Genomic DNA, 72,089 nt, shown 5'->3' with positions numbered 1-72,089 from the left:
TGAATATTCTAAAAGAGACTCAAGTAAACACCTTAATCAGAATATTGTCTTACTCAGAATAAGGTCGATAATTAGATTACTGCTGTCCATGTAAAAATATGATCGAGTCAATGATTATATCAAAGGACAGATGTGTTTCTAAAGCATTTTAGACACACACACAAAAAAATGTCAACACAAATATTTCTCTGACTGTTTTGTCACATTTTTAAGTGAATTGTATTGTTTACTGTGTAGCCAAAAGTATGTGGACGTCTGACCATCACACTCATATGTGCTTGTTGAACATACCATTCCAGATGTAGTCCTGTTATAATAACCTCTTCTCTTCTGGGGAGGCTTTCCACTAGATTTTGGAATGTGGCTATGTTTATTTGTGATCATTTGTGATCTAGAGAATTAGAGAGGCACCGATGTTGAGCGAAGAGGTAGCCTTCCAGTTCATCCCAAAAGTAGTCAGACGGGGTTGAGTTGGGCTCTGTACAGGACACTTGAGTTCTTCCACAACAACCTTGACACACCATGTCTTCAGGGAGCTTGCTTTGTGCACAGGGGTATTGTCATGCTGGAACAGGTTTGGACTCGAGCTGTTAGTTCCAGTAAAACTACAGTATACAAAGACGTTCTAGACAATTGTGTTTTGGGGAAGACAGTTTGGGGAAGAACCACATATGGCTGCTATGGTCAGGTGTCCACAAACCTTTGGCCATATAGCGTACATACGACTGGTGCAGTGTCGACTGTCCCCATCTGTCGTGTTTCAAGGACCCTGTCGTTAGCTCTCTTTATAAAAATGAAGTGTACTACTGCTCCAGTGATGTTGGAAATCCAGAATCACTTTTTGGACTGCAATTTGGTATCATTTCATGGAAGACAGGAGGTGAGGAACGGGTGTGGATGATAATATACTTTGAATTGTGCCTAAAAAAGCAAATGTGAAGCAAACACCAAGCATGTCTTTACCTACTGTCAGTTGTGTAAATTGGATCCTTTAAATGTAACAAACTACAGGGCTTTACTGTATGTACTTTCGAACAGGATATTGCCACCATGCAGCTCTGTGCCAACAAGCTGGATAAGAAAGATTTCTTTGGGAAATCGGACCCTTTTCTGGTGTTCTACCGCAGCAACGAGGATGGCACGTAAGCAAGAGCTACCAGCTTAGATGGATGCTGTTTTGCTAAAATGACCAGTATAGATCCTTCCAGCATGGCCTGATTATTCGTTGCATACAGACAAGATGATAAGTGCTCATTATATTAGTTTTATCTTAAATAATATGTCTCTTGCAGTTGTGTGAACTGTTTATTTGACTCGCCATGGTGCTTGGTTATAGGTTCACCATCTGCCATAAAACAGAGGTGATCAAAAATACTCTGAATCCCGTGTGGCAGCCCTTCACCATCCCTGTACGTGCTCTGTGTAACGGAGATTATGACAGGTGAGGAGAGTGGGCAATGCATTCCACACACACACACACACACACACACACACACATCACCTTTACTTTATGTTCTTGTTGCTGTCTACTGCATGGTGATTTATATTCTCACCCACTCAGCCCTCTTGCTGAAGTGGTAGCCTGAGATATTCTGTACCATGGCGAGCTTGAAAATGTTGTCTGCTCGTGGTGGAGCTGTGCGTGGCAAATGCAGCCACACTGAGCATGTGTTGGAGCCTGACCGCTGTGTCTCTGCAGCACTGAGTGTAACGCCAGCAGTGAGTGACGCCTTCAGGCCCGGCCTCCTGCTCACACTGACCTTTCGCTAGAATAAAATAAAATCTCTCCTCTTTCATCCCGCAAAGTTTGCAGAAGATCACAATATGTGTAAGGGTCTATTGCATGTATATTGTATAGAAGTGATTGAATTGTAAAAACAAAATAATAATAAAAATAATAATAATCAAATACCGGAGCTCCTCCTAGAAGGTAGTGTGAACCCTTTCTGTGTTTTATATATATATATATATATATATATATATATATATATATATATATATATATATATATATATATATATATATACACACACACACAGTACTGTGCAAAAGTCTATTTGTTTTGTAGTACGAACTGTGTTATAGATTTTTATTTTCTGACTTCTACATTATCTTTACATTTACATTTATTCACTTAGCAGACACTTTTATCCAAGGCGACTTACAAATGAGTACAAAAACATTTTAGACTTCTCAACATTAGTTTTCCAGCCCAAAATTAAATTGTTACAGGAAAACGTTTGTATGTCAGTAAAGAAAGCAGCGTATTATGCAAGGGACACTTTTCCGAAGAAAAAAAAAACAACAGTGAAGACTGCTGGGTTTTCCTGCAAAGATATGAAGCTCATTTCCTTATAAAACCACTAATTGTACCCGAGACGACGACTTTTTTTTTTTTTAAGCAAAGGGTCACGACACCAAATATTTACTTTGTTCCATTTATTACTGTTTACTCCGTTTATACTGTTTTTTATTTTTACAGAGAAACATTTTATTCATTATTTTTGAAGGCATGTTTGCTCTACAGCAGTTCTTTGCATGTGCCTAAGGCTTTTGCACAGTACTGTATATCACACTACTTTATCTCTATGTATGATCTCTGCTTATTGGGGGAACGGTGACTTAGTGGTTCGCACGTTTGCCTCGCACCTCCAGGGTTGGGGGTTCGATTCCCACCTCCACCCTCTGTGTGTGGAGTTCACATGGTCTCCCTGTGCTTCGGGGGTTTCCCTCGGTTTCCTCCCCGATGCGTCGATTGGCATTACAAAATTGTCCGTAGTGTGTGATTGTGCCCTGCAATGGGGTCGCATCCTGTCCAGGGTGTACCCCACCTAGTGCCCCGAGTCCCCTGGGATAGACCCTGCGTAAGATAAGTGGTACAGCAAATGGATGGATGGACGACCCATAAATAAGATAACTAACAAAAATGAACTGTTATTTTTATCCTTTCGGTCAGATTTCGCACCGCAAACATCAACGACGGCTTTAATTGAAAACGGTATGAATGGGATAACCCACGGCTAGGTGTGCATTACACGATTTTAATGCACTCTGTGCCTCCACGTTGTGCATTAAAATCATGTAATGCACACCTAGCTGTGGATTATCCATTATTTATTGTATCTATATTCTTATCATGCCTATAAATTGAACCCAAGATATTTCTGAATGTCGAAAACTCCAGTGTACTGCCTGTTAGTAGCTTGCTGGTTTAGCACGAAGTACACATGTAAGGCAAATATGAACGTAAACGTATAGGAATAGAAATAGGAATGGAATTACAATGTTGATCGTAGTGGTATTACTAAACAGCATCGTTCTGAAGGGAAGACGGTTTTACAAAGATGATGGGTTTTTTATTGGCGTCTCATTGCGTCCGTCCTCAAATCGATCGTTATTGCAAAGTCCAAGGATGTGAAGTTAGAATCTCATTTCTCAGGTTAAATTTATTCATACTTCTTCTTCTTCTTGTTTTTTTTTTAAATTCCAGAACAGTTAAAGTCGATGTCTACGACTGGGACCGGGATGGAAGGTACTATATCTTTCACTGACCTTTAGTCGAGTTTGATCCTGACTTTTTTTTTTGTTTTCCACTATAACATGTTGTTGTTTCAACATCACTTCGTTGCTCGTGGAACATTTCTTTCAACCGCTCTCATTCCCACCTGATGTGATCAGTGTGTGGCTCCTCCTACACTTCCTGCTCCGGAGTCGCGTGAAAGTTTTCTCCACATTCACCAGTCCATTTCCAAACTGCCAAACTGTAGTGTGTAGTTCTTCACGTTAGTTTGTAAAATTGTTTATTTGTTGAATATTGAAATACTGACCACACGCTTAGCTCTGTAACATTAGTTCTGATAAGGCTTTGCATCGCCTACATCAGAAGGCAACACCGATAAATAAAATACAAAGTCCTAAAAGCCTTTAATTAAATGAATGAATGTGTTTTATGATGTGAACTGTGGGGCAACGGGATGTTTTACCGCTCTACAAAATGGTGTGGTTTAGAGGCAGCAGTTTTTTTTTTGTTCCAATTTTGAAGTCACCTGACTAGCCCTCGCTTTTTGTAGGAAATCTAGCACTGCTGACAGGATATGAAGTTAACACATGCTCAGATGGAATTTTTAGCTTTATATATATATATATATATATATATATATATATATATATATATATATATATATATATATATATATATATATATATATATAAAGTTGGAGTAGTCTACAGTGGGTGCATAATATCAATATTCATTTTCAGTAATCTTTTTATCCTGGTCAGGGTCGCACTGGATCCAGAGCTTATCCCTGGAGCCCTAGGTATCTTAGACAGATGTTCGGCAATTTATGGTAGCCAGTCCTCCTACTGGAGGTAGGAGATATCAAACCGGAGCTCATACTGATCGGTTATAAGCATCGATGTTCCAGAAACATGACAGGGATGCTGCTCCTACTTAAAGAACACATGCTCACCAGCAGATTACTGCACAGTCTTCGAGTGGCGATGTATCCCTTATTTAATTATATTTATTTGATTGATGTGAGTTTTGTTCTTTAGTCACGATTTTATTGGCGAGTTTACCACCAGCTACAGGGAGCTGTCTCGAGGCCAGAGCCAGTTTAATGTTTACGAGGTGAGAGAAAAGCTCATGCGCTGTTCATGCACAGTACAATCTCATTTACCTTTTGAGCAAGAAAGAACATACTGATTGTAAGGATATATCCTGCAGTCATGAGCCAATTTTTTTTTTACCGTTTGCCATGTCTAATTTCAGGTCCTCAACCCCAAAAAGAAAGGCAGGAAAAAGAAATACATAAACTCTGGCACAGTAAGTAGAATGGCCTGTCAAAGTGTCCTCCCCTACAAATTAATTTTCATAATTACCCTTATTATCTAATCTTTCATACTCTCTCTCCAGGTAACGCTTTTGTCCTTCAAAGTGGAATCAGAGTACACTTTTGTGGACTTTATTAGGGGCGGGTGAGAGCTTTGTTCAGAGTTACAACTTAAATACAATAGAGATGTTGACGCGATTGCGTTATTCCGTACAGTGGGCCTCATTTATCAAGCTGAATGTGAACGGGTTTATTCATAATTCGTTCGTATGCCCGTTTACATAAGGAATTTGGTATCCGTGTATCCGTGGCAACGTCGGAAAAAGTTTCGTATCCTACTCGTGCTCCCGAAGAAGACTAACTATTGTAAACCTCGACTTCAAATCATATCATTTGCATGGATCGCTGCACTTTTATATCTGGAACATGCTGTCGAGATTATGTTGCTTATTTTTTTTCTTACGTTTACAGCATTTAGCAGACGTCCTTATCCAGAGCGATTTACACAAGCGCTTTGGAGTCTCGATATAAAAACACATCCTCATGCTAGTTCACTCAGTCAGGGACTAAGAGTAGCGTCAGGAATATAATGTGAAAACCAGTCGTTTTATATTATTGCCATTATTTGAAAGAAAAAAAAAAAAGAAACACAAACCCATAAATGAAGTCAAATAAAATGGACAAATACACAGAGGACAAGCCGGTCTGTCTGCACAGAGTCATAATTAGTGCTTGCTTGTTATTATTATTATTATTATATTTTTCAGTATTTTTGTTGGCATAGACGTGAGTCAAAATAACTTCCACTTCTGTCTTCCAGCCTTTACCCCGATCGTTCATTTCATTGCGAGTACGAAGAAAATCAACCTTTCAACCATGAACCAAAAAAAGATTGAGGAATGAGGCCCAATATTTAAAAAAATAAAAATAAATCAGAGGTAACATTTCGTATTTGAGTGACTGAAAACTTTTTTTTACATTTTAAAACAGGACTCAGCTCAACTTCACAGTAGCCATAGACTTCACTGCTTCCAACGGTGAGCTTCAGTTTCTGGTATCTTAGTCCCGTCATCTGTCCTTCTGGATCTTTTCTAACTTGCGGATTTGATTACTATATATTGCAACATACCGTTTCTAAGTCTGTGTGTGTGTGTTTTGCAGGTAACCCATCCCAGCCCACATCTCTCCACTACATGAGTCCGTATCAGATGAATGCCTACGCAATGGCGTTAAAAGCAGTTGGTGAAATCATTCAAGATTACGACAGTGACAAACTCTTCCCTGCTTATGGGTTTGGGGCTAAAATTCCTCCTGATGGAAACGTCTCACATGCTTTTCCTCTGGTGAGCTGCACCTGAGAGTTACAGCTTTAAATATTCAAACACGTCAAGGGTGATATTTGTTGCTTAGGGGTCATCGTTGGTGCTTTACCTGTTGGTGTTTCATACGTTAAAGCATTTTATTCACTTGCTGCTACCAATTATTCAGCAAAAAAATAAATTCATAACATTAAAGCATCATTTGTAAAGTTTCAGAACTCGAATTTATTGATCATGTGCCTGTGGTTTGTGGTTTATTTTTTAAGTTTGTGGTTTATTGATGACTCGTTGAATGATTCATTGGTCATTATATGCTTACTTGGGAAACTAAACAGGATCAACATTAGCTAGCGGAGATATTTGGAATTTTTTTTTTTAGAGCCTTCTTCTGCAAATTGAACCTTTCCAACCTTTCCCATAATTGACCCCAACTCTCTGCTGAAACTATGTATTAAGTTGTTTTCAAGGGGGGAAAAAATGAAATTTTCCAGCTGGGGGAAATGCTCATTTCCAGGTCGTAAAATGTACACAGAAGCCTTTTAACGAAATAGCGAATGATACGACAAATCTCTGTGCTGTAAGAGGAATAAAACAGGATGGGGTGATCACAGCAATGCCGCATTCGAGTAAAGGTCATAACTTCCCTAACGTCCATAAATTCCGACTTTGAACTGGGAAAAATCAAAGAAACAAACGCCCCCCATAACTCAGAATTCCTACTCAGAAACTTCTGATGATCTCCTCGACTCAAGAGTTCAGCGCTCGATGCCAAATCAACATGGCTGCTCACAGCATCAGCAATACACAACATACCACTTCCCTTTAAATGAGTTGTACTGTATATACAAGTATTTGCATATTCCTTTCATGACACCTTTCTTAGTTGTGTCAATTTGTCCATTTAAAATGTATACGTTAAGTGTACGCAGTTTTCCCCCTGGCTGTAGAACTCGGACTGCGAGAATGCTAATTGTGTGGGAATCGAGGGAGTCCTGGAAGCTTATTACGAATGTCTGCGGACAGTGCAGCTCTACGGACCCACGAACTTCGCTCCCGTCATCAGCCAGGTGGCAGAGTAAGCGACATTCTCTCTTACGTCTCGCTCTCTTCGTCTCCCTATCTCTCTTTATTGTCCGCGCTATCTGTTGCTAACTCTCAATCCCTCTCCATTAGTATGATTAATAAGCTCAGCCCGGAGTCTCCAGCGTCTCTCCACACTCGCGTACATCAGAAACTCTGTCTGAATACTGAGCGTGCTGTCAGTGTTATTATTACTTTCCAGAAGGCTGAGGTAGAGCCAAAGGGAGATGCGCTCAATACACTGTTAACTTTTTCAGACCGGTGTGCACCAGTGTATATATCCTCTTAATCAGAACCGCACACAGTGACTGATAAGCTGTAGGCTTTAGTTCTTTCGCTGTATTTAATTTGAATCATCTTTGGTGCACAGCTTTATCAGATGCGAGAAAATCCCCCAATCGAGAGAGCCTGAAACTGTCGGATACTCGCCTGACTGCAGGATTGCAAGGGGGCTTAAGGAGGCCCCACTGATCGATCCTGAGCGGTTTACATTTAATAACAGCACCAGAGCGGCAGCACAGAGCTCCGCCTAAGTGAAGAAAGATGTAGAGATTGTTATTGATGTGGAATAGTTCAAGGGCATCAGAACAAGGCTGGGTTTAGTTCTTTTCGGCTCTTTTATTAAAATCGCGTTTATTCGCTTTCAATACTGTGTGTTAGTGTTGTTTATTTTATATGTACGATCTGTGTTTGTTTGTTTATTTATTTATTTAAATTGTGTCTTGTATTATGTATTAAGGATTATGTTTGCTCCCTTGTATTCTATATGGCCAAAAGTTTGTGGACACCTTCAGTACATTCATATGTACTGAAAAACTGTTATGAAAAACGATTAGTCCAAACGCTTGCATGAATCTACAGTCTAGGCTAGAAAGAAATCAAGAAGATATGCAGGCTGTCCTACAGAAGCTAAACTTGTTCCTTGCAAGTCAGCATGAGTTTAAATTTTACATCCATACTGCTGGAATTGCCGAATAGCTTTTCTATTCTCTGCCATTTTCCAATCAATGTCACGCTGAATGTCTGTCATGGTATACTGACAATGAATAAATGTCACGTTTATCACATTCATAAACTTTTGACGAGCGTTTCTGTGTTTGTGGTCGTAAGTCGCAGGTGTAAAGGCTTGTTCTTCCTCTCACAGGGCCGCAGCAGGTGTGACGGACGGCTCGCAGTACTTTGTGTTGCTCATGATCACAGATGGAGTCATCTCCGACATGGTGCAGACTAAAGAGGCCGTGGTCAATGTGCGTCTCTTCCATCATCCTTTACTGCAGCTTCCAAATGTGAGCTCTTTCAGTAAAATGAGACCTCTCTCTCTCTCTCCCTATAGGCTTCCTCCCTGCCCATGTCAATCATCATTGTTGGGGTGGGGCCTGCCGAGTTTGATGGTGAGTGTGGAAGACACGAGGCTCTGGTATAGAAGATAGCGTAGGGAAACACACAATACCATTTGAAAAAAGAGGTTTGTGTACATACAAAGCAGGCAAGTGAAAGCTCTGGGGCCTGTACCATGAAGCTAGTTGAATAAGCTCAGGGTTACAGGATTATGGTAAATAGTCTGAACTTATATAACGCTTTTAATCCAAAAGCGCTTTACACTGTGTCTCATTCATCCATTCACACACACACACTCACACACCAATGGTAGCAGAGCTGCCATGCAAGGCTCTAACTTGCCATCGGGAGCAACTTGGGGTTCAGTGACTTGCCCAAGGACACGTCGGCATGTGGAGTCACGTGGGCCGGGAATCGAACCGCCAACCCTACAATTAGTGGACAACCCGCTCTACCACCTGATCCACAGCCGCTCATAATTAGTTTCGAGTTGACAAAACCAAACCGATCCAATCAGGCTTTATTGGTACCATGATGCTTGATTTCAACATACTCTGTCTTTGATCCTTAAACTATGATTAGTCCACGAGCGCGTGCACTTAAACGCGTGAAGTCGGCACCGAACAGCCAGTAGCGTTCAACATGGCGAAAAAGCAGGTGTGCATACTTCCGGTTTAAAAGCAAGAAAATATTTTGCGGAAATACGAGGAATTTAAATCTACATTAACCGCAAAAACACAGACACCGTTGCGGCCGCCAAAGCTCGGGAACACTGCTGATCGTGTAAATGCGTACGTTTACTTTTGTAGGCTTACAATGAAAATAAACCCATCGAAAACTTATAACCCCGACATATTTCCTGTCATTTCATTTAATATAAATGTTAATTGTTTTAATGAAATGTGTCTCTGCAAAGTGCTCTTCTTCTTACAGTTTGAATTAGTTGTGTCACTTTGCCCACTGATTGGTCCAAGTTGGGTTTGGGTTCTCTTATCCAGAACTTAACCTGTCCCGGAGCAGGTTAGCCATGGAGCGTGAGTTACTATGGCGATGAACGGGCGGTAAAAAAAAACTATGGCGGTAAAATCCGAGACACTTTCATGGTACCTAAAACCCAGGGTTGGTACAAACTAAACTGAACGTTACATGGTTAGCTACCTAAACCAGTTTCATGGTACAGGCCCCTACTGTGCCGCACAGTCCGGTGTTTTGCTTGCTCAGAAACCTGACTAGGTTAAAAAATCCGAGCTATTATATGGAAAAGTAAGATATTTCTGTAGATATCCAAAGTCCATTCTCTGTCATGTATGGAGCCTTTTGCCATTTGTTTGTTGACGAGAAGAAAAGTGTGTCTGTCTCTCTCTATCCAGCGATGGAGGAGTTGGATGGTGACGAGATTCGGGTGTCCTCTCGGGGCCGCGTCGCCGAACGGGACATTGTTCAGGTCCTCATCACGACACCAGCTTTTCCCATTTTTCCATACTCTCCTACATCTGATACAGCTTATTATCTAATTAGCTAAATATTCAATAGCTTGATCCAGTGAAGCAGGAAGAACACGAGCATGCAGCACAGAGTTTTTATTACTGTACTTCAGTCATTTCTGAGCAGCTACAGTTGTTAATATCCAAGGAGGAATTTCATTCTAGCTGTGCTTGTCATGGTTGCACACGCAACATTTCCTGAAATACGGTATAAAAAAATATAAATTCTCAATTGCTTCAGGACCAACATTTATCCTTTAACACTGGCTATGTTGACCTTACCTGGTTGTAGTGACACAAATCTGATTTTCTGCCTTGATGTGACAAAGATCTGATTTTTTTTCAGGACTGTGTGGTCACAAAAATCGGATCTTTCTTTTAATCTGATCTGAAGCACTTTGATATACGGTCATAGATCAATACATATCAGATAAGTTCTGATAAGTGGCAGTGCGACATGAATGAGAATGGTTCAATCAGAATACTCTACTCTCATGGATATCAAACAATTGCCAACACAGGTTTATCAAAAATAAATAAATCTTTGTTAAATATAGGTGTGTAACAATTATTGGCACCCCATGAATTCATATGAGAAAAATATATTCCCATTGATATTTAAAAAATTTTTAGTACACCTGGGTGACTAGGAACAGGAAATTGTTCAAACATGACTTCCTGTTTCACAGGGGTATAAATATGATGGAACACATAGGCCAAATTCCCTTAGTCATTCATCACAGCGGGCAAGACCAAGGAATATTGCTGTGATGTGCGGCAAAAGGTTGTTGAGCTTCACAAAATGGGAAGTGTCTATAAGAAAATAGGACAAGCGTTGAAAATGCCCATTTCCACCATCAGGGCAATAATTAAGAAGTTCCAGTCAACTGGAAATGTCATGAATCAACCTGTAAGAGGACGTGTGTCTATATCGTATATACCTTCTTTGCTCATATTTACCAAGGGTGCCAATAGTAGTGGAGGGCACCATATATATATATTATATATATAAAATATGTTTTAGATCATGGTTCTGTATGTGTCTCTCAGTTTGTGCCATTCAGGGACTACATTGACCGCTCGGGAAATCAGGTGCTCAGCATGGCTCGTCTGGCCAAGGATGTACTGGCTGAGATCCCGGAGCAGCTGCTGTCTTTCATGAAGAGCCGTGGCATCGAACCCAGACCTGCGCTGTCCCACTCTCCTACACCACATATCCACATACACCTCTGATTCCAGATCACGCTCCTGTTCACACTGCAGATTAGCTGGATATAATACCTTTATATTCATCCAATCCTGACTGAAATAATAACTCTATACTATAGTCTAGTTGTATGTGGTTGCGTCATCCTTTGTTGGTAATGATCACCTTGTTCGTCATCGGTTTGCACTTACTCAGGTTTGAAATAACGTCTCGTCGTTTACGGACGTACGTACGGCGATCTCTGTATGGCTCTCCCACAGTCTCTACGTGCTGTAAGTGTGTGTCTACGATGGACGGTTTAACATGCACACTTGCAGGTATGTCTTTAACATGTAGTGCAGCACCTAATGGTTATTCATTTGATTTCTGTTTCCTTCTTCAGGTGTTTAGCCTTCCCTCTCAATCGCTCTGCCTTCCTTTTTCTTTTTCTTTTCCCAGTCCCTGTAGGATTTCGCGATTTTGCGATCGCAGGAATGAACGCAAACTCAAGCAAACGCCACAATATTCTGAGGAGTTTGCGATTTTTCTAATTTTACCGCAGATTTTCTGCAGATCTGGACCAAGACACGTCATGTGACGTCATCACAACACGTATTCGGCTAAAAGCCCTCTTCGTTTCACGTGTATCGTACAGCTGATCATGAGTTTAGCCAAAAGGTCTCAATGCATCACTGCAAAAGTCCGTGCAATTCCGCCAATTCGAGTAGTTTTCCGCAAGTCGCATCGTAGATTTTGAAAAAGTCGTGGTAAAATCAAGCATTCCTGTCTGTTTTCCTCTAAAAACAGCGTACGAACTCGTATCCGTTCGCCCTCTACCCATCCAGAGAGCACAAGCGGTGTAAATAAGTGCGGCTATTTCTAAGCGGAAGTTTTACAAACAGCAATTAAACAGACACTGTTGAGAAAGAGAAGAGAAAGTGTTCCGTTACAATTATTCCATAGGAATGTGTCAACAATTATATTTCTACATTTACTTCCGTTGCATTAGAAATGCTGCTACATTTAATGTTGCGGAAAGAAGTCAGTTCCTGTTATCACTTGTGATATGACGGGTATAAACATTCCTTCATTCCTTCAACATCAACAGCCTCTTGTTTTCTCTCGAGACAAAAAAATAATAACAATGCAGCTTGTCATTTTACTGAGAAACCGTCAAGTGCAAAATCATCTCCCCTGAACACGTTCCCTCTGGAGGAAAGCTTGAAGGAACGGTTTACTGTCTGACTGTCTGAAGTCTTCACCAGAATGTGTTCAACTCGGTTAAACAACACATTTTAAATGAAGAAACGTGTTTAATTGTTAAATGTAAATGATGCGAGTATCTGCCGTGCAAGACGTGACGAGTTATTTGATAAGGTAACGTTTTACACTTAACGATACTGTTCCATAAATAAAAGGCCCCCTAAGCAGCAACAAATGAATAGTTTTAAATCTTATACGTTACACCTTTTAACTACTACGAACTAATATGTATTCATCGTTTCTATGATACAACCGTGTACACGTGCAGGCTATTGTTGCCCATTTCTTTTTTTATAGGACTTGACTGGCTAAATAAAAACAACACACTGACCCTGTAATCCTCTGAGGAGACCTGTTTGTGTGCACAGTAATAACTCGTATATACATTTACTGTACATGTTACAGACTGAGGAATGGGAATAGATTCAGGTATATTAGGTAGTAGATCTCCATGAGGAAGGTAAAGTGTAGCTATTTGGAATTAATGTTGATGTGATCAGTTCTTCATTAGTGGTTATTATAAAATATCCATAGTTAGCAAGTACGTCTACACACACATATATATAAATATATATACACACACATATATACATATATACATACATACATATATATATATATATATACACACACACACATACATACATACACACATAAGTTTGTGGACACTCGACTGAAATGTTTCTCATGATCGTTAAAAAGCTTTTGATCTGAAGGTGTGTGATTAAACGTGTGAAATCGGTGTCGTAGACAAAAATCACGCCAACGTATTCGTTTCTTTCACTAGAAAACTAACATTTTTTTTTTTAAACGGACGACTCGGAGAGAAATATTTCCAAAAAGCAGCCGATTAGAGTCCGGCGTCGGTGTGAACTCCTTTAATCCTGTTTAAAAATCGTCTCAGGGAAATTCCTCAAGAAATCGCTCGAGAAAACACCAAGAATACATTTCTGGAAATTCTAGGCGAAAAGGGCGTCGACTTTGAAGATGCTAAATTATTAAATTCTTTCGATTTATTTTGGATGTTTTTTTTTTTTTTATCACAACATGATTCCCATCGTTCAATTTGTGTTACTCCAGAGTTTTAAAAATAAAGAATGAGTGTGCCTAAACGTTTGACCGGTAGTGTGTATGTTCTGTGGTATGTACGACTCTGTAAATACTGTTCAAGTTCATTCTCTTAATGATGAACTCCTGCTAATCAACTAGTCACATTTAGCAGTTAATAGGGGTAACATAAGTGTTAATGAAGAACTACGCATTTGTTTCTGCTTCCTTCCTGCATTATGGAACAGTATTGTAATGTGTTGATATGGAAATGAGACTGTATTAGAACCAGCACATTAATGCATACCTGTAATTTGCCTTGCACTTGGCACTACTATAAAAGCTGTGCTATGGCCAGAGGAAGTAAAAAGGCACAGTGAAAAATGGGACAGATTGGTTGTACATACACGACACCACAGAGGGACATGTGTGTGTGTGTGTGTGCTGAGAGTATTATTGGCAGTGTTTGGGACTAGGGAATCTTCTGTTAAGAAGTTTGTACTGTGCTGTGACGTCATGAGGCAGCACACCGAATCCGCCATTAACGGAGGATATGTTGGAGTAATGGCATTGTACTGAAAATGTATGTGTAATTATATTGTTCTATAAGCTGCAGTAATTGCACAGCGTTTTGCATGTATACGTCTACATAACCTGCTCCGATATTAATGGACGTTTTCTCAATTCCACACCAACTCAAATGTTGCATGGTTGAACTGCGTACAGTGAGACAACATACAGCTTATATAATTATATTCGTACAGTTTTATTGTGCTTGTCTGCCATCTTGTGGTAAACAATGTAGTCACATGTAGCTGTGCGAAATGCCTCAGTGTAATATCGAAATCTAGTTACATATTTCACACGTTTTTACCTAGCATAGCGTTAGGATGTGAAAGACAGTATTCAGTTTTCCTTTGCCATCAGTGTCTTACCACATCTGCAAATAAAGCATGTATGTCTGGTACATGTTGTCAGAAAGCTTTTTTGTTTGTTTGTTTTGGTCATCAGAGGACATCTTGGGCAAGAATTCTGGTTAAATACCTAGGCATTTATATTACAAAACATCCTTTGGAGAGACAGCACTTAAACTTTTCAGCTAGGATTGTTAAATCTGAAAACGTTAGAGTCCTCCAATCAAACGCCGAAGGTCTTCCTCACTTTGTATATCTGTCCCCATCTTTATTTGTTGAGAACAAGTAGGCTAAGGAAATTAATGAGTTTTTAAAAAAAAAAAAAAAAAAAAAGAAGTGCTATCCAATAGCAGAGCAGATGGAGGTGTTTATTTATTTATTTTTAGGTTTCTCTGACACGATAAATACTTTTAAAATAAATGGGTTGAAAAGATGTCTTGCAAACCCAAAGTTCTTTCGGTATTTTATCCCCAACTATATATTTATGATCAAACTGGTAGCTTGAAATGTAACCGTATACCTTCTAAGCTACCTAATTTCTCTGTCCAAATTTCATCAACAGTGTCCCCTGACCTGGAAGCTGTACGTCATATCCACAGTTTCTCACCCTACAGAGCATTCTTATGGACTAATTGTGATATTACAATCAGAAACAAATCCTGATCCCCTCCCCGGATGTTTCCAAAATAATATTAATTGTATATCCTTTCCTTATTTGATGACCCAGGAAATATAATGACTAACGAGTGATTAATGACTTCGCACAGTTTCCCGATTCCCCCAGTAGAGTTTAATAAAGTAATTGAAGCGATCTCACCTGGGTTAATTCACCTCGTTAAAAGTCATGTTATATATCGCCCAAGGAGAACAGTTACAACTCAACGTCCTTTACTCTTGGAAGGAATCGATCTGTCAAATAAGAAATGTACCAGGAGGCACGTGCGCCACATTTTTCATGTTAAGCGGAAAACTTCTCCAAGCGGAAAGTTCTATCGGAGGTCTGTGGTAGAGGATATAGACTGGAAAAGGGGCCTGGCTTTTACCTGGAAAATATTGTATCTCCGATAAGGTGAAGGAAATACATTTCAAAACATCACACAAAATATACCCAGTCATCTCTAATATCTCGAAATACTTGGACATTGACAGCTGCTGTTCGTCTGTAAACACGCAGACGAGACGTTTGCACATCAGTTTTTTTTGATTGCCCTATATCTAAACAATTCTGCTCTGAACTAGGATCTCATTTAACTTTCCTACGTTTACATATTCATTCTGTCATGTCACAGCAAACTACATTTCCCATCCTGCACGGCGGCCTACAAACATGGCCGCCCTGGACTGCAATTCCCAGAACACTCACCTTCACTCTAATCACACCTGCATCCTATTCACAGCACTCACAACCACGCTATACGAGAGACTTTTGAACACTGACCTTGCCAAGTATTACGCTCAGTTAGTTAGGCAGTCTCTGTGGTGTACCAAGCCTTTATTCGTAGCTTTATGTTTCATGGTTTTGATCTGGTTCTCGTCCTCGTTAATAGAGTCTCGTCTTAGTCTAGTTTATCCCGTTTGCTGATCGCCTGACCGTTTGGCTGTTTTGACCACACTTTTGTTTCATGATTTGGATCCGTCTGCCTATATCTCCTATCATAAAACTCTTATCTGCATTTGCATCCGTCCTCAACCTCCTTACGTGACACTTTCAGTTTAAAAGACATTATTTTTTACGTCAGCGATACTAAGAAATAAACCTCTGGAGTATGCGGTTAATTTTTTTTCATTCATAAACAAAACTTTGGAAATGGTATTCCATCCTTTCCCCACCTTAAAATGGAATTAAACTTACTTTTTAAATCTCGTTATTTTATAAAGAATAATAATTTTAAAAAAAAAAAAAAAACAACCTAAGATTCCTTAAATATCTTGAAGAAATATTTAAGAAAGTCCATGTATTTAGATGCTTTCCCTGTGTTGTAAAATCTGTATATGAATGTATGTTTACAGTTGTAGTTTCTGTCGATCTGTTGTAATCATGTTCAGTTTACATATTGTTGTTGTTTTTCATGCAATTGTAAGTAATTACTTTGCAATGCTTATGGAACCGTTTTTCATTTTCATGTATTAATAAAAAAATAATAATAACGAAAAAAGAGGGAACAAAAACATCCTGTGGCGAGTCTCGCTTAATTTAGTTGTTATAAAATCGCCATAGTTAGCTAGTCGCTCTGCTAAAGACAAAGTAATTACAGCTTATATAATTATATTCGTACAGTTTTATTGTGCTTGTCTGCCATCTTGTGGTAAACAATGTAGTCGCATGTAGCTGTGCGAAATGCCTCAGTGTAATATCGAAATCTAGTTACATATCTCACACATTTTTACCTAGCATAGCGTTAGGACGTGAAAGACAGTATTCAGTTGTTGTTTTTTTTTTGCCATCAGCGTCTTACCACATCTGCAAATAAAGCACATCAGTGAGGCAATACTCTGCATATTTAAAATATATTCTCCCTTCTTATCAGTACAGAGCCATGACTAAAGCTGGTGCGGTGTGGAAACTCTTTATTATTTATATTATTTATCTTTATATCAACACTTCACAATAAGGTCCAAAATAATAGCATTAATACTTTGTAATAAACCCAAAAGTAAATAAATCAGGAAATAATGTAGCGTTAGAGAAATGAACAAGCCAAAGTTGACTGTGGAAAGGAAAAACTCCTCGAGTGGACCCAGACTCAAAAGAGAACCGCAATACTGGGTCATTCTTCTGAATAACACGGTAGAGCGGGACTGTAAATCAACAGGTTCGACTCATCTCCATTTTAATATTTCATCAGAGAACTAAAGAAACTGAACTAAACTTTTTTTTTCTTGTTCCGAAAAAGGACATATTCTAGCTGTGAAAGAACTGAAGGTGACATCACATCTCTCAACAGAAATGAGACACACACACACATCCTGTGCTGGATTTAGTCTAGAGCTGCGGCAGCTTCATTATTTCCTGATTTGCTAAAGATGTTGGCATTAATAAAATATCAAACTATTAAAAGCTCATTTCTGGACCTTATAGTGCTGTGTTTTTATAGTACCGTGTTACTCTCTTGGTCGAAGCGGAATCTCTCCAGTTCTCTCTGTTCCTCGGTGAGGACGGCTTCAATCGCATCTGCTTTGGAGACTTTCTTCTTGACAAATGACCTCCACATGACCTTCTTCCCTCTCTGTAATTATATTAAAAAAAAAAAGTTGCAGACATTTAAATCGTACTTTGCTTGATTTTACAAGAAATGGTGTGTGTGTGTACAAAGGACACACTCTTTCATTTTTTTAGGCAGAAAGATGTGTTGTGGGAAGTTGAGTAGTGTGTGTGTGTGTGTGTGATTAGAAAGAACTTACAGGTGTGTGTTTACCTTTTGTTCAGGACCGTCTTCACTCATTTTGAATTCTTCGATGCGCTGCTCTATTTTCGCTGCTTTTGCTCTTTTTGTATGAATGCATCTAGTGAGGTAGTCCATCTCCTCATTACTCTGAGCAGTGTCCTTCTCCCTGCAGCAACACAAACGGCTCAGAGGTTAAAGGATGCCGTCAGAACCTCTGCTGTAGATGTGTGCACAGGGACTGGGCTCCTGCGGGACCCGAGACATGTGGCAGGAGTAGATGTTGTTGTTTTTTAATCTCAGATATGAATAGTTCCTAGATCCTAATACCTTTATTTCTAATTGAAACATTTTTATCGACCGCCCGTAGATTGTGTGTTAGAGACGAGTTTCAAGGCAACTTGTTTTCCTGTTCTTTTGTCAGTCCAGGGACATGTTTCACTTCTTGGTCATAGTATATTTACACACACACACACACACACACACACACACACACACACATACATATATATATACACATATACATACACACACATTCATATACACACTCATACACACAGCATTGAATTTAAGTTGAATGAAAATGCAGTGTTCCTTTAAGGTTGTAGTAAGAGGTGTGATTGTTCGTGTCACTCACATGTCCTGCTGCAAGTTGCTCATGTTTTTTTTGTGGCACTCCAGACAATGTTCCACCTGACTGAGGTCATCAGACAGCCGATCGATGTCTGCGTCCACATCTGCCATGATGTTCAGCAGCTGCTTAGGGTCGGTGAAATAGATCTGCGGTTTCTACACGTCAACACGATCACACACATACGTGTAAATCATCACATAATCCTCTTCTTTTTTTTTTTTTACATGAAACATAAGAAGTAGATATCCATTCTGTAACTGACTAGCGCTGCAATCGGCAAGGCGAAACATTCCTAATTTGGACAATCAGAGTGTCCTATATCCATACAATAACATCATCATCATGAGATTCAGACTGTTCAAAAAATCCACCAGAGGTTTGTCCAGACCTCCGTAACACGCGTCACGTAATCTCGCCAAGAAACACTGCAGTAAATTGAATAAACACACATGAATCTTACCTTTACTCACGCTTAGCTCGTTCAGCATGTGTGTCTGGAACACAGCTGAGGCCCTCGGTATACAGGTCCACAAACATTCCATCTCAGACAGCTCTTAGTCCTAAATGCTAAATTATTTGTCTTCATGTAACTACTCAGCTCCCTGCAACTCTGTATATGGAAATAAACATGAGCACATGAACTTTCATTAACTGCATAAGCAACCGAATCCTCTCCACATCTTATATACAGTACGTGTCGAAATTTAACATCATATTACATCAGTGAAGTTACATATATCATTTCACTCATATACAGTGGGGGTGGGTCAACATTTCTTTCATTAAATATATTTCCAACGAGGTTATTCACATGAAACTTTCTCCAGACGTCAGTATTAACTCAAGAAATGCGGAAAAATAAAGAAATCCAAACATTAAAATCCATAAATGAAGTTATGTGTAATAAAGAGGAATGACACGGGAAAAAAGTACTGAACACGCTAACCGAAATGTATTTAGTGCTTAGTGGAGAAGTCTTTGTTGGTAAGGACGGCTTCGAGACGCTTCCTGTATGAAGAAATGAATGGGCCGCAGTATTCAGGTGTGATTGTGGTCGGTTCTTCTAAACATATTCTCTTTAAATCTTGTTCGATTGGATTGAAGTCAGGTGACTGGGTCGTTCTAACACCTTGATTTTTATCTCTGAAACCAATTGAGAGTTTCCTTTGCTGTATGTTTAGGATCGTTGTCCTGCTGGAAGCTCCACCCACGTCTCATCATCATCATCATCATCATCCTGGTGGATGGCAGCAGATTCTTCTCAAGAATCTCCCGGTAATAATAATAATAATAATAATAATAATAATAATTTTTTACTTTTAATATTAGTGAAATTTCTCCAAATGTTGATTGTTGGATTTATGTTAGGTTTCATACTAAATGGCATATAATGTATATATTTTTTAAATCAGTATGCGGTATTTTCTTGCTTATCAGGCAAATCATAATAAAGCAATGCTTTTCCAACAAACTGTTCTGTAAACGTTTCACTTAAGACTGTCTTCACAGCAGAATAAGTATTAAAGTCTAACATCAAGACTAGATTTTTTTTTATATTTCTTTTTATTATTATTATTTTTTTTAAATATTATATACTATAGCGTATGATTTACATCATTCTCATCCTCATCCAACCATTCAGTGAGCCCTTGTGCCCTGTACGTGGGGGCGGGGCGGGGTTATTCTGGAAGAGACCACGCCCACCAGGATAGAAGCATTAAGATAAAGACGATCAGTCAGAAGAACTTGGTGCTGATTTGCAGAGACGCGTCGCTCTAAGGAGACGAGTAGAGGCAGACATTCTTACAGTGGAGACGGGTGTGCATGGGCGATGTAGACGTGGAGGAATTGCTCTTGCTGTCAGTCTGATCACATCCTACCGTTAGCATTCGCAGTCTCCTAAATTTCCAGCCCTATTTACTGACGTCTTTCCCGTCGATCTAAATTCAGACGTCACTTTCACTGTTGACTGAAGCTCCTGCATCCACGCCTCGATACCCAAACCTCTTTCATAGTCTCTTAGATCTTTCCTCTTCGGTTTTTTTCCTTTAATTTGTCATCCGAATGAAAGTGTACAGTTACTGACTGCAGTCCAGCTGTTGCTATGCACAATCGTCTACCCCGTCCGTCAATCCCCACTGCTGACTAGATATTATTCCAGTGGTGGACACGGGCTAAATTGGGATGTAGGAAGCAGAAGTAGCCGTACTTTTTTCCTGCTTGGCAAATACGTGGAATCTGCACTCACCGTCCACTTTAATAGGGAACACCTGTACACCTCAACCAGTCAATCAAGTGGAAGTCAAAGGCTTCAGTCAAACATCAGATTGGGAGGGGGGCGGGGGAACTGTTGATGACTGAAGTTCAAGAAGAATGACCAGACTGGTCTAAGCTGACAGGAAGGCTACATTAATTCAAATCTATATCTCTAAAGCGTCTCAGAACACACAAGTCATTGAACTGTGAGGTGGATGGGCTCTAACAGCAGAAGACCACATTGGGTTCCACTCCTGTCAGCCTAGAACATGAATCTGGATGGAGCTCTCATCTTCTCCAGTTCCACATTGCTGGGACTACGGCTGCTTCTAAGGCCAAACAGACTTCATATAAACTCATAATGAATTTTTCCACACTATCCGTTGTGACCCAGATGAGACCGGGTTCCCTTCTGAGTCTGGTTCCTCTCAAGGTTTCTTCCTCTTAACATCTTAGGGATTTTTTCCTTGCCACCGTCGCACTCAGTTGGGATAAATTCGCACTTTTAATATCTGTATACCGTGTTTGTAATTTTCCGTAAAGCTGCTCTGAGACAATGTCTACTGTAAAAAGCGCCATACAAATCTAATTGAATTGAACTGAACTGAAGCTACAGTGGACACGACGACTGGACAGCTGAAGACTGGAAAAATTCCTCCTGGTCTTTTTCCAGTCTCGATTTCGAGAGTTCTTCTAAAGCCTCTCGGATCCACTGTGCTCAGCGGTCAGGGGAGAGAGAGACACACACTGTGTACACTGTACACACTGGCAGCTGTAATGAACTTAGCGTCCAACCACAAGCCTTAATGCTTCACGCTGCTCATAACAATCAAACGAAACCTCTATCCGTAGGGCAGATAAAGCTCCAAAATAATATCCATTTATAATGCTGAATGTGTTAACGGTAGTAAGAACTGTGCATCGTTACCAGGTTAAAGGTCTATTTTCTTTTTTTTAATTGCAGCTGTAATTAGACGTTCTGAAGTATTTCTAAAGCCTGGGGTAAGGTTTTGCTTTAGCCTGTGATGTAGAGTTGTGGATATTAAAGTGGGGTTTGTGGGCCCCCGGGGGTCTGAGTAATTTGGATCTTTTTTCCCCCCTGTGGTAGAGATCAACTACTGTCAGAGTTGTCATAGATGTCATTTGGATATTAGAGTTATGACTAGTCTCTGAATTGAACGGGTTTCATCTTAAACTCAATAACAAGTCTAATATAGTGCATTCATGTATCATGTTGCATTACAGCCTTACTGTAAAAATGGATTAGATTCCTTTGTAACTTTTTAATTTAGTCTTGGACAGTTCTCAGATCATTAGGATCATTGTCTGAGGATAGAGTGGATCCTTTTTTTGCTGCTCCACTAAGGAGTCCTGTGTTGAAAAACTTTGCCAATGATTTTTTTTTTTTTTTTTTGGTATGATACTGTAAATTTCACACACCTGGATTTGGGGATCTTCTCCTGTTCCTCTCTGCAGAACATCTCAAGCTCAGTTGCGGTAGTGACATCTTCATTTTCTCCCAAGAGAGGCTCAGTTAGGTTCACATCCAGGTTCTGACTCGGTCACTCAGTGCCTCCACGGCATTATGCTGCCCTTAACATGCTTTATGGAATTAGCCGGGTGTTGCGCGATGCCTATGAGAGTTCTACAGGTAGACTGTCAATCATTTCTGTACTTTTACAATAAAATACTTCAAACCAGTATACTGTTATGGATGTATACGGGCCCAAGGTGGCAAACTGACCTTAGCCCAATTGTCTAATTCGGGGTAGTGGTGGCACACAGGTTAAAGGCTCTGGGTTACTGATCAGAAGGTCAGGAGTTCAAGCCCCAGCACTGCCAAGCTACCACTGTTGGGCCGATAAATGTAAGTCACGCTGGATAAGGAAGTCTTCCACACACGGGCACACGGTGGCTGAGTGGTTAGCACGTTCGCCTCACACCTCCAGGGTCGGGGGTTCGATTCCCACCGTGGCCCTGTGTGTGCGGAGTTTGAATGGGTGTGTGAATGTGGGATTGGATTGCATGAGCCTGGATAGGCTCCAGGTTCCCTGTGACCCTGAAAAGGATAAGCGGTATAGAAGATGGATGGATGGATGATGGGCCTCTTTATACAACTCTGGCCCAAAATTGGCAAAGGAGGACCACCCTGCCAACAGAATGCTTGATGCTGGCCCAAATTAGGCAAGCTGGATTTACAAGTGACGTTTGTTGTCCTTGATGATGACGAAATTACATCTCGACACCCTTACTGTATAGCTCCTAAATCCATACTTTTTTTTTTTTAAAGCATCAAACGTAAGCTCATCTGGAAATTTTTCCCATTTTATCCATTATTTTGTCATCCTAAATTTGGCCAAAGCAGATCTTCGATTATTTTAGTGAAGCAGTGTAAGTGCAACAAGTGTAAACTGGAGTTAACGCTAGGCTTTAAAGATAATGTTAGCCTAACTAAGTAGCACGATATTTTCAATACGTAAGCCATATATATATATATATATATATATATGCTAGTGAAAATCCTTCTTGTTGTTTTGGGTGCTATTCAGAACTACCACACACGGATTTATTTCTTTATTATTTTTGCTGTTCTCATTTCAGCATTATCTTACTATATAACTTAAAGAAGCTTTATATTTGGGGAGACGGGTTTTATTTGAAAAAATATATATCTACATATGTCCCACGATGACGAGTGAAGTCCGTGTTATTTTTAATTATTTTTTTTGTAAGGACTACACGATTCTGTTTTACTGCCATCACCTTTCCATCGTGCACAATGTTCATCCTGCTCGCCTGCTGGAGCATCCTCATTTTCACAGACTAGTCACTAGTTCCACCGATGCACTCAATTTGCCTTCTAAGAACAGGCAGAAATTGAAGCTCTCAGAGGAAGCAGTGAGGAGATGGACAGGGAAAAAAGGTGTAAGACATGCAATTACACTTGCTAGATCCCTCTTGTACACGGTTCAGCGTCTTTAGGGCTGTGAGGTGATAATCCCACTATACGGCTTAGCGAGCCCGTCCTCCAGGCGGCTCTAATCGTCTTCGAGACGAGACTCTTTCGCTTCCCCGTCACACAACTAGGCTGAAGGATGAGAGGAGCGAAGAAAGGAATTGGAAGACTCGTTACACCTGAATACAAAAGTCTGCCAGCGTCCTCTTGTCCTTGACATGTCAATGCCAATGCAGCCAGCATGGAGAACAGCGCGGGGTACAAGAGCTCATGCTGAATCTCAGGTACACTAGAGGTCCACCAAACACACAGTGACGCTTACAAAGAACATACACATCACATGGATTTGTAAAGAAATATATATATAATAATAATGATGATGATAATTTTGGCACTCTACATGCTTTTTGTGACCAAGGTCACTCTGCTCGAATGGTATTACGCTTAAAATAAATAAAAAATGTACGGCAAAAAAATAATAACCCTGGTTCCCCCTCACCAAAGGCATGTTTGGTTTCTGAAGTTCACATCTTTATTTGTTCTGGCTAACAAGTAAACATATAGCCTCCAATTTAGGAGCATACAAACTGCATTCCTAATTCCTCTGGAATTGGGTTATTGTGCAGAAGGTCGAGGATTCAAGCCCCAGCACCACCACGGTACCAGTGTTGGGCCCTTGAGCGAGGCCCTTAAGCCTATCTGCTGCAGGGGTGCTATATCATGGCTGACCCCGCACTGACCCCAACTTCCTTACAAGCCGAGACACGTGAAGAAACTATTTCACTGTGCTGTAATATATACGTGACAAACGAAGGCTAAACACAACACGGCATGCTTTTCTAGGAAAATAATCAACGATGGGGAGACGAGATGTGGCCTGAGACAAAGCCAAAGCAGGAGTTACACCACGGTTACTACACCAAAGCTGATTATTTTCCTAGAACAGCACATCCCGAAGTGTTGTGTTCATTTTATACCACAGCAATTTGCCAAGATCTTTTTAAAAAAAAAAAAAAATTTTATTAACAAATGACAATGATAAATGGATAGAAGTTGTAATGTTACATATACTGTACTTACATCAACGAAATAAGTTCAATCCTGATGAGAACATCAACCTAGACTCACTTCCCTCCCCAGCACATCATTTCGCATCACTCGGCTAAAGCATCCGGCTCGAGTAGGAGGCGTGGCTTCTAGGTGAACTTTATATTTCTACATTGTTATACAGACTAGGAAACTGGTGATGATGATGATATAACGCTTCCAGTGCAAAACTAAAGAAGCAAAAATCAAACACCAAACATGGCTTGGCTGATGGACTACATTCGGGTACAAGGGGAAAAGGAAATCGATTTCCTTTTGTAATCGGATCCTTTTAACAGTATATCAGCCCGTACAGGATTTCGTGGAGGGGTTTTTTTTTTTGCGATGAAAAATGCTCGATTTTGCTGCGGCTTTTTTCAATTATTGATTTTTTTCTTCCGAAAAGTATGACTCGGCGAATTCGCAGTCGCGCGAAATTGTTTCGCGTGCTCTTTCGCAGTGATGTTTGTTGGTAAACGAGACCTTTCAGCTGTACTCGGGTTCGACGCACGTGAATCGAACGCGGCTTTGACTGAACGTGCGCCGTGATGACGCGTTTTGGCCCAAAACTGTGAAAAATCTGCAGTCTTTTTTTTTTTTTTTTTTTTAAATCGCAAGCTCCGAATACTGCAAGAGTTTCCTTGATTGTGCGTTAATTTCTGCGTAAAAGCGTAAAATCCCGGACGGAGTGATTTATAATCAGAGCCGAGATCAGCTCACATGCTGTAATCTCTAAAATACAGAATGTGTACGACTCATTAAACTGGATGTAAACTCTCTTCTCCTTACTGAGTCACCAGCCGTCCAAAGAAACAACATTTTTTATTCATCACCCGCCGCCGTAGGTTACCATTAGCACTCGGGTCACACCGTGTAGCTCCAAGATACACTCTCACTCTTATTTCCAGTCAGTTTAGTTGTGTTTCTGTTCTCAGGAATTTAAAGTAAGCGAAACATGACGACACACTGCCGATTTATTTATTTATTTATTTATTTATTGCGTACTCAAGCTTTTCTCGCCTGCTTGTTGTAGGGTTCTACAGTGAACCTTTTAAAGGGTTCTCTAAAGGGAAGAATAGGGGGGTGGGGGGACCTCCGTAGATTTGTTTTTCCCTTTAAGAGTGTACTTGGAGCAACACACTTTGACCTAAGGGCTAATATTAACCCACATTGGCAGGTGGAACCCTTTAAAAGGTTTAATGTGGGAACCGCACTACAGACCTCCAGATAGGGCTCCAAGCTGAACCGTTTTTAGGAAGTTAGAAAGCCTTAACTATCCAAAAACAGCAGTGTGTCGTCCTGTTTAGTTTGAGGGGTTTCCCCCGTACAGAACAGAGAACGTAAAGACGGCTAAAACGGCACAAGAGCAATCTTGGCGTCGTCGTGATTTCATCCAGAGCGCCACCTAAGTCAAGGACACTGACATCCATGCTGAGGTTTAATAGAGGAAGAAAATACTCCAGGAGTCAAGTTTTTTTGTTGTTTTTTTTTTTTTACATTATTATCAAGGTTACTCACAAGTTCAAATGAAGCCCATAAAAAATTAAACACGCCTGCTTCATTCAAACAACATGTACAAGCAAACGAGATCAAAAAAGAAAAAAGAAAAGAAAAAGAAACCTCAAAAAGATGGGAAGGCAACACGCCCTGCCTCACGAGCACACAGAAGAGGAAATGCCGAGTCTATCATCATCATGCACTGTATTACTGGGAAATGAGCAGTGTATTAGTGTATCGGATTTACGAAGCCTAAGCAATGCGACCGTCGATATTCCGTGTAAATACCTCACAGATATAATGCTCGCTGGCTGTAAAATAAACCAAGCTGAAAATCACGTGAGACTACGTGCTACGATTCCTCTTCTGCAGAACTACAGCACCCCGTGCTGGTGAGGAGAGGCTTCACACGCCGTCACGGCTCTCCCACTGATGACAGTGTTTCCGGATAAAGGACAGCACGTTGTCCTTGGAGAGTTTCTGAGGATCGACACGGCTCTGGGAGTCGTGAACTCTGACCCCTTCCTCCCAGGCCCAAAACAATCGTTCCTGATGACACACCCTGAGAAAAGAGTGGGGGAAGATGACCAGAATATTTAGCTTTGTTCTTCACTGGTGAAGAATTCAATCACACTATCATTCACTGGAGTAGAGGTCACAGCAGGTTTTAGCAGCTCTGATTAAAAATAAATTAAATAATTAAATTAATAAATAAAATCAATAAAAGATCCGAGCTGCATTAAGGTTCGTACGTGTGAATGGGACTTTTCTTCCACAGTCAGGACAATTTGAGGGTTAGACGACTTAAATGTTTTTTCTAGTCTGTGTGCTGAACTAAAATTTCATTTAAACTAGATGTTACGCATTTTAAATGAGACGATGGTACATTTCCTTAAATCCCCCATTTAAAAAAAAATAAAATTTATCATGAGAAACATTTCAGTCAAGTGTCCACAAACTTTTGACTGGCAGTGTATGATAAAATATGACTTAAGAAAATACAGTGCTCCTAAAATCCATTGTGGTGCAGGTTTCAGAACGTACTGAAAAGGCGCTATAGCGCTCGGATCCATGACGTAGGTGGACTGTTTCGTCTGTCTGTTGTAAAAGAATTTCATCTTCGAGCTCTTACTGAACGCCATCGTCCACGGGTCTGAAATTAAGACAGGAGAAAAGTTCACATGTACGCCGATACGCCGACTCGCAACGCCGAAAGACGGTGGGACGTTCACGCTCCTCTCACCTCTGACCGTTTTGATGATGTAAAGGCCGCTGGGCAGGAAGTGGCGATCGTCTCGGCCCGTGTAGGACAGCCGCGGCATTCCACCTGAGCTCTTCGTCACCTTCATCTCCAATCTGAGGAACATCGAACCTGCATCACGCGCCGAAGGTTACAGAGGAGCCGAGGACACGACCTCGCAGAGATACTCACCTTACGAAGATCTTGTCCATCTCCTCCAACCGATACACCTCCTTTACGCTGGAAAACGACAGGCTGTTTAGAAACGGACACGCCCGGGCGGTAGGCTTTCATTTTAAATATACCAGTAATAATTTATATGTCTGGGTGCTGAACTGAGTACCGTATAGGGTTCATGTCGGGCCGACTGGGTTTCGACACAGCTTTCACAAACTTCTCAGCCATCTGAATCCTAGAACACAGATTAAAAAATAAATAAATCACAATGAATGCAGAGAATATGTATATTAACATACTGATGGTCACTGCAGTTTAAACAAGGGCTTAACTTGTACAGCTAATACAGATGTGGTGGCCAGATGTGGTGAAATTGAAACATTTTCGACCATTTATAGTCTGGAAGAAAATATCTCTCTCTTTTCCAAGTACATCTCAATTCTAAGTAGCATTTCAAGGACTGGTTACCTCCAAAAAGGTGCTAAGGAGGAATTTACATTTAAACAAATTCAACATACGGTCAACTATATGGTCAAAAGTACGTGGACCGTCCCCTAACTGTTGACTCAAAGTTGGAAGAAAGCAGTCGTCTTTGTATGCTGTAGGATTATAATTTCCCTTCACTGTAACTAAAAAGTCCAAAACTGTTCCAGTATAACAATGCTCCTGCACACACAGCGAGCTCCAGGAAGTCATGGTATGTCAAGGTTGGAGTCGAAGAACTCGAGTGTCCTGCACAGAGCCCTGACCTCGACCGCCCCGAACACCTTTTGGATGAACTGGAACACCGACTGCACCCCAGACCTCCTCGACATCACTGCCTGATCTCACTAATGCTCGTGTGTCTGAATGATCACAAATCCCCACAGCCACGCCCCAAAATCTAGTCTAAAGCCTTCCCAGAAGAGTGGAGCTTATTATACCAGCAAAGGGGGAACAACTCCATATTAATGCCAATGGTTTTGGAAAGGGATGCTTACCAAGCACATCTGGTTGTGATTGTCAGGCGTCCACATATTTTTGGCCATATAGTGTAGGTATATGTAGGCAGCGTGTAGAAAACCATGCAGTGCTTCCAAAAAGCAAGATTTGAACTGTTTCACCGAATGAATACTGAGTAAATACTGGGTATATCTGATGTGAAAACAGACCTCTGGTTGAAGTGCTGCTCTCTCACGTCAGTGCCGTTGAGAACCAGAGCATCCAGGACATGAACAGCGTTGATCCTACGCTGGGCTTTACCCTGCAAACACAACCCCGTCACTGCACGTCTACACACACACCATGCAGAAGTGTCAAACCGACGTAAAGGTGGCTCGAAGAAGTAACTAACTTCAGCTTTTGACTTTCTGTGACTAGACTAGTGAGGTCTAGAAAAGCAAGACTACCGTTTTTAAATGATTATTTATTTATCCTGAACCGTGCACGTCGGCTGATTCGCTCAGTTTAATTTGTAAAGATGTGAACGTACTGGAGCTTTAAAGTTTTGCTTACTGGACTGTAAATAGAAGGACAGAAATCTCCCAGGTTTCCTTAAAAACGTCCTCATTTGTGTTCCGAAGACGAACGAAAGGCTTGCGGGTTTGGAGTGACACGAGGGTGAGTGACGGATGACAGGATTTTCACTTATGGGTGAACTATCCCTTTAAGATATTTACTGTTGTGGTTATTGTTGTGTGCGCTGAATGCAGCGTCTTCCATGTGCATAAATTTGGTTTGGATTTATTGCAATCAGGGAATTGGAACAAATTTAGGGTACATGGCAACCGTTCATTCGATATCCGCAATAGGAATTACTTGGCGTGCATGAAAAGCTTTCCCAGAACACCCCGAGAGCTCACCTCTCCCTTCAGCTCCTGCACGATCTCCACACTCAGCAGAGTGTCTCTGGGCAACTCCAGTTTCCAGCCCTCCAGCTTCCTCCAGCGCACGGGGGATTTGCCATCCCATGTGTAGATCTGAGATTTCTACACGCGCACACACACACACACAGATGTTTCTCTTGCAGTGCACTAGGGATGTAACTGAATACGAAGACATTATTCTGAAAGAACAGATAAGCCTCTATCGGGACTGGGGATCCCAGAGGATTTTACTTTCAGGATTTACTCATTTCAGTCAGATATGAAGCACACAGGACGAATAAAGACCATGTTTAGGAACATGAACGTGTATCGCAGGGCTGGATGACGCATTCAGCTCATCGCTAGTAACTGCCTGGTAGTAAACTAGGCTGGAAATTTTTTTGGGTTGTGGAAAAAACCCCAAAAAATAATAACTGTGTGAGCAGGATTTAAATAAATCTGTCCCACGCACATCTCCAGAGGCAAGCAATTACTGTAACTGGAAGCAACTGGAGTGATGTAGCTGAGGTTGAGGAACTGCCAGAGGATTTACAGAGCATGCTGACAGTGCTGGCATTTCTACTTCTAGTCTTCCCATGAGCAAAGGGTTCATATTTAAAGCAAAAAAAAAATTATTATTATTATCCCCCCAATCTTGGCCATGCTCACTTTGAGTGTAAATCCACATACAGTGGTGCTTGAAAGTTTTCTATATATCTGCATAAATATGAAAAACAAAAAAATAAATATGTACATATACATATCATCGGATTTTCACACAAGTCCTAAAAGTAGACCATGAGAACACAGTTAAACAAACGAGACAAAAAACTATTATACGTGGTCATTTATTTATTGAGGAAAATGATCGAATATTACATCGAATATAGTATAACGAGCTCATAAAGGATCTCAGGGTAACTTCTAAGCAACGGAAGGCCTCTCTCACATTGGCTAATGTTAATGTTCGTGAGTCCACCATCAGGAAACACTGAACGACAATGGTGTGCGTGGCAGGGTTGCAAGGAGAAAACCACGGCTCTCCAAAAAGAACATTGCTGCACATCTGCGGTTTGCTAAAGATCACGAGGACAAGCCAGAAGACTGTTGGAAAACCGTTGTGTACAGAGTGACCAAAATAGAACGTTTTGGTTGAAATGAGAAATGTTCTGTTTGGAGAAAGGAAAACACTGCATTCCAGCATAAGAACCTTATCCGATCTGTGGAACATGGTGGTGGTGGTGGTGGTATCGTAGTGTGGGGCAGTTTTACTGCATCTGGGGCAGGACGATTCTCCATCATTGATGGAACGATGAATTCTGAAGTATTCAAGCGCATTTTAAAGGAAAATGTCAGGACATCTGTCTGTGAATTTGATCTCATGAGAAAGTGCAGCAGTGCACCAAGACAATGACCCTAAACACACAAGTCGCTCAACCAAAGAATGGTTAAAGAAGAATAAAGTTAATGAAGCAAGGAGTTCATGTGAGGAAACCCACCAACATCCCAGAGTTGAAGCTGGATAAAATTCCTCCACGCCGATGTGCAGGACTGATCAACAGTTACCGCAAACGTTTAGCTGCAGTTATTACTGCACAGGGATGTCACACCAGATACTGAAAGCAAAGCTTCACATACTTTGGCAACATTGGATCGTTTTCCTCAATAAACAAATGACCAAGTATAATATTTGTTTGTCTCATTTGTTTAATTGGGTTCTCTTTATCCACTTGTAGTACTTTTTAGGAAAATCTGAAGTGTAGAAAATTCTAAAGGGTTCACAAACTTTCAAGCACCACTGTAAGTACAGATACACTATATGGCCGAAAGTGTCTGGACACCGGATTATCACACTCGCATGTGGTTCTTCCACTGTACACAAAGCGAGCTCTGTGAAGACATGGTTTGAGAAGGTTGGACTGGAAGAACTTGAGTGTCCTGAACAGAGCCCTGACCTCAACCCCACTGAACACCTTTGGGATGAACTGGAACCCCGACTGCACCCCAGACCTCCTCATCATCATACCAACATCAGTACCTGATCTCACTAATGCTCTTGTGTTTGAATGAGCACACATCCCCACAGCCACGCCCCAAAATCTAGTCTAAAGCCTTCCCATAAAGAGTGGAGCTTATTATAATCCATTTGGAATGGGACGGTCAACAAGCACAAATGAGTGTGATGGTCAGGTGTCCACAAACTTTTGACCAGGGGGTATGATGGATTTAGGCACGAATATCTGGAGCATTAAACAGACACTGTTACAGATAGTGTCCCTGCGTCACAACCTTAATATTTCACACACAATCTCACCCCGAGCCCTAGGAGAAAAATCTGTTCTCCGCCGCCAACGATACACCGGTGGTCCAATACATGCTGCAGTTTCTCCAGAGTTTTGAGGTTGAGGGCTGTGGGCCGTGAGTTAAAGCTGTCGACATCCGATCCCTGAAACACACACACACACACACAGTTTTCTGCAATCAGGTAGGAGATCGTGACGTCAACATAGTAGCTGTATGTATCGTATTAAATTTAGCGCCGTTACTTGTCTTATAACTTAAAACACAGAATCCTGCACAATACGCAAATTACAACAAAACAACAGGAGCAAAAAGGGGAAGTCCTCGCTAGCACACAAACACTAAAAACAGAACGTTTTGGTTTCAATGAGAGTTTGGAGACAGGAAAACGCTACATTCTTGCATAAGAACCTTATCCCATGTGTGAAGCATGGTGGTGGTAGTATCGTGGTTTGGGCCTGTTTTGCTGCGTCCGAAATGGCATACTTACCTACTACAGTATATAGTAGGCGATAAGCAGTACGCCATGGGGGGTTGTATGTCAGAATTCTAAGTATGCGAGAAACAGTAGCTGAGAAATACCCGGATGGCGTACTGCTTCTGGCGAGACTTTGCAGTATGCAACCGGTGGACACTACGCAAGTCAAACAATCCCACAATGCAATGGGACTGGTGTGGACGAGCTCTTTTTGTGTTTATGATGTCGTCGATGGTCACATGACAACACTAACATGGCGGATGTAGTATGTCTGGGATTGTCGTCATAATACACGCACGTACGGATTAGTACGCACTGTCACAGTATGCGATTTCGGACGCAGCCCATGACTACACGCACGCAGCCCACTCGGTTTTACTACAGGAAAACAAACCCTTTTTTTCGATATTCAGTTCTGGTTTTCATCCCAAAGTCCTCTCGATAATGATTACGGCCTGGATTTTTAAAAATGTATTCATTCCAGAGCATCTCTACACACATCATATAGTAGAAAACATTAGAAAAAATATCTCATCTAAGAACCTGTTGGTATAAAGAAGAAAAATAACAGTGCACACTGACATTTACGAGATCGTAGAACTTGGATTTGGGGTCTAAGGAAGAAGGTGCTACTCTGACTTGGTCGGGAATCTGCAAATAGACAGAGAAAACGTGTCAAGTTTGTGAAACTGCAACAGTCTCGTACGATTTCAGAGAAGCATTATATAACTTTTATTATTTAATGCTATGAGATGCACATCGTGACTCGGATGAATGAAATGCTTTAAACACTGGCGAGTAGTTCATTTAAAACTAACTTCGAGTTTTGACCCAGTTGTAAGTGTGTGTGTGTTCATAATTCCATACCCCCCATAATCTGAGACACTCCTTGCGGATATCAGCCTGCCTTGGCTCGGACAGCGTCCTATTCAGAGGAAATAAATCCCAGGTGAAACAAATATGTAGACGCAGGAGAAAGTCAGTGTAGAGCCCCCACCCAAAAAAAAAAAAAAAAAACAAACACAGTAATGAATAAAAGGTGACTTACGAGTCTCTGACATAGGCATGGATTTTAGCAAGAGCTTTGATCTGCACAGAACAATGACTGAAAGACAGAAACAAAGAGAAAACCCAATGAGCCATGAAGTGTGTGTGTATATTAGTGTATGTGGCTATCTGAGGTACACATGCATACATGCAGGATGTCCTACCGCTCGTTGGAGTCCACCATGTGCTGGTAGAAATCTGTGTCTCCTTTGATGATCTCCAGAGGCACCACATCTGTGACGTCCCTGTCCGATTGCCTGAGGTGATTCAGCTTCAGGTTCACCTTGAACAGGTAATCCCTGACTGCATCAGAGCCTGGCTTCAGACTCTTACACACCACGTACCTATACACACACACACACACACACACACACACACACACACACACACACAGGCTGTTATGACATACGTCATGATATTATCTAGTCTAATCTATATTACCTGATTTACGACCTAATAAAAGCATGTAATTTACAACATATTTCATTAACAATTTTTAAAATATATATGAATTTTCTAATGACACATTAGCATTAGCAACACTACTATGGGCAAACAAACAAACAAACAAATAGTACTGTGTGTAAATAAATAAAACCATTACAATGGGTAAATAAATAAAAGCATCATTATGGGCAAATAAATAAATAAATAAATAAATAAATAAATAACTTTGAGGAAATAATTACAATAATAAATAAAATTTAAAAAAACATTAGTACGGGTGAATACATTAAAAATACTACTAAATAAACACATAAATAATATTACTGTGAGTGAACAGAAATTAAAAACACTACTAACTAACTAACCAAATAAATAAATAAATAAATAAATAAATAAATAAATAAATAAATAAATAGATAGTACTGTGTGTAAATAAAGAAAAAATATCACTATGGGTAAATAAATAAAAAACATTGCTAAATAAATAAACAGTACGATGTGTAAAAAAATATACACACAAACAAAAAAACAAATAAATAAATAAATAGTACTATGTATAGATAAATAAACATTATTATGGGAAAACAAATAAAACATTGTTAAATAAATAAAGAAATAATATGGGTGAATACATTAAAACACTACTAACTAACTAACGAACTTGCTAAATAAATAAAAATAGTACTATGTGTAAATAAATAAACATTACTATGGATAAAGAAATAAAAGCATTATCATGGGCAAATAAATAAAAAACACTCCTAAATAAATAAATACTACGGGTGAATAATTAAAAAAAAAAAAACATTATGATGGGTGAACACAATTAAACATACGACTAAATAAATACAGAAAAATATTACAATATGAACATACATTAAAAACACTACTAAATAACTAACTAAATAAATAAATAAATCTTACTATGGACGGATAAATAAAAACAAACCCGCCACTATGATAAAAAGATGAGGTGACCCCGTTGTTATTTTCGTCGCTTAGGGAAACGACACCACTGACCTCTCGGAGTTGGCGGGTCTGCTGGTGACCGGTTTGAAGAGCGACACTCTCTCGAAGCAGAGATACAGCAGATAGATCAGACCCACGCTGAAGGGCGTGAACAGGTCAAACGTCTTACACACAAAGTGGCCTCCTGGAAACAAAGATACACAACACACACATGCAGTGGACAACATGAGCAGCAGCAACACAAAGGCATTTTCCGAATGACCATCAGAGACGCACAAAGAAAGTCCAAGGGGGGGGGGTGGCAACGTATAACAAAGAACGGCACCTGTTCGGACGACGGATAAGGCTGTGAGTAACTGGCAGAGCAGAAGCTGCTTGCTCAGGATCTCCTGCAGGTTCTCCTGCCCCTCCACTGAGAAACCCTGCGTTATTAAACACACCACTACTCACATTTCATCCAAAGCTCCATAACGCACACTATAAACACCACCATCATCATCAAACATCACTAATCAGACGCAAGTCAATCAACTCACGCCATCAGCCATGAGGAAGTGAAGGCCTCGCTTTTCTGTGCTCTCCAGGACGAAGTTGCGGAACGCACTAATGTTCTCAGGACGTGTGATGTCACCATCACCGTCAATCCCACCTTCACCTGTATCACAGCGTCAGGTCAAGACAAAAAAAAAATAACGCATCTTTCAGATATCCGGACATATTTTAAAGGTCGTTTTCGGTCATGTTAACGGTTAATCCGACACGGTGTGTGTGTGAAAAACGGAAAACTTCACCGTAGTAAGGTTCGAAGAGTTCACTGGGGGCGGAGTAGAAGTCCTCCAGTTTAAAATCATTGGATCCTTTCAGAGTCATGCCGAAGCCTTTCGCGTGCCAACGTTTCCGCCACAGGACGTACTCCGAGAATCCTCCAGGCCCGGCGCACACATCCCCAAAATAAAGCAGCTCGCCCTCCCTATCACGGAATACGGGCTTCTACGTATGCACACGCACGCACACACACAAACAACAGGCATCGTTTATCAATCTTTTAGTAAATTATTTAGTAAATCACCAGGCGTATGCATGGCACAGCTGATTTGCATTCAGCGACGCCCACAAAACACCATAAAAGGTAAAGCTCACAGAGCTGAAATGACACGCGATAATAAAAAGATAAAAATATTTTCGAGGTGGGAATGAAAGTTATCTGACTCACAATCGGTCACTTATCATCGGTTACCTAACGCTAGCTCTAATAACTCGAAAAAAGTATTAAAAGACGATGCTACATCAAACAGATCTGGCTGATACACCGTCTGACCCCGCCCTCCTTTTATACAGTCGCATTCTTTACCGAACGGTCCGATTCGTCACCGTTTTACGGATTAATTTACGGCTCGCGTCCGTTTATTTTTCCACAATTCTTTAAACGAATGCCACCGATACACAATGACCGAGCTTCACGAAATCGTCTCGAAATTTCTGCCCGTCACTGAAATACATAAAGCGCATGAACTCGTCGCGATTTAAACGACCCGAAGCCGATCGGTCGAGGTTTACGCTAGCTAGTCTTCGCGTGTAAATTTATACGCACCCGGTAGCATGAGAAGGATACGGACGTTTTTGTTTTTTTACAGGATTTCCACGAATACCAAATTGCTTGTGCGAATGCTTGCACGAAGGATTCTTAAATCAATCAATTTACAAACGATAAATATACAGCCTGGGTATGTACTATATACTGTGTATTTACGCTGTATATAGTGTCATTTCCTTGCTTCTTAAGACCTCATGTTAATTCCACACTGGTGATGACATGATCGCGGCGCTGAAGTTTTACGTCCTCAAATTTCGATCGGTTCGTGAGATCGGACAAATTTTGAGATCCGCAGGACGTGATTATCGGCCGATACCGATTGGAGGCCGATCGATCGGAGCATCCTTAGCTCTTAAGTAGGAAAGATATTTCAGGTCTGTACCCCTTGGGAGTCCTTCGGATTGGTAAACATGTAGTCAAAGACATGGTCCATGTTTGCCATCTTCATCGCAGCTCTGAGAGATGGACAGAGACAGAGAGAGAGAGAGAGAGAGAGAGAGAGAGAGAGAGAGGGAAAGTTTAAAATTTCAAGCAACAGCCATTTTAAAGGTTTGTGAGTGTGTTCTCTCTATCACAAGTTTGAATCCTGATGATATCTTTAAGAACAGTTTTGAAGAGCGCATAATGTAATGGCACCTTATAAATATATTCGCGCACACACCTAGCACCAAACAGCATGCTCTGTCCAGCATGATTTAGTGCCATTTCACCGTTACAACAACATACAAATGCTCATATTAATGGTTTGGAGCTCAAGTTCAAAAGTAAGTTTAAGATCCCAACTCCTAATGCCAGTCTATTGAAACAGTAAAGTTTCTATACTTTAATTTTCAATGATCTTTTGAAAACATTTTCAAACATTGTCATTAAATATAATAATGAACGATGTGGCCAAAAGTTTGTGGACACCTGCCCATCCCTCCCCATGTGTCCTTGTTGAAGGATCTTATCCCCGCTTTGCTGTTATAATAAGCGCCACACTTCTTCGAGGAAGGCTTTAAAGTAGATTTTGGGGCGTGGCTGTGGGGATTTGTGCTCATTCACAAGACACAAGAGCATTAGTGAGATCAGATACTAATGTTGGGATGGTGAGGAGGTATGGGGTGCAGTCGGTGTTCCAGTTCATCCCAAAGGTGTTCAGTAGGCTGGAGATCAGGGATCTGTGCAGGACACTCGAGTTCTTCGACTCCAACCTTAACAAACCGTGTCTTCATGGAGCTCACGGTCATGCTGGTGTCCACAAACTTTTGTCCATATAGTGTATGATTTACAGCCCTTACGTAGTGGCTGTTTAGAATAGTATTCATAAATGCAGGGGTTTTTTTCTACAGACGTCATCTCTGCTTTATCGGAGTGATTTTTCCTGACGTCGATAAGTCAGCGGAACATCTAGATCAGTGTATACTGGGTGTGTGTGTGTGTGTGTGTGTGTGTGAAGTTATTAACAGAATATCAAATCCTCTCTGTATGTTACCTGTTGAGGAAGAAAACTCCTCGTATCGTTTCGTACGGGTTGGACCGCGTACGAGCTCGCCTCATTTCTTCACCCTCCAGGGCATCGAACACACTCTGACACACACACACACACACATACACACACGGCTTTAATGACAAATCAACGTCTTTATCCAAGAGCCAGTGCTACTTCACTGAAGGACTAAAACCCATCACTGATGCATGAACATTCACTGCAGCATTACGAATACACTCTAACGGGATGCAACGATTGAAAAGAAAAATACCGGGCTGATAACATACCGTATAAACACCTTCACAATGACCTGCTATCGGAAACACAAACACTGTCCCTCAAACCCGAACCGAATAACCGAGCATCACGTGAAACGTGTGCAATTTCACCTTGCAGCGTAGCAGCAGGTGTAGTAGCTCCTCTGAACAGAACTCGGTCTCGTCGTCAATCTTCAGTTTCCTCTGCAAACACACACACACACACACACGCACGTACATCACAAGTCAATGTTAACGCACATATCTAAAACACTAAACACGGACAAAAACATTCAGACGCAGAACGCGGATTTTTATTTTTTAACAATCCTAGTATTTTAACACTTCCACAGAAGGCTGTTTGAGATTTTTGCGTTATTTCTTCGCCCACAGTCGATGAAATGAAGCCACGCTAACCGAATTCGTTTAGGCGACCTGGGGTCCGCATATCGGCCCGTCTTCTTCGGGTCATCTTCATTCAGGAAACCTTTTGTTTATTTAAGAGCGTCGAGCATGCGGTGATGTCGAATTCCAAACAAATGCCTTCCTATTCACTATACACAGGTGCGTCTCAAAAAATTCGAATACCGTGGGGAAAAGTTCATTATTTCGCGTGATTTAATTCAAAAAGTGGGACTTTCACGTAACCTGGATTCGTTACAAGTAAAGCGAAATATCTGGAGCCTTGGTTTTGTTTTAATCTCGATGATTACGGCTCACGGCAATCAAAAATGCAGCGTCCCAAAATATTCGAATAAAGAATTTATAATACAGGAATGTCGACCTTGTGAAAAGTACGTCAATTTACGCGCTCGATACTCGGTCGGGGTTTTAATCCTTTCGCAGGAATTGCTGCATCGATGCGGCGTGGCACGGAGGCGATCAGCCTGCGGCACTGCTGAGGTGTTTGTTCTGGAAGCCCAGGTTGCTTTGATAGCGGCCTTCAGCTCGTCGGTATCGTCGGGTCTGGTGTCTCTCATAGGAAAAAAAAAGGCTCGAAATTTTTTGGATCTAGAATACATGAAAGTTCCACTTTTTCAATTAATTACGTGGGAAAAAAAATGTACTTTTCCCCACGATATTCAAATTTTTTGAGCTGCACCTGTATGCACACTATGGTGCAGGAGAACCGACATAGAGTACTACATGCCATTCCCAGGGAACACTTTTTTTTTGTTGTTTGTTTGTTTAGATTCAGAAGTGGGAAAAACGACAATAAGTTTTAAGTTAACGTCTTGGGAAAAACCACTTGGATGGAAAGGGACTTAAATAAATCGACGCGTGATATTTTGGATTTTCCCCCTTTTTCTCCGCAGCAAATTCCCCATCTACCAGCCGGCCCTCTCCTATCATACAACAGCTACCAACCTGGGAGGGAGAAAGCGAACACCTGCTCCCTCCAAAACCCGTGAAGCCAGCTGCCATATCTTTCCGAACTCACGTCGCATCACATGGCCACGTAACACGCTTTGAGGAAAGCGCTATCTGCCCTCTTCCACATACACGAGCTCACACATGCCCACAAATGGCTTGGCTCGCTGTGATTGACAGGCGAGTGAGAGTAACACCGCTCCTCCCACCCTGAGAACGCGGCCGATTCTGCTCCCTACTCTCCCAGCCAGGAATGACTGCATCTTGGTCGAGGTTTTGCCTGGTGATTTCCTGACGACAGGGCGAAATATAATCTCTTTGAACTTCTTTAAAGTGGTTTACTACGTGACGCAAGCCTCACTGAGACCGAAAACAACAGGAAATCTGATGTTACTGTTTTTAAAACATCGCGTACACTACAGTAACGGATGTTAACCGGTCGAATATAGTTTTTGCCTTTGAATGTTATGAAAATCTGAATAGCACTGAGATGGTAAAATTTGTCGTTTACGCTACGATACCTCGCCTATAGTCATCCAGTCCCTCAGCTCTTCTGAGTCTGGCATTTCTGTAGTACATTCTGGGAACCAGGACACTTCTTCAAAAGCAGTAGGCTGAGAGAGAGACAGACACAGACACAAATGAATGTAAAGTATTACACAAGAACACATCTGGCATATTGGATATGAAGTGTAAGTGTAAATGTAATCGCGTAACAGAGAAAGCGGGAACATCGTGCGCACCTCATCTTCATCCTTCCATTCGACGTTGAGATCTCCCTCAAAGCCCTGGAGCGTCAGGCCGAGACCTCTCCTCCCGCGTTGCGTAGACGTCTCCACGATCTCTTTCCGGCCCTGGCCGAACTTTCCCAAACCTTCACCTTCTTTAAAACCCATTTTGGCCTGGAAACAAGAGACGAGACTTCTTATAACGTGCAGGCGTTATTTACCGTCCGTCGTGCTACATGGCTTTAACGGTTATGCAAAAATAAATAAATAAATAAAAAATGCTGTGTGTATTATTACCATGAGCTTCTGAGAGACACTGTTGTACATAGAGAAGTTGTTGGAGCTCTGTGAAGCTTCACTGCTTGAGGCATTTTGGGATGCCGATGGTTTGGAGAAACTTGGTCTTTGATCTTCAGTATCACTGAGACTCTCGCTCTGACTGGAATCTGAGAGAAACACACAAGCTCCTGTAAAATCAGCGGTTCGCAACTAGGCGCACGCCGGTACTACCGGTGCCCTCGAGACATGCGGTCGGGCCCGTAAGTGTCTGAACAGCGAGACGATTTTCGTAGTTTCGCCGCTGTACACCACCGCAACGGATCTGAAATGAAGCAATCGATGTGATTGAAGTGTGGACTTTCAGCTTTAAGTCGAGGGTTTGTTTGTTTTTGGATCAAGGTTTCTATTAGCATTTTTCAAATTAAACATACACCACCAACCAAACAAATAGAACAAACCCCCCACCCCCCACCCAGTGCCAGACATAGAACATACATATTACATATTATAAAGCCATACCACCATCGAAAAGAAGAGAGCAAAAGAAATAAAATTATAGATGACGATCACGTAATACTGTCGGCATCCATGTCTCTGACAAAGAACAAAAAAAAGAGTAACAATTCCTAATAAAAACCTGTTTGGTCCGGCGATATAACGGATGGAAGAACCCACTCCAAGCGACGTGCCAAAGTTTTAGCAAGGATTTTAACATCTGTATTTAGTAAAGGAATTGGACAGCAAGAGCTGCACTCAAGAGGGCTCTTGTCTTTCTTAAGGAGTAAGGCGATAACTGCTTCACGCATAGTAGATGGCAGGGCTCTCAAGGAGAACGACTCCCTGAAAACCCACAATAACGAGTAAGGTACTTCACCGCTTTATTTCCTTGCCGAGTGAAATTAAGGCTTTTAAGGAGGCCAAGGGGGAGGACGCTAACCTGTCGTCTGATTGAATTTTGGCTGATGTGACAGAGAAACTGAATCAGCTCAATCTTCATTTACAAGGTAAAGACAAAACCATATGTGATATGATCAGTGCAGTGAAGGCATTTAAAGCAAAACTGTCATTTTACCTTCATCAATGGAAAAACAAAAGATTGCAACACTTCCCCCTCATTGGGAAAGATGTTAGAGAGCCACACAAATGCAACCAAAGTTTCGGACGTACTCGAGTATTGACCTCCTGTCCAGGCTTGGGCAGGAATTTGAGGAAAGGTTCTGTGATTTCGACGATCTTGAGCCATGTGTGGCATTCATTGCCAACACTTTCATGCTTTCACGGAGATAGACATCGATCACATTTCAAAGCAGACGGCTGAACTGTTCAATGTCGATGCTGTAGGGATGGAGGTTATTAATCTCCAAAATCATATCCAGATGAAACCTCAGCAACATTCACAACATTTCCGGAGTCTGGTAGACCCAGAAAACGACAAGAACCTTCACCGTCTGCCCTCAAAGCATCTGCTTTATTTGGATCTACAGTCCTTTGTGAAGCAGCGTTTTCTGATATGAATGTGATCAAACCTAAATTCAGAACAAGACTGACAGATCAGCATTTAAATGATTGCGTAAGAGAGAACCTAAGTGCATACACACCAGCATATACCTCTCTTGTGGAATCCGTGCAGTGTCACTCAACTCATTAACTGTAAATAAGTGTGAATGTACTTCATGTCATACTTATGGCCCATCATGCACTTTTCTTATTTACCATGCACTCTCATTCACGTGGTATATATTTTAGTTCAGAATACAAGCCAACATTCGAAATGCTACTGCTGTTTATATTCCAGTTTAATTTAGTTTGGTCTTTCGTTAACGTATATACGTAAACAACCGTATAGTTATGTGTAGACAACTATAACAAAGCGTGCTGTTTTCCATAAAGAACTGTATTCTCTGATTCTGTCTTCTTCTCCGACTCCTACACGTGTATATCAGTTTGTTAATTTGCGAGTTATGATACATTATGTGAAAGATTGTAAGTATTGTATAACAGTGACTACGTTTACATGGACGGCAGTAATCTAATTACTGACCTTACTCTGAGTGAGGTAATAATGCGATTAAGGTGTTTACATGAGTCGCTTTTAGAATACTCCTTTCATGTACACGTTTTACATGTTACAGAACATAATTAGATTAACGGCACACGTCATTACGTCACCGCGCCACGCCGTCCGACGTCCCTCCAGAATTTCACGTATCGACATACAGGTCGTCTTCGTTATGGGACCGTATACGGTTCTGGGTGTTTTTATTTAATTTTTTTTTACGCACACTTTAAGTGCAGTTAATTATTTGTCATGCGGTACGTGCAAATAGACGACTGCTTGAAGCCGTGGGCTGCGACACAAACTTTTCCCCACTACAGGCCTATAGTAGGCAAGGACGCGGTTTGGGACGCAGCCGTGCTCTCTTGTACGCCGTAAAATGTTGAGCACTGCCGTGTGTGATCGTGTCCTGTCGCAAAACGCGGTGAAAACTCCCACACGACGTTCATAATGTAAAACGCGTACATGACAGGAGTATTCTAAAAGCGACTCATGTAAACACCTTAATCGCATTATTATCTTACTCAGATTAAGGTCAATAATTAGATTACCGCTGTCCATGTAAACGTAGTCATTGAGGGCCGCCCTGGTCTTATCGACACTCGCGGTATAATCCGGAAAGATAGCAATCGTCTCACCGTTACGCCGGAGCGGCGCTCGAGAACGCGCCCGGCTCAGTACCTCAACGCCGTCCTGGTAGTAGTGGAGGTTGGCTATGACGGCGCGTGGTTTCCCATCCTTCCTCACAGGACCCAGGCTTCTATGAGAGCGGTCCACAAGCACATCTCCATCCAGCTGTAGTATTTCTCTCAGTAGTTCCGAGACCGATATTGTAGAGCTGGATCCATTTGTTTCCGCCACCCTCGGAATTCTGATATTACATCTCCTCAGTCTCCCCTCCACGTCCTCACACTTACTTCTCAGTCCAGTCACCTCTACTGCCAGGTCATTCACCGTAGTCTGTAAGACTGCCACTTCGTCCGACCAGGTCGTTAGCCCACCTTCCACCTCTTTAATTGCGGCTTTCATCCGGTCGATTTCGGAGTGAATTGCGGCCGTATTGTTCCGTATTTCCGCTTTCACCGCTTGCAACTCGTTCTTAAGAAAGTAGAAACCTTCAGCAAATGCACTTTTCAGCTCGGTTTTTATCACCGCGGCAATGTCGGCCCTTAGTGAAAGCAGGATATCCGTCTTCAAGGTTTCAGCGTCCATCTCTTGGCTGTTCTGCCGGGGCGGGGGCTCCGAGCCCGGAGAGGCAGCAGAACTCGCGGACGAGGCGGTGCTGGGCCTAGATTTGGTTGACTTGGTGAATTTATATTTCCGCAAATCTGCCGCCATCTTCACGCAAATATATGTACATTTAACTTAAGAAAATATGCTCGAAACAGGGTTTGCTAGCATTTAACTATGAAAAACACAACTTTTTATCAGCTTTTTATCAGCACTCAGTTCAAAACCCTGCATCTCCGATGGTACGGGGGTGTATCAGGGCCTACAGAACAGGCCGCTTGCACATCTGGAAAGGCATCATCAGTGCCGAAAGGTATACACAGGTTTTAGAGTGACATCTGCTTCCATCCAGCGCAATCTAAAACTTTAAGAATTGGGGTTGTAAAAGGTGCGCGTCTGGTGTCTGGCGACAGACCTTGTCATCACAATGATGTCATCTTTCATTCTGAACAAATATTAGACCCACCGTGGCTTGTGGTTCTCTGCGATGATTCTTCATCTTCGTCAGAGCTGGCCTCCTCCCGTTTGGCCTTCTTCCACTTTGGTGCCTCATCTGGTGCATCCAGACTCCTCTTCATCATGGCTGCGGGTGAACTCCTGCACAAACACCAATCAGACCAGATGCATATCTTATTATTGCCTAATTCCCACAACCTGCTGCTAACTTGCCACTGTGTGCATCAATCACAGATAAAACGGCAACGGCAGTGGTTACCAGACCTCGAAAAAAGTACCTAAAAATAACCGAGCTGGGTGTTACAACAATAGAATACTGATCATGTCATAAATTACATCACAGCACACGTTTCTTCTTCGTATTAAATGTTTAACTGACTTCCTTTTCAGCGTTGTGAGTGTCGCACTACTGTTTTCATACTTAACAAACCTACATATCATGAGATCGTTCCCGATCATCCACAAGAACTCCTTCGATGCAGAACCAAAAGTCCAGAGAGTGGAGTCAGACCTGATCCAGCTGCTCGTACCTGGGTGGAGTCGAACCGGGGTGTGGGGACAACTCCGTGTGTTTCAGGCTGGATAATTTAGGGTTATAGCAGGCGACGGATCAGGTTCAGCCCCATCGCTCTGACTTTTGGTTCTGCACCGAGGACCGTCTCTAAATCACGCAACTCTACATATAGATATATGTACACTATATGGCCAAAAGTATGTGGACACCCTTCTAAATGATCACGTTCATGTGTTTCAGCCCCACTCATTGCTAACAGAGTGGACTCTGAAGCACGTTCTCTGGAGTGATGAATCGTGCGTCACTATCTGGACGTCTGATGGACGACTCTTGAGTGTGGATGGTACCAAGAGAACGCATAAATAAAACCGAAACACATCATGTTTGGTGGAGGAGGGATAATGATATGGAGGGAATTTTGGGGGGTTTAATCTAAACCCCGTTGGTTTCAGTTAAAGGGAAATGTTAACGTTAACGCTACAGCACATTTCACAAAGACATTTTAGACAACCGTACGGTTCTGACTCTGTGCCTACAGTTTGAGGAGGGCTCTTTCCCGTCCCCTGACGTCGACCCCACTGAACACCTTCGGGATGAACTGGAATGTCGATTTCAAGCCAGGCCTCCGAATCCCGAGGTCACTAATGCTCTCGTGTCTGAATGAGCACAAATCCCCACAGCTATGCTCCAAAATCTATTGGAAAACCTTGGAAGAAGAGCGGACGTTATTACAGACGCAAAGGGGCAGTGATGGGTCAGTGGTTAAAGGTTCTGTGTTACTCATCAGAAGGTCAAGCCCCAGCACTGCCCAGCTACCACTGTTGGGCCCTTGAGCAAGGCCCTTAACCCTCAATTGCTTTACAAAATTGTTTTTACAAATGCCATAAATGTAAATTTAACGCCCACGGTTTGGGAACAAGATGTCCGACAACCTCATATAGATGTGATGGTTAGGTGTTTTAGTTTTGGCCATACAGTGTAGATTATGCACTGAATATCGAGCATTAGGCTTCAAAGCCCATTTTAAGTAACGTAGATCAAATTCAATGGATGCAATTTGTAGTTAAAATGCATTTTTAAGCAGTCCAGCACAGTACAAACCTGATGTAAAAGTTTTCACATTACACACGAGATGCTTTAGGAACTCACCTTTTCAACTTAATGGTGATCTTGAGGTTGGCTGAATTGTTTTCTGGCTAACTGAGACAAGTCATGCCAGAGTCAGATCATCTTCAACTTCTCGGGGGTGTTTAATCCTGGCGAGGGTTTCCGATCTCTTCTTCTTTAGTCCGATCTCCTTCTCCTCTTCGATCAGGAAAACAAAACTAAAGTCAGAGTGCCTGATGTGATTAAGTTTCTGTTTCAATTTCAACTAAATCCATTAGGAAACATTAAGTGAACAAAGTGTTTCTTAACACGAAATTACCCTGTTTCTGGCCAGATCTGGGTTTTTATGAGAAAATGCTAAGTAAATGAACTCTTTCGTAATACAGATTTGATTAAAATGCAAATGCTCAACTACTTCAGAAACAGAGTTAAATAAAGGCTAGCTTGCTAAGCTAAAATGTCAGCAAACTTCCCTCCCGTCGGCGTTTTAATGACAAATAAAGTACGACAGCAGTTGAAATACACAACGCATCGTAAACAGTTTCGGAACATCATATACAACTGGAACAACTTTGTGATAATAATAACAACAACAACATTTTTACAACGTCAATGAATCTACGTGCTAAACCCGCGTTTCAACTTTCATTGGAGGGCCTTGAAGTATCAGCGGCGCATGATAGTGACGTTGTAGGCAGCCAAACAAGTGCCTGAATTGATCGATAACGATTTTAGACCTTCTTGGCGTGTTTGGTCGGGGTTTATTAAGATTTATTTAACTCATAAGCTTTTAATTAATACATTACTATTGCTAAAATGCACTTCATCATTACAGCTAGCTGCTTCTTCAAGAAGGAAAAATAAATAAAGGGCAGTGTAAATCAAGTACAGTGTCTGTTTACAGATATTTAAAAGTTATTTTTCAGTGTTTAGGCTTTAAAGTAGAGTTTCATTCAACTCTGGTCTATTCATTAAACCTTCCTGACACTTCAGTTGGTTGTTGATTTTCTCTGAAGTTGGCAAATTGATTCTCACCCTTAAGCCTACTGCAAGGAAAAAATTAATAGCTGTTTAGCTCAGGATGACAAATAGGTTTGGTTAGTTATGTATAGACATGTGCAAAACATGCAAGTATAATACAGTATACCATTAAAAAGGGATCGTCTTTGCATTCACCTCAACATTTTGACTTAAAATACAGAGACAACAAACCAACACATTTTAGACTCTACTGCAGGTGAAACATCGTTAATGAACATTGCTTTTGTTCACTTGAATCTGGTTTATTAAGTAGCTAAAATGGCTGGGATTTGTGATTTACAAATGAAAGCAAAATAAACCAGGTCAGATCTTGGTTCACCCTTAATTTCATACAGCAACCAGTAATATTCAAAGACAAAAACAAAACAAAAAACCCCCAATTACCTGGTTTCACAAGTGTGCATGCCCCATGGCTGAAACCATAGCCCATTGGGCAGCAACTACATCAGAATATTTCATCCTGATGACCATATCACAGGGATACCTGTGAACACCAGGTCTAGCATCAACCATTAAACTTCTCAGACTTCAAGGCCTCACCAATTTCAGATCCTAAAAAAGTTACTGCTCTGAACCAAGGTGTTTGTTCCTCCTTTGACAGAGGCGCGATCAAGAAACTGAACAAAACATTTGTTCTTGTTCCAAAAAAGGACATATTCTAGCTGTGAAAGAACTGAAGGTGACATCACATCACTCAACAGCAAGAACCGAGAGCCAGAAATCAGCCACACACATATCCTGTGTTGGATTTAGTCTAGAGCTGTGGCAGCTTCATTATTTCCTGATTTGCTAAAGATGTTGGCATTAATAAAATATCAAACTATTAAAAGCTCATTTCTGGACCTTATAGTACTGTGTTTTTATAGGACCTTATAGTACTGTGTTTTTATAGGACCTTATAGTACTGTGTTACTGTTTATATGAAAAAAGTATCATTCGATTTTTCTCTCTTTCTCGGCGAGGGCGGCTTATCTTCAGTTCTTGTTCAGAGACTTTCTTTTCTAGATGTGACCTTCACATGACCTTCTTTCCACTCTGAAATTTAAAAAAGTTGCTTTTAAAATCTTACTTTGCTTGATTTTTACAAGAGAAACAAATTGTACGTGTGTGTACAAAGGACACACTGTAATTTTTTAGGCAGAAAGATGTGTTGTGGGAAGTTGAGTAGTGTGAGATTTTCGAGCATGAACAGATATGTTTAGTCTGTCATTTGTGTATAAAAGCACAAACAGGACAGGGTCTAGAGCGGGGGGTCGTGACCTGGTGAACCGCAGTCCGGATGCAGACTCGGCAAAGTATTTCAGTAGAACCGATCGACTTTTGGTCATTTTTTATTCTAGTTTTACTCTAGTCAAATGTGTCCAGAACGGATTTAACCAATGAACAATTTGATAAGGAATAATCTTTAAAAAAAAAAAAAAAAAAAAAAAAAAAAAAAAAAAGACTAAATTAGACCGTGTAAATATTTCCGATTGAAAAAAAACAGTAATTAAGGCTTTACCTTCACCAATTGTAATTTCAGACAAATTGAGACTAGCAAAGTATTGCTAATCAGTTAGAACTTCGGGCACAAGTACGATGCAACAGGTTAATCATTTTTTTCAATGCGTTTACTTTACATAATAAAATAAAGTTTGCCTCGCACCTACGGGGTTGTGGATTCGGTTCCTGCTTCCGCCCTGCATGCACGGTGTTCGCATGTTCTCCCTGTGCTTCGGGGTTTCCCCGGGGTACTCCGGTTTCCTCCCACAGTCCAAAGACATGCATTGTAGGTTGATTGGCATCTCTAAATTGTCCGTAGTGTGTGTGTATGCGTGTGTACAGGGTGTCGGATAAGTCAGGCAGTGAGTTGATCCTCTAATGCATGCATGCATTCAATTCAACTGTAATGTTAGAAACACGTTCATATTTGTGAAATGTGCTTCCTTATATGTGTTGGTCTCTATAATCCTCTGTCCCATCATGCATCAAATAGCTTTGTGTCTCACCTGAAACCAGAAGATTTATTTAAAATGAACTTCCGGGTTCTGGGTTCTGACCAGGACAAAGCAGTTAATGGTTACGAATGAATGAATGAATAAATGAATTAAGTGAATGAATCGTAAATAATTTTTTTTTTTAACAGCTTGTGCAGTTCAAGATGTGTCCCCTAGATGGAGGCACAGAGTAGCATGACTCTGCACAAAACAAAGAACATCAAGGCAGATGGATGATTAAATTCATGGAAATGGATTGATTGATTATTAAAACAGGAATTAGAGCACTAAATAAGAAGAAGAAGAAGAAGAAGAAGAAGAAGAAAACTAGAATGAGATATTAATACACATTTGGAAAAGGTCATAGCAGAGGTGTTTATACTTATGAGCAGATAAAAAAGACAAGGAAACACAGATCGGTGCTCACAGATTCTCTCTCTCTCTCTCTCTCTCTCTCTCTCTCTCTCTCTCTCTCTCTCTCTCTCTCTTTGATAATGTGAGAGGTTGCTTTTAAATGCATTTACTGTCATTTTGCCATTCTTTATAACTCTTGGCCGTTTTTTTCCTCCTTAATTTTTTTTTTCCAATGCACATTTAACTAAGAAAATGTCAGGGGCATGGTGGTACCTCCGGGGTTGGGGATTCGTATCCCACCTCTGCCCTGTGTGGGCGGAGCTGGCATGTTCTTCCATGAGGTGGCATGAGGTTTCCTCCCCCAGTCCGAAGACCTGTGTTGTAGTCTGACTGTATTTCCAAACTGTCCGTAGTGTGTGAATGTGATTGTGCCCTGCGATGGGTTGGTTGGCACCCTGTCCGGGGTGCCCCCCGTCTTGTACCTTGAGTTCCCTGGAATACGTTCCAGGCTCCCTGTGAATACATCAACATACCAACGATATCTCCGAAAAATGTATCATTTATCACGATATAGATATATTCTATGGTTATATATCACCCAGCCCTATTTGCCAATGATTGATGATAACACCTCATACTTTCAGTTAATATTAAGGCTATATTTAATACTGTCGTGTCATATCACAGCAAACCAGTGACTACATTTCCCATCCTGCACTGCGGCCTACAAACATGGCCGCCATGGACCGCAATTCCCAGAACAATCATTCATTCTAATCACGCACACCTGCATCCAATCTCACACACAATCACACCACAGTTTAAAAGGACTTTCGAGGCATTCGCTCTTTGCGAAGTATTGAGTGTTATCACCGTACCAAGCGTTTGTACCCTGGTCCTCATGTCGCTTCATGTTCATTGATCTCGTTTCTTGTTCTCGTTTCTTGTTCTCGTTTCTCGCCTTACCGAGTTTATGCCTGTTTTTTGACCACGCTATTGTCTCATGATTTGGATTTGTCTGCCTACCTCTCTTTATTAAAAGCTCTTATCCGCACTTGCATCCGTCCTAACCTTCATTACGTGGTATACGTGACACTGTCGCTTGTGTTGTAGCAACGCCACAGCAGCTTCTTTGTATTCTTACTCTTAAAGTTAGTAAGCCAAAAAGACAACAACAACAACAACAACAACAAAAACACAGCTTGTCATGTGACAGAGAAACCGCACAATACAAAACTGTTCTGAAGACTTTCCTGTGGTGGAAAACCTGACTGTACTGACTGTTACAAACCGATCACACTGGAGACCCCTTCCATAAACGTCACATCAACATGTCCACAATCCAAAGATGTTTTCCTGTGTTAAATAACACCACCTTTTTAATCCTTCTTTTATAAACCTTGGATTATGTGGATCGATACACACATTCTGACCAAGCAGATTTAAGGATCCGACTCTGCTGTGGTGTAATTATTTATTAACGGTATCAGGAAGGACAAAGAAAGTGTTATCGTGATGGAACCGAGTCTGCCGAGTCATGGATAAAGACACACGTGACTCAGCATTAAGCGTGAAAAACATGTTAATCCGCTCCTCCTCGGGCTGATTAGCGCACGGCATCAACGGTAGCCTCAGCGTCAGGTCAAACCCCTGCGAGGAGAAGCAAGTGTGAGGAAGAGGAGCAGATTAAAACTCCTAAACAGAAACGAGGACAAGGTCTTATCATGGGATCAGACTTTAAATCGATCATTTTAGAGTTGCCCCACAGGCTGAGATGTATTTATTTATTTATTTAAAACTCTGAATAACGTATGTGTTGAAATACTAAATAAGTGACTTCTCTGCAATGTTTGGACTCTGTTGAAGGGATAGTTTATGTGCACTTTAATCCAGATGTATGACTGTGAGTGTCCATCCATCCATTTTTTATACCGCTTTATCCTTTTCAGGGTCACGGGGGAACCCGGAGCCTGTCCCAGGACGCATCGGGCACAAGGCGGGGTACACCCTGGACAGGGTGCCAATCCATCGCAGGGCACAATCACATACACACACACACTGAACTTTTAAGCAGCAGGGGGAGCCACTGTGATATACCCATTATTGTAAACTATTCTTAATGGACACAGCACTCATATTACACCAATATAATATGTTGGAGCCAAAGTCTGTGTGTGTGTGCGTGTGTGTGTGTGTGTGTGTGTGTGTGTGTGTGTGTGTGTGTGTGTGTGTTTCACTTCCCCGACAGGCACTTACGGTCATTGTTGATGGAGTGACCCAGTTCACTAAGCTGTGCAAATCCAAACCGGACTGAACACCACACACACACACACACACACACACACACACACATATATATATATATATATATTCCTACAAACAATTATGTATAACATGAATGTACAAAAATGTTCCTACTGAACGCAGTGTTACGTTACGTGTCCACTCAAACCACGGATCTCTGAGATGGTCCGTCCACATCAGATGAACTTCCATGAAAGGTGATACACCGATGTCCTCTGAGTGAATGTTATCTATCTTACAGCATTTGTTTGGTGTGTGTTATTTGTGTGTATGAGAGTGGGAGAGATAGAGAGAGAGAGAGAGAGAGAGAGAGAGAGGCTCTGTCAGGATGAGTCAGCTCTACTGAGATTTCACCAACTGATTTTGCTGCTCAGGCCATATAGAGAGAGAAGAAATCGAATGTTTATGATTAACACTTAAGGAATAAAACATGATGGGATGTTACAGGAACACAATCAGCGGCGGCGTAGTTTAATGCGTCCTGATGCAAAGTGGAGCTATCCATACCGTCCTGAAGTGGATTATTTTCCTAAAACTGCACGTCGCAAATTGTGTTTTATTCCTTTTATACGACAGAAAGTTGCACAATTCGAGATGTATTCATGCTGTGGAACAGCCGTGACACAAGTCGGTTCCTGTTATCACTTATGTCACGGCAGATTTACTCGTTATAGTCCTTCCCTCACCGGCCTTTCTTTTTTATCTCTCTTTTTGTTAATATAAACAACAGCTTGTCATATTATCAAGAAACTGAAAAACCTGCTGTTTCGAAGCACTGACACTGGAGACTCCTTACAGAAAACCGACCCATATCAGTGAGTATATGTTCGCAGCGACAAAGTGGACCGGAGTCCATTCATTTTCAACGTGCGATGGCGACTTCTGGTGACATGAGCAACAGCGACCGTTGGCGACTAGATGTGGGCGTGTCCAGCGACCCCTCAAGTGTGGAGCGACTTGGTGCAGTGACTAGCAATGGGAGTGAAGACAGTAGAGCGCACGTGATCCGTGATCCGCCATGCTTCCTGCGGGTCCGAATTGTTTCATGGACCCAGACATTCTCACACTGCTTCTCCTTCATCTCGTAGGATATGATGCATATATATATACACTGGTGAATTTTATATTCAGACGCTTTGCCTCCCGAATGCTTCATTTTTAACGGCAAGAAAACTGGTTTGTAGTCAAAAGTGGAATGCTAGTTGCGCCACCCACTGATAAATGTTACTATGGCAACCAGTAGTAGGAATGCCTGCCTACTGGCGACTTCATAGTACAGCGACTGGTGAGATAAAATTGCAGTATGTGTGAACGCACCTTTAATCTGTTTTAATATTATGCTTCGAGTGTAGATGTCGAGCGTCTGTCGTACAATTCCCTGTGAATGAGCTGTTACTATAGAAACTAAAACATATTCGAACAAGCACATCGATATAAACCTACAAGTACTGGTTTGCTCCGGGTACTCCGGTTTCCTCCCCCAGTCCAAAGACATGCATGGTAGGCTGATTGGCGTGTCTAAAGTGTCAGTAGTGTATGAATGGGTGTGTGAGTGTGTATGTGATTGTGCCCTGCGATGGATTAGCACCGCTCCAGGGTGTACCCCGCCTTGTGCCCGATGCCCCCTGGGATAGGCTCCAGGTTCCTCTTGACCCTGAAGGATAAGCGGTATAGAAGATGGACGTATTGTGTATTAATTAATAAGAACTCATCATAGGAGCATCCACAGACGTTTCTAAACCGTTTCATGCTCTGAGGGTTTTCCGCACTTGAAGCTGCTTGGATCATGAGTTTAGCATGGTTTTATTTTGCTGTTATTGAGCCCAGGCGTGCTCCAGAGATGTGATCTCTCTTAGTGAGACTGGTGGTCTGGTGGACTCGAGTGTGTGCTGCGTGACACTCGAGTGTGTCTCCGCTGAACTGGGTGTTGAGTACCCTGATTGCGTGAATGTGTTATGTTACAGCTTGTTTCAGGTCTTTACAATGACAGGAAAAGGGATGTTGTGATCTGCGGATGAAACAGAATGCATTCTCAATATATAACAACAGAGACAGTTTGAGTAGAGACAGGATGTACCATGCAAGTATCACTCCTTTACCATGTTGGTAACGACGTTAGCAAAAAATAATTAAGGAATGTGTATTACGCTGCAAAAAAACAATATCTTATCAAGTAAAAATGTCTTGGATATAGAGAAATTCAACAATTTTTTATCTTAATTAGATTACTTTTTAAATAAATATAAGATTAGAAGCTTATTCCAAGCTTTTATATCTAGAAAGAATCAAAATGATCTGCCAGAAAACACTGAAAGCTTGAAATGAGTGCGTATGTCTAAGGATCTTATATCTGTTTTGTTATAAATCTCATAATTGGGAATATTAGATAATTTTTTTTTAATTCAAGTTTATATATATATATATATATATATATATATATATATATATATATATATATATATATATATATATATACACACACACACACACACACACACACATATATATATATATATATATATATATATATATATATATATATATATATACTTGTTTAGATATTAATTTCTGCAGCTTTAATTTGGTCACTGATTGTCTTTTTGATCCAATACCAAGTACAGCACGCCTCGTCTTCGACCAGCCCAAGAGAACCCGTGTCACACCCGTCTTCTTCTCCCACTGGCTTCCTGTAGCCGCCCGTGTCAAATTCAAGGCCTTGATGCTCACGTATAAGACCTTGTCTGGAACAGCACCTCCTACCTCAACTCTATCCTGAAGGCTTACGTTCGCTCACACAATCTGCCATCGGTTAACGACTCACGCTTAATAGTGCCTACTCAGCGTGGCTCAAGGTCCCTTTCCAGAACTTTCACATTAACTGCCCCTCATTGGTGGAATGAACTTCCAACCTCAATCCGGACCTCAGAATCTCTCACCATCTTCAAAAAACGGCTAAAGACCCACCTCTTCCGTGAACACCTAACCAACCCCTAAAACGCCAACCCTACATTATTTAAAAAAACAAAAAACCACATACTCTGGCTCTTACACCTCTACTCTGTGCACTTTGCTTCTCTAGAACTCAATTATAGATCTTGTACGGTAGCACTACTTGTACTGTTCTCCGCTTGATATATCGCTTTGCTTGTATTTCCTCATTTGTTTGAGGAAATGCTTTGGATAAAAGCGTCTGCTAAGAAATGAATAAATGTAAATGTAATAATAACCAAGACTAGTATCGCAGTGCCAATACTTTGAAAGGTCTTCTTGTGCATATAAAAATGGAAGATGTACAATTTTTACAATATACCAACATGGATATCAGTACTTCTATGTATTAGTGAATATTTCTAGATTGTATCCTCTTCGGGTCTGGTTTCAATACAAAAATAAGCCGTATCATGTACAAGTTCATCTTATCTTTTTTTTTCCTTCTATTTCTCCATGCCTTTCTGACTCTCTCTCTCTCTCTCTCTCTCTCTCTCTCTCTCTCTCTCTCTCTCTCTCTCTCTCTCTCTCTCTCTCTCTCTCTCTCTCTCTCTCTCTCTCTCTCTCTCTCTCTAGGAAATGGACTGGCTGACAGAAGAAGCAACAGTTCCTTATACTGCCCATCTATCAATATTACCTCCGACAAAATTCTACACACAATATCAATATTCTTGTGTTAGGATCGATGTAAAAAAAAAAAAGAAAAAAGAAAAACTCACCATCAAAAGTTTTGAAATTCCAGCATCATTCGGTCCATCCAGGTAAAGGGATTTTTCATAGCACTGACGTCAGTGGCCACACATTACCTACATTGTTTTTGTCCGATTTTAACGGCCATTTCAAAGTTGCATTCGAGACATCATCTTCTCAATTCATTTCTGTTATGAGTCTCTACCCATTCGAGCAGATATGAGACTCGAGTTGACCGAAAGCGTCACCAAGATGGCTGCCGAGTGGACATACTTCACTAGAAGAACTATCCTCTAAGGGCTGTGCGTGTTTAAAAATGTATTCATGCACAGAGTGAACACCCAGACCAGTTGGACATGTCAGTTTCTTTATATTAAAGTACTTAAAGTACTAAAGTACTTAAAGTATATTAAAGTACTTAAAGTACTTGGAGGCGATCCATGCCAGAGTGGTTCAATGAGTTACTGTTTCTACCCCAGAGGTGCACCTTAGAGCACAGCAATTCGCCAGTGATAATTGACAACATTCACATGATTAATGATCGAAACCGCATGCTTTCCGTCTACAGTTACATTCATTTTGTGAAACATCCATGAGACAAGTTCGCTCCTGTTGTCACTTAATTTCTAACAGTTGTACGCAGTTGTTTTCTCTCTCTTGAATTTAATAAGACAAAAAACATATTTTGGCATGGTACCGGGAAAATGTACCGTAAACAACTCCGTCGACAGTGAGGTCGAGTCCAAGGACTGCCAGATCGCCACTTTTCGACCTCAGCTAAAGTCTCGCCTTCCCTTGTCAATCGCTTTGGATAAATATGTATATTAGGGTCCAAATCTGGACTCTGCTCCTATAAATAATTTTCATTTCATCAGTTACTTAAAAAAAAAATTACAAAAGAAGAAATGTAGAGAGATGAGTTTTATATGGTTTTATACCAAACACTGTGTATTGTAGGACAACGTACATGAGAGCCCTGACCTGGATGCTTTGCAAGAAGTTGAGCGAATTGTATTATATATATATATATATATATATTTTTTTTTTTTTTTTCTATCAGAGTGGTGTCATAGCATTGTGAGGATCTGAGGAATAATATGTAAGGTTGGCGTAGGTAATACGCGATGCTAAAAGCCCTGACTAGCATGTGACTGAGATGTAGAGATCTCGGGAATCGCTGATGCAAGAGGTTAAATTGTTTCAGATTACTGAAGCACTCCGACATATTCCATTCATGTAGACCCGCATGTATAATTTTGCCCCTATTAAGGTTTCATTTCCAAAAAATATAGTATATGGAAGCTTTAAGATGGAGGATAGATCCAAAAAATGGTAGCGCATTCCCACTCATTACAGAAGGAGCCGTGTTAGTTAGCCACGATCGTTCTCCTGCTGTAAGTTTAGGAGTAACATGCTGAATACACTGAAGAGGGCAACACAAAGGAAGCTAAATATCAACCCGGGGAATTCATGGAGAAGCAAACGGCATGCCAAGCGAGAAAACAAAATGCTATCCAGTATTATAAAAGGTTAGGGGACAGCAAGTCCTCCCTGATCTATGGGCGTCTGCAGTTTTCTGACTTTATAGCTTGGACGCTTGCCATTGCGGAGAGACTTAGCGCAGCCTGTGCCAAAAGTTCAAAGCAGAGCTTGCATAATCAAAGCAGAAAATTCTGATTAGGTAATTTCACTAATATTATCGGTGGCCACCGTTCAATGTATGCCAACTGGAATTGAAATCAAATCTATTTTGCATAAGAGCAGCTTTTCCAGAAATCCAGACTGAAATATAGATCACAAATGAGTATGCTAGTGGTGAGAGTGGCAAAACAAGAGCAAAAACATAAAGACCTCCCTGAGACGACATGAGGAAGAAACCTTGAGAGAAACCAGATTTAAAAGGGAACCCAGTACTAGGATCATTTGACATAAAGAATCAAACACGACAGGGTGAGATCTTATCAACAAGGGTTCACGGAGGTCCATTACCACGGCAAAGTGGGCACATTTCCAATAAAGGCACACCCTAGTGTTTTATTCCTCTTATACCGCATCAGTTTGCTAACGATCGCTTTTATTTGTGAAAGAATGATGCCATACTTTTCTCCATTTATAGTTGCAGCTTGTTGCCGAGAAACCCCAAAGCCCTTCATCCTGAAGGATTTTCTTTACCTGTCCGTACCAGCTGTTTCAGAGCACTGGGACTGGAGACTCCTTCAAGATCTGCTACGTGAACATCTCCTCACAGATTTTTTTTTTTTAACAGTTACACACGTTCATATATATATATATCTATATACTATAGAAACGCAGTAATATAAACCTTGCTGCCAGAACTAATATCAGAGCTGTTGTTATAGACAACCAATCAATTAATTGAATCAAATGATTCAATTCAATCGTTGTGATATAAATATAAATAACGGACAAAATCTTTCTCAAAAAGAGTGTGTCTTAGCGCGGTCTGAAAATATTAAAGGATTGTGAAATCTTTGATCAAAAGAAAGCACAGCGTTTTTTTCCCCCCCATGTTTATAATTTGATTTAATTGAATCCTGTTTCAAAACAGCCCTAGGGTGCAGGCTTCACCACTAAGCCATACTTTCACCAGGTGTGTCCTCAAGGAGCTTTAATTCATCTCTTGCTCTCTTTGATCATAATTTAAGGTTTTCATCTCTCTCTCCCTCTCTCTCTCTCTCTGTATGTGTATTACAGCTTGATGACTCTCCCTGAGGCTCGTTTTTTTTCTTAATAAACCTTTGACCTGTGGGAAATGGAGTTCTTGGTGTTAACATATCCAGTATAGGTCATTTGCTGTGTCACTGATGGGTGACCTTTCCCCGCCAAAAAATGTACGACCATCAGATGCGCATAACAAGCCCACACATCCACAAGTGCAAACAAACACACTAGTGTATTTCTAGTTTTGCAACCATTGCAACCGGTCTGAGATCGCTATCGCATTAATGCTTACACAGCTATGATAGAACAACTCACAATGCCATCTGTTTACTTACAACAAGAACACATGAGTAAAGGTGACCTTACTGTCACCCTTTACCTTTCAGCATTGGACGTAGGCCTGCATGAGCACCTATACAACACAGTGAATCTTTATGTATCATTATGTAGCTTGTCTGTCATACGAGTCCCTGTGAATGAATTGTTACTATAGAAACTATAACACAATAGAGAGAGTGAATTAATATAAATCTATAAATATAAAATGTGATTTGGATTAAAATGAACTACTGTCTGAGTTGTTGTTATAGAAAATTAATCTACGCTTCCTGACCAGTTCTGAAGAATTCAGCAACTTATGTTATAATGTGGAATAGGAGTACAGGTGGTGTAGGGGTATATAATGGGGCTAGTGGTTAGCATGTTTGCCGCGCAGCTCCAGGGTTGGGGATTCGATTGTCGCCTCCGCTCTGTGTGCGTGGAGTTTGCATGTTCTCTTCGTGCTTCAGGGGTTTCGTCCGGATACTCCGGTTTCCTCCCCAGTCCAAAGACATGTTATGCTCTGATTGGCATTTCCAAATTGTCTATAGTGTGTGAACAGGTGTGTGAGTGTGTGTGTAAGATTGTGTCCTAGGTAAGCTAGAAAATCCATGAATGGGTGTGTGAGTGTGTATGTGATTGTGCCCTGCGATGGATTGGCACCCTGTCCAGGGTGTACCCCGCCTTGTGCCCGATGCTCCCTGGGATATACTCCAGGTTCCCCGTGACCCTGAAAAGGATAAGCGGTATAGAAGATGGATGGATAACTGTGTTTACTGATGAGATTTATTCACAGCTGCTGTCAGACTGCCATTATAAATGAGTTTCAAGTCAACAGGGTTTCCATTGTTTTGACAGAACATGGAAAAGTGTGACAAGATTATTGTCTGTAGAAGTCACACATATGCAACAGATGTGACGGGTAGAACGTGTGTTTTAGAGAAAACTCTGGGGTATTCCTTTAATTCACGCTTGACTGCGAGCGAAAGCTTGTGTACTTCTGTCTTACCAGCTAGTGGCTCTGGTAGTTCTCTCCAGCTCAGCTGTTTACATCGACATGCCTGAAATGTTGGCAGCAATTAATGACCTGTCAAGGGAGGATTCAGCCTGAGATACAGTACATAACTGTACCGAACACCAGTGCTTCACGTTCAAATAACACGGTTTAAAGTGCAACTTGAAGTGATTTCAAATATTAAAGCCGGTTTACAATTTCTATACCAAAGCTGAGCTGGAAATCTCAATTATTCCGAATGATCAAAGTATCCGTTTATGCAGTATACTGCTGATAGTCTATCTAAACTAAGGTTTGGACTGGAGCTATGTTGCAACTGGTGTACATGCATTCTGTGCAAGCCTACATTAAATCGTACATTCCAGTCAACACCCTGGCTAATTTGAATGTGTTCATGTGTTCACACAGAAGCGAAGTATATGTGACAAATGTTTTACATTACGAACAATGATAGCAAATTGCGTCACTTGTTTAAGCATATTAGGCATAATACATACAGCCAGAATATTACACACTGGATACGGGTTATTAGTACTTTTTAAACTGTAATTCAACATATCCAAAAACGTGTACAGCTGGCAATATTCTGCACTTTTTTGAGCAACGTGTACAAAGCCGTCATTTCATTTTGTCATCCTATATGAGAAAGAAATCGCAAACGCTAGAAGTTTTTGAAAGGGTCTTTATGTAGAATGAAGAGAAAATCCTAACTGGGGCATTTTCAGGTATGGTCTTTTTGGGTTTTGAGTCCGACCTTGCATTAAAAAAAATCCTGTCAGAAATCCTGACGCACAGGTTAATGCTGCCCCTTTAAAAGCTGGTTTGACTGAACTAAAAACAACAACAACAACAAACTTGCTTATCTCACTATGGTCCTGTTACTTTTTAGACATGCTGGTTAGATTTTCTGTTATTACAGCAAAGGGTCTTCTCCTGCACAAGGTGTCTGTTTACATTTACTATGTTTGCCTTAACATGACTCTGATATATGAGTCAGCATTTTTGCAACCGGAATCATGGTGAAAACGTCATATCACAGAAGAAGACTCAGTAACAGTGCCACTGAATTCTCGATTCTGATTGGTCAGAAGCTGCTGACTCATTTTCAATAACAACAGTTCTGCCTGTAATTCAAATGTTTTATATCAATGCACTCATTCTAATAAGTTATTGTCTCTATGGAAACAACTCACTCACAGACGTGCCCATTTATCTACAGTGATTAATAAATGGATTTTAAAAAGCATGTTATTTAACAATAAGTATAACATATAATTGTTTATACTGTGAAGCGTTCTGTTAGAAGACATCTATTTAACATTTATGGAAGGAGTCTCCAGTGTCAGCTCTTTTTTTTTTCTTTTTTTTTTCACAGGAAAGTCTTTGTGATCAGGATGGAGGACTTTGAAAAGCTGCCTTTTTTCCCCCCTTATTATTGTCAATAGAGGAAAAAAAAAAGAGAGGCTGGTGAGGGAACTGCTGTTTCTGAATGCGATAATAGGAACTAACCTGTCTCGTGGACTTTTCACAACATGCAAACGTAATTAATACATTTAAAATCACAATCGCTGGCAAATTGCTTTGTTATAAGAGGAAAAATAAAACCTCTTTGCGTTAGAGGAAAATACTTAACTTCGGTGTTAAGTCTTATCCTCCGTGTTGAACCACATACAGTAACACCACCACGTCCAGGTGTTGATAATTATCCTATGACTGCACAACCAGAAGTGTTTTATTCCTTACACACCAGTCACTGCCTGATCACTTTACCTCACTCCAGTGTTTTTTTTTCAACCTAATTTCTTTATACTGTATATGTGTATGAGTATTATTGTATTAATATCAACACGTTCCCACTTGGCCTAATAATAAAAATAATACATTTCCCTTCAAAACTTGAAACTCGAAAGGGCAGCTGTCAGGGCAGTCAGTAAACATGGACAATATGTGAACTGTTCCATCAAAAGGCATTTATATAAGAAGATCGTAATCCTCTCAGAGACAGGACTCCTTTTACAGAGGAAAGAATTTGTGGTTAGGTGTTACCGACATCGCTCAAAGTAAACACAGGAGTGTTTCAGTATCCACCTAATCCTATTTGGATACCACAAAACCTTAGGGAAAGCTAAAATAACCTTACTCATGTTTTTTTTTTTTTTTTTTTTTTACATTTTGGGCTAGTGTGGGACAACTGGATAAAATTACACAAGAGCAGCACTGCTAAGACGTGGTCTCATGTTTGTAGGTCTCATTATTGGATAAGACCTTTATTGTTAGACCTTTCATTAAGAGCAGTATAAACAGGTTATTTTCTTAAAATGGCGAAATCCTTGGTAAGGACACATGCTCTAAATGGGAAATAAATGTTAGATTATGAATTTTTCTCATAGAAACAGCACTTTTTTTTATACAAACTTCTGTTTTAAAAAAATGCTTTCTATAGTCCTCAGCTGTCCATCCATCCATCCATCTTCTATACTGCTTATCCTTTTCAGGGTCACGGGGAAACCTGAAGCCTATCCCAGGGAGCATCGGGCACAAGGCGGGGTACACCCTGGACAGGGTGCCAATCCATCGCAGGGCACAATGTCCTCAGCTGTACTTAATAATAAAAATAAAAATAATAATAATAATAATAATAATAATAATAGGACGGCAGTCCAAAGTCTCTAAGCCTGAGCGTCACTAAAAGATCTGATGTCATTCTGGTCTTCGGCATCACCGATTGTCCAGTGGATCTGAAAGTCTGAGCATGGGTGTAGGAACTTAAAGAGATAAGATAATGCAAGGTATTGCTGAGTAAGTGAGAAGTCAGAGTGTGTATTTGATTCTCTGTGAGATGGCTAAACAGCATAAGTGTTGGAGTACAGGTGTGATGTGTGCTGTATGAGTAAGGAGTCTAGCAGCTGAATTTGAAATATGTTGGCGTCTATTTAGGGGTTTACCAGAAAATGCCAAAGAAGAGGGAATTACAGGAATCTATATACGTGTAAGGTTATGAAAGAATGACCCAGGATCTTTCAAACTAGGTGAAGCTTATCAAAAGTGATTTTAATGAGTCATGGCTTTCAGTGGAGAGTATGTTGTCAAAAATCAATACTTAGATTGTGATTATTTTGAAGAAGGTTAAACAGTGACTCAATCCATATCAAAATCTGGAAAATTCTGGAAGTTTAGACTTCCAGGGTTAAAAATAAATGTAATGTTTCTGTTCTGGCAAGTTTAATTTAAGAAAGCTGAAGTCCAGTCATTATTTTAGATCATGAATACACTCAGCTCATGAAGTGGGAGGAAGCTGTGGTGCAGCAGACCTGGTACTAAGATATAAATAAACTAAGTGTCATCTTGGTTGGCACTGCCTTTTTATGTTTTCAACATAATTCAACATGCAACAAATTTGGTAAATGGACGTCTGAGATTCATATTTGAGGAGCCTAGATAGGGCGAAAGTCAGGCAATATTGTGGAACAGATAAACGGTGACTTCCATGAGTGACCTAATATGGTTCAGATGAAACTGTGTAGTCGAAAATTATACACCTCGATGATGAAACTTAATCCAGCGTAGAAGGTTTAACAGTGACAACGTCTAAATCAACTGAAAAGTCTGAAAAAAAAAACCCCTGAAAAATTGACTTATGTTTCGTCAAAATTTAAAAAAAAAGTCGGAGTACATACATCATTTTAGATCAATGGTTCTCAAAGTAGGGTCAAATAGTACCAAGTTACAGCGGTGGAAATCACAACTCAACATTATCAAAGCTAATTTATTATTGAGTTAAAAAAACAACAACAACAAAAAAACAGATATTATAGTTGTTTGATGGGATGAATTAAGTGGGTTTAATCCAAACCTCAGAAACTTAAAAATATGTTGGCCTATAAATAATGTGTTCTGTCATTGGAAAGTTCAGGAATGGAAAGCTCTCTGGCTCTAATAAATAATTTAAATACGGTTCAGGAAGTAAATCTGTACTGAGGTGGTCTGGTGAGGTTGTTTAACAGTTATGGGGGTTCCTGACTGCAAAAAGAAAGAAAGAAATAAACAGCTAATGAATAAATACAGTTAATGAAGAAGGAGGAAGGGTTGTGGTGAGAGTAATCTGAGCGTGATCTTGGTGGGCATTGCCTTTTTCTGGATTTTCAGCCTACTGTGAATTTTATAGGTGAACCTCTAAGATTTAAATCTGGGGGCTCTAGTCCAGCTTTATAAATTTGCCAGTTCTCTAAAAAGCCAACTTTATGCTGGTGAAAAACATACTTTAACATTTCACCATTAGAGTACCATTAAGGCATCAGTAGTCTTCAAAAATCAGCTTGTTCGTTAAAGGGTTGCTTGGTTGTTTGGTAAAGGGGTTGGTAAATTTCCAGGCGAAATTTTTACACTTTTACAGTAAAGAGGAAATCAATATTCCTTGTAGCTGTAGTCTTAGTAACATGGTTGAGTTGGAAGAAGTCAAGCAATGCTGACAATATATTTTTAATGGGGCAAATAGGTGAGGTGAGATACTTTTTTCTTGGCCATGCTGTTAGAAAAAGTCTTGGTGATGAAACTTCCTATTTGTCATGTGTTTAACTGCGTAAATGGGTTTCAGTAACAGGGTTGCACATACACCACTATGAGAGAAATGTATAATAATAATAATAATAATAATAATAATAATAATAATAATAATAATAATAATTTTTACTTAAAATTACTTTTGAAACCAGTTAATAAATGACACATATAACAATTTTACCATACAAAAAATAATAATATTTGGAATGCAAAATAATGAGATGAGAGAAAAAGCCTGTTTGAGGGGTACACTCACTCCTGAAAAACAACAATAGAAACCATGACAGAAATTCTAAAGGTTCCCACTACAAATACCATTACAAACCATTAGATTTTAACCATGAAAACCATTACCATTATTGGTCCTTAATGGTCTCCACTAGGCACAACAGGCCACCAATAGATTACCCGTAAAGACCATTACACAGGGACCATTACAGTTTCCATTAAAACCAATACAATTCCCATTATAACCATTAAAACCAATACAATTCCTATTGTAACCATTAAAACCAATACAATTCCATTATAATCATTAAAACCATTACAGATTCTATGAGGGTTTTGGTTTTACAGCAGGGCTGAGGTTATTGTTTTGTTTTTTTAAAACCAGCAAAAAATAGAACCCATGACAGAAATTCTAATGGTTCCCACTACAAATACCATTAAAACACATCAGCTTTTAACCATTAAAACCATTACCATTATTGGTCCTTAATGGTCTCCAGTAGGCACGACATGCCACCAATAGATTACCAGTAAAGACCATTACACAGGGACCATTACAGTTTCCATTAAAAACAATACAATTGCTATTATAACCATTAAAACCAATACAATTGCCATTATAACCATTAAAACCATACATATTCTATGAGGGTTTTGATTTTTCAGCAGAGCTGAGGTTATTGGTATATGTATATATATTTTTAAAAAACAGCAAAATTTAAACCACCTTTTTTGTACTGTCATTTGGATTCTGTAATAGAACATATTCATTTTATACAACTATTATTATTATTATTATTATTGTTGTTGTTGTTGTTGTTGTTGTAGATTATGTGCGTGTATGCTTTGAAAATGTCTGCTGGGACAAAAATAAGGTACTCTATTAGTGGAATGTTCCTCCTAACGGTTTTGGAAAGACTGATAATGGCGGATGGAGGATTGTGTGTTTATACAGGAGCTAAGTGCCCTAGATAGAGCACAAGTGCGCGCGATGGACCGCAGTCTGGCAGTCTGATGTGAGGGGGCCGGTGGGCGGAGCAGGGGTTTGTGTGAGGGGGCCGGTGGGCGGGGCAGGGGTTTGTGTGGGGGGGCTTCAGGTGCTCCAGTCCACTCAGAGGAGGCGCAAGACAGCGGGATAAGCTGAATAGAGAGAGCACAGTCCTACACAGCCACTCCCGAGCACACGGAAAAAGACAGACAGGGAGAAAGACAGAAAAGAGAGAGAGAGAACGAGCGCTCACAGCTCGGCTTTGTTCTATTTGAAGTCTTCAGGGTTTGAACCGGTGCCTCTCTGTGATCTCTCCTCAAATCAGTTTGCTTTCTTCCCCCGGGCTAAGAAGTGTGACTGCAAACCTTGTGCCTTTGAATCCCTCCCCCACACCGCTCTCTGTCTCTCTCTCCCTCTCTTCCTTTATCTCCTGCGTGGAGCGTTCGAGATGTTTAAAAGAAGCAAAAGCGAAGTTTTGGTGGACGATGAAACGTCCGAAGGAGAGGAGGACGCGCCCTGGCATCGGGAGCGCGCGGATAAGGTGAGCTCGCGGATGGAGTGGATCAAACAAAAGACATGTATTTAGCGACCGGCTCGTGAGTATCATGCGCGAGCGCCGATTTAAACTTGGCGTTTTCCCGTTTATTATTTATTTATTTATTTTTTAAAAAAGACATATGTAAGTAAATGTTATCACTTTTTACGTTATTACAAACTAACTGGCGAACTACGGGTTCGGTTATAGGGCTTTACTCGTTCTCTACTATGTACTATGTATCTACTAGCCGACGTATCCAGCATACGTTTGATCTAATCGCGCGAGGGTCGTTGCTAGGATCATGTAGCCGTATGACCACGCCCCCTGGCAACGCCGGCGTTTCAGAGCTCTAGTTAGCTCCATTGCTAGTTCTGTATTGTGTGAATAAGTACCACAAAATGATGGTTCAGGTTCTCACGCAGGTGGAAACATGCCTGCCATTTGTGTATCCAGGAGACCTCTGGGAAATCTCCCTAGCCTCTTTCTGAGGATTAAATACTGTCAAATTTAGACTTTGAATGGATTAAACCAGGCTTCCTGGAGCTACTTTAGGTGTATGTGTAAATGCTCCTCTGTGGCAGGAGTGCCATTGAACTGTGATGCATTTACATTTATTCATTTGCCTGAGATGTTTATCTAAGTCAACATACAAATGAGACAGGATACAGTTGAGCGGTTACGGGGTTAAACTCACAACCTTTTAGTCAGTAGCGACAAAACCCTGAACCACTGAGCCACCATTATACAAACCTTAAAACAGATATGGAAATGTCTGTACGTTATTTTCGTTAACCTGCTCGGTTCTTTTGAATGATTTGAATGTTAGGAAACCTCAAATATCTCGCACTGAATTGTCCCGAATATTTCAGGGTTTTATACGACTTATGGTACCACATGTGATTGGTCACGATTAATGAAAAACTCCACTATGAAACACTACTATATTATATATGTTTGTATTAAAATATTTGATGTGCTTATTAATGCGATTCCAGTGCTAATTTGTTAGTTGGTGCTAATGCTAGATCAGAGATATGTGATTTATTTATTTATTTTTTAAAAGATGAGTAAAGTCAATTAGAAGATAAAAACTTTTAATTAGAAAATAACTTGTAACCCAGCTGGCAAAGATGATCTACCAGTTAAACTAGATTAGTTTGTGTTTTGGCAGCTGGTAGCTGATCAGACCAAGCTAATTTGTGTTGACCTCAAGGTTGGGGGTTGGGGTGAGATGTGGCATTGCTTGCACACTTAGAATTAAAGGGCTAGTTCACCCAAAAATGAAAATTCTGTCATCGATTACTCATCCTCATGTCGTTCTAAACCCATAAGACTTTCGTTCATCTTCGGAACAGAAATGAAGACGTTTTTAATGGAAACCTGGGCGATTTCTGTTCCTCCATTTACAGTCAAGTAACCAAAACTTTCAAGCCCCAATAAGTTCATAAAGGTATCGTAAAAGTAATCCACGTGACTCCAGTGGTTCAATCCCAATTTTATGAAGCGATACGGATGTTGTGTGAACGCAAAAGCGCAAAAAAATACCCCTAAAATGAAGTCTTTATTCACAAAATATCTTCGCTTCCGCGTAGATTTCCGGCGCACGTTACGGAGAGAACCACGACGCATGCGTGTTGTGTTGATGAGAGAGCGGAGAGAAAAATGCAAATCCTCCTGTATGTCGAAATCCTTTATGAGCGGATGTTCCCGCGATACGGGATCCGGAAGCACTGCATTGTTTACAGCAGAGGTAAAGGAAGATGGACGCTGTACACAAGCTGAGTCACATAGAACAATCTTCATAACCAAGATGTCTGCAGATTTCGACATAGAGGAGGACTTGCATTTTTTTTTTTTTTTTTTTTTTGTCAACACACGCATGTGTCGTGGTTCTCTTTTGAACGTGGGTCGGAGACTTATGCGGAAGTGAAGATATTTAGTGAATAAAGACTTGCTTTTAGTTTTTTTTGCACACACAAAACAGATCGACGGGATTAATTGATGAGTCGGTTTTTGGGTGAACTATCCCTTTAAGCAGTATTGCATGAGCAATAGTGCGATACAAGAAATAATGATTGCGGGTGCCATATTGCTTTTATACAACAGTTCAATAAAGAAGACATTAATTATAGAGTAGCTGACATTTTGGACACAATATGAGCAAATGGTTTGTTTGCTTTTGCTCCGCTAAAGGAAATGGATACGAAAGAAGCTACACTGCCTTTATAGCCCATCCACTAGTTGGCTAACTAGCTCACATTGATTCGTACATTCCCATTAAAGGTGCTTCCGGTGAAATTGTCTTCCATTGTTCCTTTTCATCTGCTTTGATGAGCTTTCATGTTTATCCAACAGAAATATCAGTCGATGTTATATTCTTTTGTGGAAAAAGTAAGTACACCCTTGGCCTCAGAAGCTAGTATTGCCCCTTTTAGCAGAAATAACGTCCTGTAGGGGTTTTGCATAATCGTCCACCAGGCTTGTTGGAATTTTTTGACCACTCTTCCATGCAATATTCTTTCAGTTGCAAGATGTTTGAAGGATTTTCATGCATGTACAAATGTGCATGTGCAAACCCCCCTACAACATTTCAGTGGGATTCAAATCCGGGCTTTGACTACGCCATTCCATAACCTTCCGTTTCTTCTTTTTGAGCCATTCCTTGGTGGATTGCTAGTGTGCTTAGGATCATTTTCCCTGTTGAAAGGTCCACTTTCGGTTCAGCTTCAACTATCGGACGGATGGCCTCACATTATCTTCAAGCACTCTTTGATATGATGATTTCATATTTGAATCAATGAGTGAAAACTGTCCAGTCCTTGAGGCAGTGAACACCCCCAAACCATAACATTTCCACCACTGTGCTTCACAGTTGGTATGAGGTGTTTCTCCTTAAAAGCTGTCTTTGGTCTGTGTCAAACATGTCTGCTGTTACTGTTGCCAAACACAGACGGCCAGACCTGGACAAACTGGCAGTCGTTTGAAATCTGCGTCACTTGTAGATTTTCCTTACAGTGGAATGATGCATTTCAAATAATTTGGAGATCTTTTCAAATCCTTTGCCAGACTCCTAGGCATCCACAACCTTTTTTCTGAAGGCCTTACAGAACTCTTTAGATCTTGCCATGATGACGCTACACACACCTCAATAACAAAGGGAACACCAGACACTAGATATGAGAGGGGTATAAATGACACCAGTTCCACCTTCACTCCCTAAGCAGGTTCTAATCACTGGCACCCGATCCTGAACACCTGATTCTAATTTTATGTATTTGAAGGTTTGAGTAATATCGGGGTGTACTTACTTTTTCCATGTGGCGGATCTGTGTTATTTGATAGTGTACCAACTTTATTAATAGGCACTGTTTCAAGAGGATAAACTGTCTGCTTGTCCAAATATGTCAAAAAAGCCAACAAGTTCCATGGGGTGTACTTATTTTTTCACACGTCCTCTGATGATGTTGCTAACACTACTCTAGTAACCGTTTCGAACTGGGAATTGTATGTGGCAAACACAAACAGTGAAACGTCCCAGTGTGGTTACACCGCTCGACCGATCAGTTCACCCGACCGAACCGGAACTACGTTTTGTATAATGGTGTTTGATCAGAGAATAGTTTTAAACGGTCATGAAGCTGAAAAGCATTGTGGGTAGTGTAGGAAACCAAAGATAGACCAAGTAGCCGATGAATGAACTTTTTAAACCAAAAAAGCGTACTCAAAATTTCATTATAAAGTAAATCTTAAACACCACTGAAGATCACATGTTGGTTATAGAGATTAATACACAGGCCATCCAGGGAGGATTCTTTCCCCTTTAATAACTACACTTTCAATGCTGAAACCCTGGAATAACTCTAAGCAGTGGTCACCAACCCTGCTCCTGCCCTGCTCCTGCCTTCCTGAAGACCATAATGGTGCCCACCTGACCATCCAATCATTGCCTTAAGAAGTTCTTGATCAACTAAAACAGGTGTTCGAGTTTGTTCAGGTATGAAACCTCCAGGAAGGTAGATCTCAAGGAAGAGTGTTGGTGACCACTGCTCTGAAGACATGTCTTTACTGACGTGTCTTAACTTTCTGCTCAGCTCTGTAAGCTCGACCAGAAAGTGTGAGAGTTGAGAGCAGCGCTGCATACGCTCGTCACTTCCCCTTTGTTTCTAGTTTGTTCGGAAATCTCCCACTTTCACACGTTGGTTTTTGGAGTGGATTTGGGGGACCAGTAGGAGTGTGAGCCCCTGCAGTGCTGAGGTTCAGCCCGGTTCACGCAGCATGCTCTACGGTCCCGTTCTTTCCAGCATGCCCTGCTCTGTAAACAGCTATGAGACACAGCTGTGACAGAGAGCAGGCTGCAGCTCCCACGTCCATGTCTAAAATAAAGACCCGAAAGCCACATGAGCGGTTCCATTTCATAACCAAGTTACATAACACTAAGATTACTAGACCTGCTGGTCTTTTTTTTTTTCTTTCAGTAATCATAGTGAACTTTACTGAAATCTGAACCTTTAGCTGCAGTATCATTTCCTACAGGATCCTGCTTCTATGTTCATTAGGGCAGAAAGTGTATATGTGGGTTTTTTTTTTTTTTTTTTTACCTCAGTAAATTCCTTCTCCTTCTTTGTGATGGCGTGTGTCTGCAGACTAGCAAAGGGATAGTATGTTGCTGATAAGCAAATTAAGGAAGCTCTCCTTTAACCCTGTGCTTCTAAATCCTAGTATTGTAGAAAAACAGGGATAAAAGGAATGATCCAGTGCTTTGGGTTTTGCGAACAGGCTTTGACGACCAATCACATGGTTTCGTTTTCCGATACCATTTGATTGACTTGATTAAGGTCAGGTCATCAAAGTATCCCCAGATATCATTTGCCTTTGGACATATGATATACAGTATTTAATAATATTTATGCTAAAGGCACAGTACGGAGCATTCTGAAAGGTACAGTATGTCGTATTTCCTCTTTAGCCATGACGTGGAAGATGCTGATGACTTGCTGTACTTGTTTTTTTTTTATTTATTTATTTATTTATTTATTTATTTTTTTTTTACATCTATCTATGTAAACGTTCCAGCAGCCTATAAAGAGCACATTAAGCCAGTGGATATAGTGTGCGTTTGGTGCAGGACAGGACGATGATTCATCCAGCTCCGTGATGGTGCAGTAATAGAAAGTGCACACCTCCATCCTGGACACGATCTTCCCTATGCCTCATCTCGATCAGCACTAGAGTTTCATATTGTATTTCACCGAACGAGAAAATATCCCCTTCGTACCATTTCCTCCGTCCAGAATGGAATTAGTTTGCCTTCAGGGTTGAAATGGTTTAACTGCTTAAACATGGCGTGCATGGTGTAATGCCACGGTCAACATCGGAGGAAGAAGGAACGCTCGCCCCAATCCGAGATCGCGTGTAATTTGGAGCGGCGGGGATGCTCGTGGACTCGAACGTCACGATATTAAAACGGTCCCACTTATGTCGACGTTTCCATCACAAATCATGAGTAGAAAGGACACTCATGTGAGTCAGTCTCAAGCTCCCCAAGTCGCAGGAAGGCTGGGAAACTCCCTGATCTGCTCCCACCACCATGATGAAGCACAGCAGAGTTCAGAGGGCAAAATATTTTAAGTATCTCGTACTTTTACCGATCAACTACTCAACAGTCTTTTTGGGATTGGGCCAGGCTCCTCCCTTGCTAGGAAAGCAGGAAAATCTCTCGCTCTTTCGAACTGAAAATATAAGAGGACTGTATTGATTTATTTGATCAGCGTTATTTAGAAGGGGGGCACGGTGGCTTGGTGGTTAGCACGTTTTTCCTCGCACCTCTGGGGTCAGGGGCTCGAATCCTGCCTCTGCCCTGCATGCGTAGTGTTTGCATGTGCTTTGGGGTTTCCTCCAGTTACTCAGGTTTCTTCCCCCAGTCCAAATTGGTTGGTGTGCCCAAATTGTCCATTGTGTGTGGGGGGGTTGGCACCCCATTTTTTCGCAGAAGTTACGCAACATGACGTAACTATAAACACACAAAATGCCAAAGCTGAAATCCCACCTCTTTCTGTACGTGACAAGTACGAACTAATCACTTAACAGAAGTGAAAACCGGAACCAACCTGTCTTGCAGACGTTCCACAGCAGTAAACGCACCTATAAACGGATAACGAGCATGCTAAATAAACTGATTGCTGTCGTTTACGAGAATTAAAAACGGTCGTGTTCAGGGTGTGACCCCGTAATTCGCACCTACTTCCTTGTTTGTTAACGACAAAACTTTAATTCACATCCACACATGCACACCCGTGGAGTGCCCTCTGACCTCTAGGTTTTGAGGCAGGAAGGAAGTAAATTCATACCGGACCCTTCGCTAGAGTCATCATTACTGATCCCACAGTCAAAGGTCAGTGTATACATGGTCTTCGCCTGCTTCAGTGGGTCATTGTTAACGGAGTTTTATCGTAATGGATCCTTCTGCAGCCTGACCTCGGAAATAACACATCTGTTCACTGTAGCGAATTCTCAAATACTTTAGTGAAGTCTGGCACTGAACAATCTGTGCGTGTTGATAGCTC

At 40.9% G+C, this 72,089-nt stretch overlaps 3 protein-coding genes across 17 annotated transcripts in view; 2 read left to right on the top strand and 1 right to left on the bottom strand.

Moving 5' to 3' along the window:
* cpne9 (copine family member IX) overlaps positions 1-12,843 on the top strand; it is a 49,461-nt gene extending 36,618 nt beyond the window's left edge. For 7 of the 12 annotated variants that reach the window (XM_053686143.1, XM_053686142.1, XM_017486723.3 and 4 more), the window contains 13 exons: positions 1,039-1,142; positions 1,337-1,441; positions 3,491-3,532; positions 4,558-4,633; positions 4,775-4,828; positions 4,919-4,980; positions 5,826-5,872; positions 5,997-6,178; positions 7,102-7,229; positions 8,379-8,481; positions 8,568-8,625; positions 9,943-10,016; positions 11,107-12,843. In XM_053686143.1, coding sequence (XP_053542118.1) covers positions 1,039-1,142; positions 1,337-1,441; positions 3,491-3,532; positions 4,558-4,633; positions 4,775-4,828; positions 4,919-4,980; positions 5,826-5,872; positions 5,997-6,178; positions 7,102-7,229; positions 8,379-8,481; positions 8,568-8,625; positions 9,943-10,016; positions 11,107-11,289 — 1,218 coding nt within the window. In that variant the 3' untranslated portion in view covers positions 11,290-12,843. The other 5 variants (XM_053686146.1, XM_053686144.1, XM_047160366.2 and 2 more) reach the window with 2 other exon arrangements.
* Positions 12,844-24,036: 11,193 nt separating this feature from the next.
* Positions 24,037-46,520, bottom strand: cmtr1 (cap methyltransferase 1). Of its 4 annotated transcripts, none has more exons than XM_017486833.3 (25): positions 46,164-46,520; positions 45,887-46,062; positions 44,234-44,364; positions 40,500-40,648; positions 40,218-40,376; positions 39,996-40,088; positions 38,236-38,307; positions 37,850-37,944; positions 36,758-36,830; positions 35,573-35,771; positions 35,318-35,436; positions 35,107-35,203; positions 34,833-34,965; positions 33,530-33,709; positions 33,367-33,423; positions 33,186-33,243; positions 32,901-32,969; positions 31,854-31,985; positions 29,537-29,662; positions 28,847-28,938; positions 27,862-27,930; positions 27,711-27,758; positions 27,522-27,634; positions 27,323-27,431; positions 24,037-26,840 (listed from the first exon to the last, which is right to left on the bottom strand). In XM_017486833.3, exons 3-25 carry the CDS (start codon positions 44,346-44,348, stop codon positions 26,684-26,686), a joined length of 2,514 nt encoding a protein of 837 aa, XP_017342322.1. In that variant the 5' UTR covers positions 44,349-44,364; positions 45,887-46,062; positions 46,164-46,520; the 3' UTR covers positions 24,037-26,683. The 4 variants fall into 4 exon arrangements, with proteins under 4 accessions (XP_017342322.1, XP_017342321.1, XP_017342320.1 ...); XM_017486832.3 differs by having other exon boundaries at positions 45,887-46,042; XM_017486831.3 differs by having other exon boundaries at positions 45,887-46,520.
* Positions 46,521-65,102: 18,582 nt separating this feature from the next.
* Positions 65,103-72,089, top strand: part of si:ch211-225h24.2 (uncharacterized protein LOC564539 homolog) — a 14,886-nt gene continuing 7,899 nt past the window's right edge. The window contains exon 1 of the mRNA XM_017486825.3: positions 65,103-65,529. Within this exon, the coding sequence (XP_017342314.1) occupies positions 65,437-65,529 (93 nt within the window). The 5' untranslated portion in view covers positions 65,103-65,436. The remainder of the gene's footprint in view (positions 65,530-72,089) is intronic.

This window comes from Ictalurus punctatus, chromosome 15 (genome assembly GCF_001660625.3).
Source record: "Ictalurus punctatus breed USDA103 chromosome 15, Coco_2.0, whole genome shotgun sequence".
NCBI classification, from domain to species: Eukaryota; Metazoa; Chordata; class Actinopteri; order Siluriformes; family Ictaluridae; genus Ictalurus; species Ictalurus punctatus.
This window is presented reverse-complemented; position numbering and strand designations above follow the sequence as displayed.

Coding starts and splice junctions, on each gene's coding strand:
- cmtr1 (XM_017486830.3), bottom strand. CDS start 43,875: ATGGCGGCAGATTTGCGGAAATATAAATTCACCAAGTCAACCAAATCT. Junction 28,939..29,536: donor TGCAGGAGCTGAAGGGAGAG/GTGAGCTCTCGG, acceptor TTGTGTTTGCAG/GGTAAAGCCCAGCGTAGGAT. Junction 27,759..27,861: donor CCCGACATGAACCCTATACG/GTACTCAGTTCA, acceptor GTCGTTTTCCAG/CGTAAAGGAGGTGTATCGGT.